We start from the raw sequence: 67,285 nt of genomic DNA on the forward strand, positions 1-67,285 counted from the left end.
TGTCTTTATCTTTTCGTATGTACTGTAGGTTTGTATATATTAGTGTATTGTTTGTTCATTGTGTAATATACGAGGTGACGCCTGCAAGCTAGTTCAGGCAGTCAATTCAAGCTGCACTGATTTCACTCTTGACTTTTCTCATGCATTTCAGTGTAGGAGTTGAAAATGCTGCATGTTAACAGTTGATTTTAAAAAGGCACTATTCTGACACACATTTTTACATTGTACACTAGATGGTGTTATTGTGTTACTGTGGTTTCCCTAGAGAGGCTGCACATGCTCGGTTCAGACATTAATAATTAGCAAAACACTAAAGTTTGTCCTCTAACAGTCCACAGATAATAAAGCTTTCCCATTCATCTTTAAGCTGGTTGTGTATCCAGTGCACATGCAGTTTAAGACCGTTGTTATGATGTAACATGAGCTACGGTTTTATAAGTCTGTAAGCTTCAATTTGTAGCTTTTTGTCACCACATGCATTGTCAGGCTAAGTTTAATTTGAGTCAGTGCAAGTAACTCAAGTGTAAAAGCAAATGTTCTGGACATGAGGAACATGCGTTTTGTACAATCTTTAAAGTATTAGCTAGTTAGCAGAGAGTGAACGTGATCAAGATATTTTGCAGTCAGTTTCACATTGATTGTTGAACACTAATGTGTCGATGCTACACCATTTTTCTGCACAATGTCTATGTGTGCGGGCAAGCTGGAAAGTGTGTTGTCTGTGAAATAGTGTCGATAAAGGTGTTGACTGTGAAACAAGTAGAGTATTTGAAGTAAAGTAAAAGTGTGTGATTTTTATTTTTGAGGTGTTGAATATTTGTATAAATGTATTTTTATAAACTAGTTACTAAAGTAATGTTACTTTAAACAGTTTATTTGAATTTGTATTGTATTGTTTCCTCTATATAAACTTCAGATTTTATGAAATGTGTTGGGGAAGGTATAGCAACTGTTTTGTCAGACAATAAATGAGCTGATATGAACAAGACCTTAAAGTTTGTCCTCTGCCGTTCCAAAGATTTCATTTTGGCTACAATGTGTCACGGTTGGGGAAAAACAAGGGAGGTGGACCCAAGGGCAGAATAGCCAAAAGGATTTAATTTAACAAAAAGGCAGACGGCAAAAAAAACTAAACTTACTTAAAAACTAGAAGTCAAAACACTAGAGCAGAATAGGACTGACATCCAACATAGACTCACATACGACAGTGAACTGACACAGAAGGGAAGAAACACAGAGACTAAATAGATATGGGGTAATCAAACACAGGTGAGACTAACGACACAGGTGAAGACAATGAGGGTGATCAACACTGGAGGGAAACAAACAGAGGCAGGAATAAACACAAGACAAGAAACACTGGAGACAAGAACTACCACATAAATCAAGAAACACTGAGATACACAGAGAACTCAAGAATGTAACATAACCACTGGAACAAAGAAACACAAGGATAAGAAACTACAAAATAAAACAGGAAACACTAAAGATTAAACTATGAAACATTAAGAAAAAAACAAACAAGGGAAACAAGCAACACTAGGATGAATAACCACAAGGAAAACTAAACTTGACAAAATACAAACTAAAGACAATCATGACACTTTGCAGTTGGTCCAGATTTACCCTAGGTCTGGTGCCGGTAACATCAACACCTTCGTCTTCGTATTTTTTCTGGCAGACTAGGCACACTTGCGCATTGCTGCCACCCACGGGTGTGATGACGATGATCAATCCACTATCAGATCTATATCCTACGATATAGACCATAAGAACATTGCTTTACTTCAAGTGTCACCTCTTTTAAGGTGGTTTACAATTAAAAGTAAAGTATATAACTCACTATTCTGACTTCTTATTTGATAATATTATTTACTTATTATATTATAGTACTTTTACTTTCAATACTTTAGCAAAGGAATTATAAGAAAAAGACTTTTGATTGAAAGTGCACTTAATATCAGATATTTTAAGTAGCGCTAGTAATATTTTTAGTGGGGCCCAACAGATTAAAAAAGACAAGATGGACACTCAACTGGAAAGTAATTGCGCATGTACGTGCATCACCGCTGGACACGATGATAATGAGTGATAATGCTTGTTGTAATCCAGCACAGTCTGATGGTGACAGCAAGAAAGAGAACTGCTAGTGTAATACAATGTGACTCAAATTAAATGCTATTTGACTGGTAAATAAATGTAGTAATATCGGCATATATCTGCAATAAAAGTAACCGATACCGATAGTCACTTTAAATGCTAATATCAGCTGATATTATGGGTTGGTCGATAAATCAGTCAGGCTCTTTAACTCAGATGATATCATAAGCTAACTTTCTCTTCTTCAAAAGTCATTTTCAAGTGTGGTTTGACCTCAGGAAGAGATTGACCTCTGCCTGCAGGACGAACCAGCAAGATGCCTAACAGAGGAGGGAGAGGAGGAGGGAGAGGGGGGAAGGGGAGGAGGGGGGAGAGGAGGAAGAGGAGGAGCTCACTCTAAGGTCAAGGAGCAAGGAGTTAGAAGGACAGGCAGGAGGAGATACAGAAGGGGACCTGGGTGGAGACAGTCCTGAAGAGCTGGCTGCTGCAGGGAGCCTCCGTAGGATGAGCTTCAGGCTGGTCTGATCCGGGTCGTGGATGAGGACGGCAGTCCAGGGGAAGCACTAAAGACAGAAACAAACTAACTATTTCAACTTCAGATTAAAAGTCCTCACATCCATAAAGTGAAGTTATAAAGAACATTCAATAACTGTTCATTTAGTTTGTAAAAAGATTGTGACAGAAGCAGCTGCTAAAATTATCAAGTGTTTAAAAAGAGAGTTTATATTTAACTTCTGAATATGATTTCATATTTGAGTCTTAATCTTTCCCATATAGAACTTTGAATATAGGGTGCTGGTGGTGCAGTGGTTAGTGTCTGTGCCCCATGTATGGAGGCTATAGTCTTCCAAGTGAGCGGCACAGGTTCAAATCCAGCCTGTGGCTCATGTCATTCCAGACGCTCTCTCTCCCAGATTTCCAACTCTATCCACTGTCCTTTCTCTCCATTAAAGGCCTAAAAAGCCCCAAAATATACCTTTTAAAAAAAATTAATTTAAATATTAATAAAGTTCAGTATTTATTATTAAACAAACTAAACAATCAAACAAATACAATGTTTACTGAAACCTACAGTTGTTAAGGAGCAGTAATTTACTTTAAAAAAAAAGTGTTAAAGATTTCAAAATCCTTCACCCTGGACCAGTTCACACTGGACCAGTTCGGGTCCTGGATGAGGGTGTAGGCCATCCTGAATCGCTGGTTCGTCTAGATTTTATATTTAGGGGATTTTTTTCTATCTTTTAGACTCTAAAAGATAGAAAAAAATCCCCAAATTTAAACTAGAAGTGGCTGATAAATTGAAGAATATTTTTTCTAAAATTAAAGTCCTCACATACTCACACTAAAATGAGCAACAATCAATAATTATTTATTTAGGTTGTTAAAAGTCACAGACACATTTCTGAGTATTTACAGTAGAAAGTAACTTTCCCTTGTCATGTTCTCTATTATCTATTGTTGATTTAATGTGCTTCAACCATCAAAATATTCAGGTTTACACTCATAGACTAATTTAGGATAAAACTTAAAGTTCCTGAATTGAACTACTTTCACTGTTTCTTTCTCAACACATTATAAATAAAATGTGCCTTTCTGGGTTTTAAAACAGTAAAAGGCCTGATAGGCCTCAGTAAACAGAAAATTATTTAGTCATCCAAAGATCACGACAGAAGCTGCTGCTAACATTATTAAAAAGAGAATAAAATGTAACTTTCACATGTTTCCATATTTGTTTGTGACTATGGTCAGTATTTGATGTTAAACAAACTAAACGATCAGATAACTACAAATAAGACTTTTCCTGAAACCTAAAGTTTTTAAGGAGCAAGCTGTTGAAATAAAATAATTATTTATGTGCATCTCTGAATCTCAAAGTTTGATCTTGTTGACAGTAAAACATAGTTTTATTAAAATCATCAATCTTACGTCTTCTTCATTTCTTCAACACTTGTTGATTGGAGGAGAAAACGTTTTCGATGAAGATCTTTTGTGAAGAAATCCTGGAAAATATGACACTTTTAAACCACTTTGGATATTTCCTGCTGTCTCTGAGTTTGTTTCTGTTGAAAAGAGAGTTTGTTTTTGTTCGAATATATTTATGTTTGTATCTGGTCTATCACCTGGCAACCTGAAGCAGCTTTTTATGGGTCACTATGGAGATTCAAAATGCTGTTTACTTTTGATTACGCACAGAAAACCCTGTTTTAACTGATTAAGGCTAATTGAACACGTAAATTCAATATTAGCTGTATTATAGACAAATATAACACCAATAAAGATTATGAATTAATAATAAGTAAGTAACGATGTGAAATACGAGGAAAAGAGACAAATGCAAAAAAAGAGGAGTTTATAGATAGGCCTAAAATTGTTTAAGTTTACAAAGACGTGCATTATGATCATCACAAAGTTAGCCTTCTTTAGTTAGCCTAGTTATTTATTTTGGGCCTTTGACTCGTCATGGTCTGAAGACTAGGCCTTCAAATAAACGCTTTGTATTACTAGCCTATATTGAGTTTCTGTCAAATGTCTGTCATGTACAGGCTAATGTCAGTAGGCCCTAGCTTTTAAATGTGCATTAATACACTTTTAACAATAACATTGTTTAATCTAAAAGTTCTGATCAAAAGTTTTGTTTTTTTTGTTTTATTCAATGATCAATTTTCAGCGTCCATGTTGAAACACATAAGCTTTGTGGTGATGTTCAGTCGATGTTTGGAGAACAAGAGTCGTTAATGAAGATGTTTGTCGAAGAAATCCTCGAAAAAATCTAACTTTGAAACCACTGTGAATATTTGCTGCTGTCTCTCAGTGTGATTTGTTTCAAATTACTTTCTCTACTTTCACGTCACTCACCTGGCAACCTGGGTTACTATGGAGATTTTAAATTTACTTTTGACAACTCCTTTATCACCCAATTACAATAACTTCACATTATTCAAATATCTATAAAACCTTTTAGTCTCTAAATGAGCCTGAAGCTAGGGACCTCTTAAAAATACAAAACACACCGTTTTCTTGATTTTTAACGAGGCTATCTGTTAGAAGAACACCACATCACTGATTAACCCCCTCTTCCAAAAAAAGGCCACAAGATGGTGCTGTTGTTCATGTGGCTGTGAGCTTTGAGCTCCACCCTCATACTTTTTATACTAATGCTGAGTAAACCACACTAGGCCTATTTCTGTAATCACCTCTACGCCTACTATCATTGTCTGGTCGCCTATTTGAACATTTCTTGCTTTGATAAAGATGTGAGGACTGCCACTTTGATTTCTAAAGCTCTTTTACAGACAATCTATATCAGTGCTAGTGTCAATTTACAGGAACAAAGGCACAATTAAGACCTCTTACTTAGGCCAGTGTCATTTCCTTTACAAAAAAAAAACTTAATCCAATAGTTTAAAAAAAGAAATGTCAGTCTTCTGACCACGAAAAGCACTTTTAAACTGCCATTCACACACTGATGGTACAGGAAGCTATGTTGAGTGCCCATCAGTTTTAACTACATACATTCACATGCCCCTGGTTATGCGATTTAGGGTTGACTGTCTTGCCAAAGGACACCTCAACATTTGGACTAAAAGAGCTGGGATGAATCCAACAACCTTTAAAGACGTATGCCTCTACCACCGAGCCCTAAAATATTCTTTATTCTGCAGCATACTTAACAAAACTAGTATTAAAGAGGTTTTGACTGGAGCCTACTTTATTATTGTTGTTTAAGAAAACAATAGGCTATTATTTAAGAAAAAAAAAAAACAATTGCTGAACTAAAAGACTGTTTTGGGATAATTTTGTTGCTTTTATGATCAAAAACTGTTCTTTGAGTTTGTTGTTGATTCAAACAATGTATTCACACATCCAGCTAACTAGGATGCTGCTGTGGGGTTCAACATAAAAGTACATAGGCAGAGTGACAGCCACGTTTTTTTTATGGCAAAATGTGAAGAAGAAAAAGGTATAAAACTTTCAAAAATCTGGGATGACTTATAAGTAAAGCTGCTTTTTCACATCCTGGGTGATGGCAACCACATCTAATCCAACTGCTTACTGGGTTAACCTTAACACTATTTTGCCATACATTTAGACTATACATATATATGTGATGCTGCATTGACACATTTCATAGTTCATTAGTGAAAGTTACATATTCAAAATTGAACTGAGGTCAATCGGAGTGTTATTTTGTTGTTTAGTATCAGCCATATCACCGGTCTCACAGACACAGAACTTATTCATAAAAAAACAAAAATGTTGATTCACTTTTAATGCTGTGCTTTTACTTCATTAGGTAAGCCTAGAAAAGATGACAGCATCATCAGTCTTTTCCTTTCTCTCTGGTCATCATCAGCAGAGGTTCTTTTCCACTTAGTATTTACAATTGTAGTTGTTCAATTGTAGAATGTGTGTAGTACTATACATCTGCCTGCAGAGGGCAGTGCAGTATAAAGAACTAACTCATAATGTTCATATCTAGTAGAATGGGATTTCAACAGATGTGTTGTGGAATAAAAATATAACACATACTCTTTCAATTAAATTCTGGTATGTATGTTTGTATGTGTAAACAAAATGTAAAAATGTGCAACCTTCATTGAGTTTAACCTTGAATGGCAAATAAAGAACATAACCAAAACAGCTTGTTCTGAAATGATTACAGCAGCAAACCTGCGGACAATTTTCCACACATATAGTCACACAGAATAGTGACGCCAATGAAGGGTGTGAAATGATTGTCAGTAACATTAAATGGCTTTAGGATTTGTGTTGTTTACTTGTTGCTCAAGCGCCCTGCTAACCAGCATCACAATGTTGCCTGTGTGCTGTGAGTGTATAAAGTCATGTGTCAAGTATTTTCACTGACATACCTTTAGAGTTAGGTGGTAAGTGAAAGCATTGAGGGACACATTAAGACGGTGTTAAAAAGAAAAATACTCTGCCATATCTAATATGTGCCATGCTATTACCTTTACTGATAATATCTCACAACAAACACTTTATATTTTGACACCTCCGACTACACTTACTTGTTTTGTAAGTCTACTCTTGTTTTGGGGATTGTATTGTCAACTACTGATTCCAGAAAATTCACAATCAAGCTCAAAATACAGCCGGGGTTGTAAACACAAACCACAGAGGTCCAAAATTTACAAACCGTATTGCTTTTATTAAAACTGTACACATACAACAGGTTTATCTCATTAAAAAAAAAGGTTAAAAGAGGCAAAAATGAGAATACCCATAAATACAAAATGTCGTAAAAACAGATTGTGTTTACTCGGTGGGTTGCATAAGTTCCAATAACACACACATATTCCTTCTGAAACCAATTTACAAGACAAACAAATCAGTCTGGTATTGTAGTTTTGTCATCCTCTGCTCCTGGAAGACCATTTCACAATGGTGTTAGGAATAAACACAATGAATGACAGATGAATCATTGGATAGTGAAGTGTTCCCCCTGTTCCCAAAACACAATCCTACACACTAGTTATAACCAGGGTTTGAGGTACATACAATTGCATGGAAAATGTAACATTCCTTGAACAGATATTGTGCTGACAGTTTCCTATAAGGGTCGGATCATGGTGTTCTTTTCCAATAGAAGTATATTGACCACTTCAAGATCAAAACGAACAGGAATACCAGGTTTATAAGGTCATCATGTTACAAGTTTTCCCCCATTGCTGCAGTCCGTTTCCATTTGTCATCATGATGTGATGTCGGGAGAGAAAATAGTTGACGTCACCAGAAAAGGCTCAAGCCAATCAGGAGCTGCCTTCCACTATTTTAAAAAGGTTCATTTCGAAGCACCCGTGTGCGAAAAAGCAATGCTGGATTAAAAAATGGGAAATCTTAAATGTAGTGTTTTCTCACTTCAATGACTGTATACTTTATAGTTATACATCAAAACTACTCAAGTTTCAGTCCATAAAGAACAAGCAGGCTGACATATACCTTTGGGGTTATGCTGTAAAATTGTGGTAAAAAAAAAATTTGCTTATTTTGTAATATTAAAAAAATGTCTTATTATTTTAAACAATTATTCTCCTTAACAAATCAAAAGACAATGGGGATGCTCAACTTTACCTACAAATATGATAAATGTTTTGTTGTAATGTTCTGTATTAAAGTCAGAGATACAGTCCTAGAATAAACACTCCACCTCTGCTTTACACTGCATAGTGTTTGTCCACTACTCTCCAAGTTAAAAAAAATAGCACCCCCTCAGTTTTGACCTTTAAACTCCTTCCTGGTGTTTTACTTTTTAGAACCAGAAACATAAATCCTGTTTACAGAAAGGGAAAAATGACACGTTAAATGTTGAGTCTGCTTAGAGAACATGAAGTGAAATTGAAGGGTAGAATACAGGCTTGAAAATGTACAGTCATCTCTTTAAAGGATAGAACATCAAAAGTCCTGTGCAACCACTTCCATCCCATATGGATTTATTCAGGATCCTTGAAACAGCGCAGTGGATGTCTTAAAAGCTTGAAAGTCTTTTTGATAAGGGATCCAACATTTTGGAGACCACACACAGAGACAAACAATGAGCTGTTGTTCTTCAATGCAGATAGGCCTGTGAGTGTGTGAGTGTGTGTGAGAGAGAGAGTGTGTGGTCTCACCATTTAAAACAGGTCACTATGTAGTGAATCAAACTATATCACACGTATAACCTTAAGGATGGCTGTGCAAACCAAAACATAACTTCATTAACCTTTGGAGTGATCATTTAACACAGGAGCAACTACTCAACAGTCTGAAAACTTCTGAAACCCTTTAAAAAAAAAAAAGGCATTTTTTTGGGCATCAACTTGGCACAAGAGCTGCACTGTGATGCATTAGTCCCCATTAGAAGAGCCAAGATTGTTTACTGCAATTGGAACAATTATTGAAGAATGAGTATTTAGCTAAACGCTTAAAGTTAAATGAATATTCTAGGCGTCCCTTATAAAGCTGGCGTCCCAGTCAAGCTGGCTCATTTAGGGATCAACTCTTCGACCTCTTTTCAGCTGTGACATCTGCACTGCTCATCCCCCACCCCCCCCCATCTACAAAAAGTCCTTACAAGAAGTAGAATAAAGTACATTCAAATTGTAATATTGAAGTTTATGTGTAGGCAGTTTCATATCAAAAGTAACAAATTAACATTAAAAGCCTGGCTTTAGGCTACAGTTCAGAGACCAGTATGGCCATTCACATCAGTTCATAACCCAAAAATTAAAAAAAAAAAAAAAAAAAAAAAAGGCCAGGAGTGCGGGCAGTCCAATGACGAACAAAAAAAAAAAAGGTTGAACTGTAGTTGTTAGTCCAAAGCTAGAGTTGCTGTCACAACCGGGAAAACATTTTTAAAAAATCCAACTTAAAAAAATGTGTCCAAAAATAATATTAAAATGAAAGCTATAGACCTCATTTACAAGGTTGTTTTATCCAAAAACTCCGTCGCTTTAGTACGTTTTCATCATCTCAACTTCAGACGGTTGTCTCTCCATGGTTACCGTTGCTAAGGCGCTTGTAGAACCTCCGCCATGACTGGAGAGTTTTCCCGGACCAGACCCAAAATCCCGACGTGATGCCGACTATCATAGTCATCAGGTATTTGATCATGAACACGGTGAAGTCCGGGGTCATGGGGGCGAAGTTGTGGACCGGACAGGGGACCGCAAACCGCTTGCAGGTCTGCATGTGCCAGGTCCGCTCCCAGTGCTCCCTGAAGGCCTGCTCGTAGAAGTAACACGCGATCACGATGGTGGCCGGCACCGTGTACAGCACGCTGAACACGCCGATGCGCACCATCAACTTCTCCAGCTTCTCCGTCTTGGTGCCGTCGTGCTTCATGATGGTGCGGATGCGAAAGAGGGACACGAAGCCGGCGAGGAGGAAGGACGTGCCGATGAACAGGTAGACAAAAAGCGGCGCCAGCACAAAGCCCCGCAGGGAGTCCACGTTGAAGATCCCAACAAAACAAACCCCGGTGAGCACGTCGCCGTCCACTTGGCCCATGGCGAGGATGGTGATGGTTTTGATCGCTGGGACGGCCCATGCTGCCAGGTGGAAGTACTGGGAGTTGGCTTCGATTGCCTCATGGCCCCATTTCATCCCGGCGGAGAGGAACCAAGTCAGGGACAGGATCACCCACCAGATGGAGCTGGCCATACCAAAGAAGTACAACACCATGAAGAGGATGGTGCAGCCCTCCTTTTTAGTACCCTGCGCCACAGTCCTGTAGCCGTCATCCTTGAATTTATCCACGCAGACAACTTTATCCTCCAGGAAGAACCCCGCAGCGTAGGCCACGGCGACCATGAAGTAACACCCGGACAAGAAGATGATCGGCCTCTCGGGGTATCGGAACCGCCGCATGTCCACCAAGTAGGTCAGAACCGTGAACAGCGTGCTCACGCAGCACAGGATGGACCAGATTCCGACCCACAGCCGGCCGAATTTAACCTCATCCTCTCTGAAATACATGATCCCGGTGGGTTTAGTGGGCTCACATGGGGCCCCGCAGTCTTTGACCCCCAAGAAGCGGTAGCCCAGGTAGGAAGGCACCTCCAGCTGTAGGGGACAGGAGAACTGGTGGTACTGGTTGTGCTGAGGCGGGCGTGGGTTGGATCGGCCGCCGTTTGGGGGGGGGAGGGTCACGGGTACGGGCGCGTAAGGGGAAGACGATGAGGCCGGGCTGCTGGGTTCGGATGTGTTCTGACCCACGCAGATCTCGCCGGCTCCGTGGACAGGGAAAGCCTCACAGCGGAGACGCTCCGGCCACTGGAAGCCGAATTTATTCATCAGGGCTTCACATCCCTGCCGTGCCCGCTCACACAGAGACCGACAGGGGGGTATGGCCTGCTCCAGCACCGTGCACACCGGGGCATACATGGAGCACAGGAAGAACTTCAGGTCGGCAGAACACTGGACCTTCACCAGGGGGTAAAACTGATGCACCTCTAGTCCGGCGTCCTCCTGGTTTGTGTGGCCCAGTAGGTTCGGCATGATGGTCTGGTTGTAGGCGATGTCGGTACAAAGCGGAATGGAGATGGGCTGGCAGAACCCGTGTTCCGGAACCGATATCCCACTCTCGCTGTTGTAATGCTGAGCAGAAGTGGTGGAGGGCAACAGCCCGCACACCAGCCACATGATCCGCAGTAACACAGAGCCAGCCGTGGACCTGGCCGACGCCATAGTTGAGGAGGAGGAGGAGGAAAGGGGGGGGAGGGAAAGAAAAACTTTGATCCAAGTAGGGCGAGTTGAAAACGGTCGAAAAACACACTAAAAAGCCCACACGAACTGTCTCAACTTTGGGTTTTTTTAGCCCCGGTTCATCAAGCAGGAGTCACCTTGATCGTCCGTCGTCTTTTTCACCAAAACAAATTGAAGTGAAACGTTCGCTGTGTCATGACTTCTTCATGGTCTTTGTAAGTGACTCCAAGCAGTCCGCTCTCACTCCCCAATCCGCTGGAGGAAAAAAAAAAAAACTTAAAGTCCCATTTGCGCGAATTGATTCAAACTCCGATTGTTCCGTGCGGTAGAGATTTACGCGTCGTTGCTTTGGAGCAAAACAAGAAACATTGCGAACTAAAAAAAAAAAAAAAACTCTTACATTTCCATAGATTTCGAGTTGACTTTACACAGAGCGTCGATTCACATGCTGAGCGGCTGGAGGACCAGAGGGTTCGCTCTCCTTACTCAGTGCAGATTCCACCGGTTTTCAGGCACCCCCCTCCATTCACAAGACCCTTCGACAGAACGCAGGGCGCCTTGAAACCGGGATCACGTCTCAGCCTATCCCAGCGTTTGTTTTCCTACAGGAATCGTTCTTGATTGGTCTTTACTTCATATAGCCTAAAAGAAAGCTGTATCACAGTTATTACTTAGGGGGCAACACACTTATGTTTTTTTTTTTCCTCGTTATTTTTTTCCCTCTAGAATGCAACAAACAAAACGCTGCAGCTGTGAAGTTGAGCTCTCTCCGTTAACACACAGAATCCCTAAACACAGTCACTCACTATGTGCAGAACATGTTAACACTGAGCAATCATGGCAGAACATTTGAAGCCCAAATTGAATTTTCTTAACCATTCGCCCGCAGCAAGTAGGCTACCTGTTTGTTCTTATTTTTTTAAATACAAGTTTAAGACTTTCATGGCAAAGAATCAGATGCAACCCCACAACTGATCTCTATCATTGGGTGAATAAAAGCATCAACAACCAAAGCTGCAGTGATGTGGATTGACAGCATGATCAATCTAACCACAGGCAACCTTGTGTGAGGTTGTAGGAGGTGCCTTTGGTGGCCCTGCAGCATTTGGCTTGTTTCCACCCAGTTTGGATAAAAGGGGGTGGGGGAAGGGACAGGAAGAACAGAGAAGTTGAAAAGGGCAGGGGGGGGGGGGGGGGCATAGAAGTATAGAGAGAGCTGTAAGAAGAGTGGAACCAAAGGGAAAAGTCAGAAAAGTTCCCAAATGGTCGATAAAGAAAAGGACAAATTAGATCAAAATTAGCCAGTTGACTGATCTGGAGTTTTTGAGCAACAATGATTTAATGCAAAGTTTAATTTCCCAAGTCTTTATGTTGTCTGTGTTACACTGTCATTTAGCAATTGGTTCATATTCTGCAAGATAATAAAATCTCACCCCGATGGCAGGCTGATATTAAGAGATTGACACTTATGGTGTACTCATAAAATTCGTTCTACATTTTTTCCAACTTGGTATTACATTTAAATTTAAATTCTTAATTTAATAACAAGTCATTAATTAAATAAATATTGATGCAGTTCATTCTTTCCTTTTCTTCTGAAAAGAGGACAGCTTAAGTTGAGTATTTAATCTCAGAGGAATTTGGTTGTCAAAACAAAAGGGACAGACTGAATATGACCCTACTTTTAGGTATTCCGGGGCAAAACTATCTTTTATTCGGAGTGTAGCCAGCGGAAGATACTCACTAAGCGTTCCTGTTATTGTATGGGGATATAGGCAGTGAGCTTTATGTTTTAAGAGCGTTCAACAAAAGAATATCTGCCAGCAGTGTTTCAATTTGGTTTGAGTGCAGTGAAAGTGATCAAACTGGAAAGTAAAAACAATGACAATGTTTGAAAACCAAGACAAACTGCATTTTAAGAGTCTCTTGGGTTCAGATGAGTAAACTCTATCAACTTGTTTTGACATTGTTCTACAACACTACTTTAACTGCTTTCAAAACCAGGACAAGGCTACAGCATGCACATTAAAACATCTTATTTAAATTAATAGAAAAAATGGGATGAAATGATATTTGATGGTGTTTAAAATTGGTTTGAATCACTCTAACCTCTTTTCTCTGTCTTCAGTCTTCAATGCAGCAGTTAGTGGCCACAACAGGTCAAATGGTTGCACTTCATCATGTTAACTGTAGCTGTTTGTTTGTGTGTCTGTGTGTATTTATGTAAATAATGTCTGCAGTGGTCAAGCAGATGTGGGCAGCCTAGGAGGTTTTCAGACAGTCAGTCACTGTTGTAACTGCAGTCTGATGCATCTGGACATCTGCTGAAGAAAAAAAGTGTAACACAAACATCAAGTATATTTACAGTAGACCAAGATAAAAAATAAAAAAAATAAAGATTTTGAAGGCTCGGACTGTGCTTGCTCAGTTCGAGGATAGCCAAAAGTGTGACCACCAAGCTTTTGAGCTCGTGTGAAACCCAACACTGAGCAACTATTTGGATGTGGAGTAGAGGTGGAAAAACACAAGACTTTTTGTTTGGTCTTGGAGGTTTTTAAATTTGAAGAAGGTTTGCAGGACATGTTGGCTGACCAAGTCGGTCTAACCAAGGTAAAGTGTTTTTCAGGTGTGAGCTAAAATCTTAAGCCACCTTGTCAGTTAATGGTCTTGCTGAAATCTACATGGACTGTATATTATATATAAATTGGAAGTTATTTGAATTGGTCATAGTTGTTATTTATTATGTGTACAGCAGTTTTAGTATTTGTATTTACTTTTACCAAATGCAGAGCTACACCTTTCTTATACCTCATCTGCAATGTGTAATGCAAGGCGGCAGAAAGGTGGGGTGAAGTTGTTCCGCCCCTGATCCATGATCAGTGGTAACGGGGTGGGCGGTGGCAATCGGTAATGAAGATCTCGCTGTATGTTTACATGCCCTGCACTTCCACCATGCCAAAACGCAAAGTGCAAACATTGTGCAAACACACACTGGGACGTCAATATCATGCTGTGGTGGATACAATGTGAAAGTACAAAGGCCTAATGACAGTGGAACTGTTTTATTTTTAGCTGTTATTTAAGAACTACTATAGCGACTCATATTAAATAAGCTACACACAAATTAAAATCCAATTTAATCAACTAGTCTAAAGTTTAAAAAAAGATTACAATTCTGCTCAAATTGTTTAACACAGCGTCAGCGGGTAAACGATGTCATATTGGTTTCATAGTGTGGCTAACATTAGCAGTGCTAGCACCACCAGTCTTCGGTCCTCCTTGTTGCAGGTTAAATGCATTACTTTAGTTGAGTGGTTACACACCACCAGTTCTTCTTCTTAACCTAAACCTTTAGGATAATGTAAAACGGTATGTCTTCAATGTGAAGCTAGCATCCACAGAGCAGGTAGTCATGGCAACAATAATGGCGAAAGCATACATACACAAGGCTAGTAAAGCACTCCCACATAGTGCAAGAGGGATGTGGTTTGCTGTGGGGAATATAAGGATGTCTTCAATCTCTGACTGAGTGAGGTTAGATGACATCACATAAGTCAGTTGTGTTAAACATAGTAACTTTGAAGCAAGCTGTAAAAGGTGCTACATTTACACTGATGCAAAGAAACAAGCTTACTCTATTGTTTTAATGTGTCTTCATTAAGTCGCGGCGGCCTGTTTTATTTTATGTGTTTATGTTTCAGACTTATAGGTCAGTATATATATAGCATTACAGAAGAATGTGTGGGACATGTCTGAATAGGGGGAGGGGACATCAACCTTAAAAAGTTGCCAGAAAAAGAGAGCAAGAGAGAGAGAGAGAGAGAGAGAGAGAGAGGAATGCAGGCAGCTGGTTTGTGTCTGTCAGTGCTATACAGAGAGCCTACAGTCCTGGTCTAATCTCTCACTCACACAGACTCATACCCATACATACATACGTACATATATACATACATTCATACACACACACACACACACACAGTACATATAGGTACATGTACATACATACAGAATCAGAAATACTTTATTAATCCCAGTGGGAAATTTGGTCGTTACGGTTGCTTTAAACACAATATAGCAGTAGATATATGAATACATACACACACGCACACACACGCACACACACGCACACACACGCACACACACGCACACACACGCACACACACGCACACACACACACACACACACACATATACATACATAGACCAAAACTATATTCAAAACTGTCTGGCATGAAAACTCCATGCAGTAAATTCAGAGAAGAATGTTGTTGAAATATACAATGGAAAACAAATCATATCAAAGTTAGCATGCGGAGGGTGTAAGTAATGTTTATTGAAGTTATGCTCCTCACACAGATCAATGGAGATCTTACACTCATCAACTCAATGTTGCTGCAAACTATTGACTGGAAATGGACACATAAGCTCCTTCCAAAGACTTCTACCCCCAAAAATGTCTGGATATTACTTGAAGGGGCTGTATGTAAGAACGCAAATGTCTCAATAATTTGATCAAGACATTAAAATGATCATGACAAAAAGGCAAAGAGCTGGAGCAGAGGCTGGCTTTATGCCTCCTGACATACAGCTACAACAACGCTCCCGCCTCAGTCAGTCAGCCTAGCCGCGACCTAATTATGACCCTTACCCTTATCCTTCAGAAAACCAAATCAGAGTTATAAAACATTCACCCCATGTACAGTGTGTTTCTATTAAGAAATTATGGCCAAATGTCACTTTGGAACTAGGTTACAAACATGTTAATTCTGCTTTAACATGGGGTCTTTTGTATGGGAATGTATGGGACTTCAGGGCAATTCTCATCTTGCCTCAGGCGGACACTTTTGGATCTTTTTTATACTTCCACAGTGGCTTAATTTGGACACAGAGCAAATAATATGTGGGTACACAATAAGATCTGTAGGTGTTTGATGCCTCTGTGTGATGCTCCTATTGAAGAAAAAAAAACAATCTCAAATATCAAACATACAGGAAAAACCAATGGAGGAGTGGAGGTCAAACAGCGGCCTATGTCAAAGGACATTATAGAGACAAGACACACGCTCAGTGTAATTCTCAGCACATAAGCCCTTTATCAGATGGACTCTTCATTACTGTGACTTCATTATTTATGACTTTCTATCTCATACAAACGGGTAATTTTTTTGTCAACAAAGCTTAGTTTCCATTTTATTTTGTTTAACTGGTGGAAGGCCTATAAATTCTTTCACAGGCTTTGTATGATATGCCTAGCCAGAGCTGGGCAGTAACATCACTACAAATGAGTATTTAAACTACATTTTCAGTAGCTTTGTGGAAGCCACTGAATCATGGAATCAAATAGCTTTTCAGTAGCTTAGCTGTTTTATTTTTTAAGTAGTCATGGCAAGCTACATTTCCTCCGCAACAAAGCTGAAGCGCAGCGGAGCACTCTATAACAGTCCAAAATCACATTTTAAAAGATGAGGAGAAGACGCCAGCACACATATTTTCCATATGCCCAACTTCCCTGCTGTTGGGCATAGACAGGCAAGCATGAGTTCAACCACAGGGGAACACACATGATTACAACAACAACAAACCCCTATGCTGTTAAACATAAACAGTGCAGTCTGCAAACACACAGCTAGCAACTTGTCAGCAGCTAACTAGAACATGAAGGAGGTAAGAGGTGCACAGTACACAAGTAAACCATCCAGAAGTTTGATATTATTAGGGTAGAAAGGGACAAGATGAGCCAGTGAGGTAAGTTGAGAAACCAGCTTGTTTCATTGTTTTTTATGAACCAGTCTAAAGACTATCTGAGACTGATTACTCACCAAACGTTGTTCTGGCTGTCACAGAAACATTTCAGTATGAAATGATTAGTATGTTAAACCACATCTATGTAGTTCAATTAAAACAGTTGTTAAACTACATCTATCATTGGGATAGTAGGTTTATTTTCAGTAGTTTGCCAAGTCGAATCAGTAAATAAGTAAACAAAGTGTATCTATATAGCACCTTTCAAGAGTAGCTCACTACATGTTATAAGTAGATTTTGAACAGGAAAGGTGTCGGGGCAAACATAATGGAGGCCTCATACTACCTGATCACCAACAGATCATTTTTAACTATGACAGAACATAATCGTAAACTTAATTTTTATGAAAATGATAACTAATCCCTCGAGTGGGCTATGCACATTTAAGGGTCCTGGGACCTTTCTTCACATGACCACAGTAGATTCCACTCTTTCTGATTTGGGATCAGAACTAAAAATATGAAGAGAAACAATGACCACAGTATTTTATGGCAGATTTTGTGAATAATGGCAAAACCATAAAAGCCGATGATTGATTATTTGGTAAAAGGTAAATGGAATTGAGCTTGTAGAGCCCTTTTCTATTCTTCAGACTACTCAAAGTGCTTTTACACCGCATGTAACACCTACCCATTCACACACTGACAGCAGAGGTGTCCATCAGTATTAACTAACCCATTCATACACATTAACACGCTGCGATGATGCAGTGGGAGCAGTAAGTGTTTAGCCCAAGGACTTATCAGACATGCGACTGCAGGAGCTAGGGATTGAACCCCCAACCTTCTGGCTAAGAGATGACTGACTCTACCATTGAGCCACAGCTGTCCACAGGTGCATTAGTGCAGGCCTTAGATGGTTTGTAGTGTAAAGAAGTGACAGTAAAACACTTCCTCTCTTGCACTGACACTGATACTGTGTGCCAGATGGCCACAGGGTAAACAGTTTGTGCACTGGGTGGGATGAGACGTGTGTTGCAAGTCTCCTGAAAGGCAGGGAGCTCCCTTACAGTAGTCTTCTCAGTGGTTGTCACCACTCTCACATGAGAGCCTTGCAATTGTTAGCATGAGAGCTGCCAAACCAGAGATGCAGCCCATTCCAATGCTATCAATGGTGCGTCTGTCAGAATTTGTGGGCACCCAGGTTTCTCACATGGCAGAGTGCACAATAAAAGGTGAGACCTAATCCTTATTCCTGCCTGGGCCCTTTGCTGCCTTTGGGGTTTCCCTATCAAATCAGCTCCAAAAAGCAAATTTAAAACTATGTTTCTCAGTAGGAATGTCAAACTTCCTTTTTGTCAAAAAATAAAAAAAAAGTGAAACAAACTTTTCTGGGTGGTGAGAGTCCAATGGTCTACAAAAATATGCACCTGAGAAAGATAATAATAACACATGTCAAACAAATGACAAATGTTTGGTTGTAGTTGAAGCTTGTATTGTGATTTTTGAGGTAAAAGTGTGTACACTGAGTTTTTAACAATCACACTGTGGGTTTGTTGGTTAACATCGACAAAAGAAAAACTAAACCACATATTTAGTTTGGAGAAAGTTTTCATGCAATGGCACACAAGAAGAATTGCCCTAAAGTAGATGTCATGGACACTTACTATATGACATTAGACTGCAGGACACTGTAAAAAAAAAAAACCTGAATAGTAATGCTGTTCATGTCCCCTCAGATCAACAGATTGAGTTCAGCACCCAGTAAATCTCTTTTACTTTCTTAACTTCACAATAAACCTTTACTCCCCTCCCACTGCCCAGAACCCCCCAGCTCTCTCTCTCTCTCTCACTCACACACACACACACACGCACACACACACACACACACACACACACACACACACACACACACACACACACACACACACACACACACACACACACACACACACACACACACACACACACACACACACACACACACAGGTCTTTGAGTTGAAGTGCTAATTGATGCAAAGTAATGGAGGAGGTGACACAACAATGGCTGCTGTGCTAAGCTTTGCTCTGAGTTTTCCATGTGTGGCTTGTTTTCATCTCGAGATAACTTTTTGATGGAGAATTGATAAAAGGGACTGGAATACATAAAAGACAGGAGACAAAGAACGTTAAATAGCTATATGAGAGGAACCCTGAGCATGGATAAGGAAGAGGATCAGGAGGGGGGAGGCCTCCTGCAGTTTGAGGTCAAACTTACAGCTGTGTTCGTCACCTTTCTCTACGGGGGGAAGCAGTGACACAGACTCAAGCACGCAAACACACACACAGACATACACACACTAAACTGTGATCATCACTCTCTGTGGGAGTTTGACCTGAGCCAGATGGTCACTGCTGTCTCGTTTTATGACTCCCGCTCCTGTCATGTCCATGCTAAGCCAATGTTTTTCACACCTTTGAATTGAGCTTTGAATCACACCATTCAGAGAGGATACACTTTAATTACACTTAAAAAAAAAAAAAAAATTGTGATGCTAAACCAAATATGTATCCCTAACATTCTTTCAAAGGGAGCTGTGAATTAAGAACAATAGTTCTGTAACCTCAAACTCCTGAGATGGCTGATTATGAATTCTGATTGAGAACATGCGATCTAGGTTTCTGACTATCCTCTCTCTAAACTAGTATTGTATAAAAATTAACTAAAATAACTTCAATATAAAACTTTTTTTTAATTATCAGTTCCATAGTCTGCCATTGCACAATTTCCATACATATCTGCCTGTGAAAGACAGAAACATCTGTCTTCATATATTCTTCTTACCTGAACAGACAGTGTGACAGAAGTGATTATAACAATATTTTTCATCACATGATCTACTGCGGAGCTGTCTGTCTGTTTCTGTTATATTGCTAAACAATAATGCAGCTTTCTGTTGGGTTTGATAACATATAGTTGGAACATGTTGATTAACATGTCGCCCTCTTATTATAATATAACAGAGCTGAATTAAGCATGATACAACTTCTATATTTAAACAGTTATTTATTAAAATTTGGAATAACATTTTGACATATTAGATTACTAAAGCCTGATGAAACATACCTTTTATAATAAAGTTCTTCATTGTGTATGATTCAGGTTCCCAGAGGGTCAAAATTCCTCAGTCCAAGAGAGCATGCTTGCGTGATTGTGTGTTTCTAAAGATCATGCCAAATCACCCTGTGCTTCAGATGTTTTTATCAGGCTCCAGACATGTGTTTTCAATGTTCTTTAAATATGCTCCCTACAGATACACAAACACACACACACACCGCACAAACAAATAAATAAAAAGGCCTCCCTTTTGATAGGCTAAAAAAAAAAGATCCATTGCTGACTATTGATTTTCATCAATCCAGCTAGCTAGCCCCATATCCTTACTTTCACAGGTTCTAAAAGCAAACGTTGGAGAAATCACATGTGGAGAGCACACCAGGGAAATGAGGACATTTGTTTGGCATAAGTTGCACTCTCCTGATGCAGTTTATACACTGTGTTGGAAATTACCCTGAAGGCAGCTGGAGTGTTTACTCTGCAGATGTTGGAATAAAGTAAGTACCTGTAAATATAAAAATGTGGGCAGATACTGTGAATTAAGACATCCAAAGTTCAATCTAAGTTTTTTATTCTGTATCTAAATACTAAGCACTTCAGCCAATTGTATAATATATTTCTTATACTTTAAAAGTAATCATATTTCAAATAATTTATTCTGATGCTGCTTTTTTCTTAATTATGAAAAAAAAAGTCAGAATTGAAAGACACGTGAAGGTTTTTCCTTTTTTAGAAAATGATACGCTTTGAGAGAAAAGTTATCACTTTACTGTTGGCTGTACCAGGATTTGCAGAAACAAAAATATTCAGTTAATTTATGTTATTACTATCTTTATAAATATATTAAAAAATATTAACTGTTTGTTTTTTCTCTATACATACATTAGAAGCTTTGTGCTCTCTGTGTGTAACTTATTCCTCCACTCGTCACGACATTGTGGTCTAACAAACCGCTCTCTCTCAGACTTGCTGTGTAGCTGTGGCCTGGCTGAAACTCTGCTCAGTTTTACCCCCCTTAAAAACGTTGCACACACATACTGCTTGCAGCCTTGTAAATCCAGGGTGTGTTGTTTCCAGCAGCAATTGAAGTTTATGAGGGTTTGGACCAGTGAAAACTGGCTGCTCAGGTCACGGCATGGAGTTGCTACGCATGTGTTTGTATAGTTGTGTGCATGTGTGCACACATGCGTTCTACATTTAAAGGACTTAACCAACTTATTGAATGCAAATTATTAAGAATATGAATTTGAATTTTCAACTCTTTTTCAATACCTGCACAGGTTTGACCCTTTTTCTTACATGTTCATCCCTATTATTATATAGTTTGATGTGTGATGGCCTCAAGGCTGGCCTCTTCCTGTTTGATTCCCTGTGCTGTCTGTGTTCTCTTTATTGCAGGTAGATGTGGGTGGAGTCAGGGAGGACTCTAATGCAGCACACCTGAGCAGGCTGGTTTTGGGATTCTAAAAACCACTGAATCTACTGCTGCATACTACTGTTATCATTTGTTTGTTTGTGTTTTGTGTTGGAGTTTGACATTCATCCACACACACACACACACACACACACACACACACACACACACACACACACACACACACACACACACACACACACACACACACACACACACACACACACACACACACACACACACACACACACACACACACACACACACACACACACACACACACACACACACACACACACACACACAATGTTGCCGACTATGTGTGGTCTCCCTCTTTTGTCACTGCTCTGTTGAGCCAGTTTGTGTAATAGCACAGATACATTAATTTAATTTAAAAGGATGATCATTTGATTGCACAAAAATACATTTAAATGCACAAGTTAATTCTCCTTGATAAAATGGATCATCTTCTGGTGAGAAGTTTCCACATATGAGAGTGTTGATAACCTTTGCAGCCTTCCAGGTTATTGTAACAGTTTCTGGGTTCACAGAATCATTTTGTCCTTGTTAGATTATTGATCTAAATTAAAGCTAAAAAATGAGACGGTCAAATCCTGGGTGCACATGTTCTTCCAGTACCTTCTCACTGTTTTTTTTTGCATAGCTGAAGATTCAAACTAAAAAAGATACACATATTACTCTCTGTAATCATATAGAATGCTTAAGAGTTAAAAAAATACAACATGAGAATATATCAACATCAACAGTGTATCTCTATAAAATGATGCAGCTGACATGATGATGATGAGATGATTGTGTGATGAACACAGCTGAGCAAGAAAAAGCTTGCTTTTTGTAAGAGAGCCCAGAACTACTGCCAGCAGCTATAAGTTTTAATGTCTCACTTTCAGCTCAACAAAGGCAAATATATAAGAGCCAATTTATCTGGATTCCCTGCCCCTGCTCCTCTTTTCCCTTTTTTTCCCCTTTTCCTTGTTTTACTGCAAGCAGTAAAAGCTGAAGCCAAAACCTGCTGGGCAGAAACACTAAAACAGCAAACAAGAGCTGATCACGAACATGGATGAAAGGAAGGGTATAGCCAAAGAAAAAAAAGGCACATGTAAAAAGGATATTCTAGCCCCGTTTTCATAGGCTACATACATTCATGTATTTTATTGTTCTTAATAAAATAGCCTGGAGAATGTCTGAGAGAGAGGAGCTTCATTGTAGGTAACATGATAATCCACATAGCTTAATAGTTTTACAAACTGCTTTAAAACAGTTCAGCTTGGAGGATCCAAAATGCCATCAGTGAAATGTTGTGATGCCAAAGAGAAGGCAAGGTTAAATAAGCCCAGACTCGGGGTCAAGAGGACACTGCTGTGATGACCGCATGGGATACCCATAACATGTTCACAAACAAACACTCAAAGTGCCTGAAGACATAGATCATTACTAAGGTAGATATTTCAAGGACTGCAAATCACCACAAAATAAGACAACAATTTTAAAAAACAAGGCTTTAAATAAGGAATGCTTATGAAAGACGTTTTAAATAAATTTCACATTATGGGCGGCAGTAGCTCAGTCTGCAGGGACTTGGGTTGGGAACCGGAGGGTCGCCGGCTCAAGTCCCGGTGAGGACCAAATATGAAAGTTGGTCTGGTAGCTGGAGAGGTGCCAGATCACTTCCTGAGCACTGCTGAGGTGCCTTGAGCAAGGCACCAAACCCCCTCCCGGCCATCAGCTCTGGAGCGCCCGCTGTGGGCAGCTCCGTCACCCTGACATCTCTCCATTAGTGCATGTCTACAGGATCCTGTTTGTGCATGTGTGTGTTGCATGACCTACAGAGTGTAAAAACTGAAATTTCCCTTTGCGGGGATCAATAAAAGTAAATCTTAGAAAAACATATAGGCTGCTAGTACTTATACTTTATAAGGATGTTATGTTGTGCATGCTGTGTTATCTTAATATTTGATCAACCCAAAGGCATGTTCAAACGGTTAAATTGTAATCTACAGCCAACATTTCATTCAGCTTAATCGTGAATATGACTACATTACGTCTGAAGTGTAGTCCAAGACCCTATTGCTTGATGTAAAGGTAATGGAGCTCAGAAAGAGAGACATCTACCGGTCGATCAGCCGACGTACGACTCCAATTAAGTCAAACTTGTTTTGCCTATAGATTCACTTTAACAATAAAAAACAGAACCTGCCTTGAAACGTAGCCTATGTGAAAGCAGACACTCCCTAAATGTCTTACAACAGACCTATCTCGCCTGCGGAAGCTTGATGCACAAACGAAACAGAGAACAAACGTAAAGTAAAAACAAAACAGGGAAGACTCATATAGAGAATTGAATAAAAATGCTTTTAAGGAATCACTGTGAAAAACAAAAATGTTAAGCCTACTTCTCTTCTGAAAAGTCGAGTGTTAAATTAATGGACAGGCCATGTATGGGTTAGGTTAGACATGAGAATGAAGGATTTTGCTCCTACCCCTGCGCTTATTTTTATTTTTTCTTCAAATCTTCCCCTCAGAAGAAGTCTAGTTGAACAGGCCTGTTCATAGACTTAAAGGACCAGACTGTGAAATGTTTGTATGTTACCGTTTTCTATGTAGCCTTAACTTGTCTAAGTGAACGAAGCAAATAAAGAATATGTAGATATTTCATATGGGAAAACACGCTCACAGATATGTAGTCTCAACACCGATAGTGTAGGCTGTTAACATTAAGAGTGTACAGTGAGGCCTCACCGCAGCAACAGGTGAGTCACCTCCGCTCTGTTTGTCCCTGCTCGGCTCCCGTCGAACAGCTTGTTCTCCAGAACAACACAGAACTGTCAGAACGAACTTCTGCTTTCACTCCGCGGCACTGATTCAGACATGCAAAACATGCAATAGATCAGGGTCTCTGTCGGGACACTTAGACACGGTAGTCGGTACCCATTCAGAGTGTCTGCATCGTTATTATTTCACACGGTCTTCAGAGTTTAAAAAAAAAATGCACTGGGTAAGTTTAGTTTGCTTCTTTAGCAGTTTTAGCATCGAGCTAGCCTACGTCAGTTTCGTTAGCCGTAACATTAGATGATTACACTCAGCGTGCAAAGTGTTTAAGAGGTAATTACAACTCGCAAACGTTTCATATACAAAAAGTTGGAAAACGTATTATTGACCCTCAACTTACAGGTATGCATATTTTCATAGTCTCAACACGTCTTCTGATTTGACCAGGTAGAGCAGCTAATGATAGCATAATGACATTCAGGTGAGGGTATCGTGTTTAAGTGGTTTGTTGTGTTACCTAGCAACAAGAAAATAAAGCCTGACAAAACTTTGAATATGATCTGAAGCAGAGGAGCATCGCTCAGCAATTTACTGTGTTCAAAGTTGTGTTAAGAAGACGATACTGTCAAATGAGTATTAAAGTTCCTTGAAATTGGAAATAGAAAAAGAAAAATTATGCTTTGATTATGAAGTCTTTAAGACACCATTCAAAAGTGCTTAAAAATGATTAAGTGTGGACCATAAGTTTAGATAATTTAGTCAGTCTATGGTATAAATGTTTTCGTTAATGGCTTAAGAAATGTCTGTTCTAGGTCCACAAATTTGCATCTCTAAATACAAACACAATATTTTCTATTACTGTGATACTGAGCTAGAGAACAAATGGACATTAATAGATTATTTTATTGTACATGTCATGATGTCACACTTAATGTTAACCTGTTGAATTAAGTCATTGTTTTTACTAACGGTTGATTGACAGTAAGGAGGCACCTGCAGCCTGATGGACCCAAGATGTGTCAAAACAGAGCGGAGGACTGCGTTTTCTTCATCACAATAATTGTTGGGAGTGAACAGAACAACAGAGATTTGGAAATATGTTGATAAAGATGTCTTCTTTGTCTTGTGAAATGGAGAATCTGAAGTGATGGAGAACAGAGAGGAGAGGTACACATACACACACACACACACACACACACACACACACACACACTCCAGAAAGTCCATTTGATGCAAAATGAGATGCTAATTAAATTGTGTTTCTGTTAAATGTCATCTAAACAAGATGTTAGATTATTGTGATGCACCGATGCATTGGTTTATCATCTGTATCAGCCGATATCCTATCCACCCTGTTGACAAACATCGGCCCATCTGCAAACAATGTGGCATGAATCGAAGTTTGTAGCGGATGTTTATCTGTTGTGTTGTATAAATTTAATGCTGGAATCTAGAAGAGTTTTATTTCTAGGGCAAAGGTTGGCACCTCGTAGACAAACTCTGATATGTTTTTATGATCAAACATGAGAGAAAATTATGGTGTGGGAGTCGTACACCAAAAGGAGTATTCGAAATAAACATTGGTATCAACAGTCGGCTAAATTTCCAGTTTAAACATCTGTCTGGGTATTGACTCTGATTTTCACAATAGGTGCGTCTCTATTTTATAATGTTATATAAAGCAACTCTGATTCACATAAGCAATTCAAACTCCTTAACCAGTGAAAAAAACTTTAGAGGTATTTGGCAAAGCAAGTTTTATACGGATATGTTAAAACAAATAGTTGGTCTCTCTCTAGTCTGTCTACAAACCCCCCCAGTCATGAGAGAAGTTCAGTCTCTCAGTTCCACTTTTCAGAAAATGTGTCCTCAAACAGGCAGTTTGGAGATTTTCCCTTCATGACATCACAAAGGGCAGTAACCCCTCCCCCAAGTGGCGGACACTCCCACAGCTAGGTGTTTGTTCTGCCCTCTGAGTCTGCCTTCTCACCATAGACTATTGGGCATGAAGCAAGAAAGCCCGAACCCTTCCAGAGAGGGGGCGTGGTCTAACACAGCTAACCTGCATTTAAAGCTACAGACACAGAAACAGCCTGTTCTGAGCAGGGCTACAAATAGAGAGCTTTAAAGGCATTATAAAATACAGAATCAGAGTGGAGTTTTAGCAAGACACTTCACAGACATGTCTTGGAAGCTCTGGGACCTATTTAGACTGGTTGAAAATTAGAATAATATGTGACCTTTAAGTTTTTTGCTTAATATTTGGAATTTGACACTCAAGTTAAACAGATTTTCTGGATATTACATATATTGATAACCTGCTTCCCTATAAGATGGCTAACGTTTCCAGAGGCTTTTGCATTAACCTTGGCAAATAGTAAGCGTGGCTTTTGAGTGTTGTACCTCTGCTTTGCAGCTCGTTAGGATGTGTCCAGCTCAGTAGTGGGAGTGTTTTGTAGACAGTTTCTGCTCAGCCATTTGCCGCCGTTTCTCTCCTCCCTGGAAACATAACTGCAAGTCAGGGCCTGCAGGTGCTGTGCAAACATTTATTGGTTGATGGATGAATGAGTTGGGATTTAATTTTCAAAGAACATATGCCACCAAAGCTAAACTAAAACAACAAGATCATTTTTGCCAGGTTTTTTTCTACTCTTTTGGGTTTGGAGAGAAACTTGGCAGGTGAAGAACTTGTAACATCTTAATATAAGGTTCAAACCAGAGAAGATAGCAATAGATGTGTGTTTTTTTTAATGTCAGCCCTGTGGAAGAGCAGGCCCAGACACTGCAAGAGCGAGGAATTCTCTACATCTGGCAGTCAGCGGGCCCCGCTCTGCAGCTGTGTCCAGAGAGAGTGCTTCTATCCAGGCCTGTCCTGCAGGCTGCCCTTGGAGAACATCATGGACTCCTGCTTACACAAGGTGAGTAGTATATAAAAGCTCTTCAGTGCCAACAGGAGTTATTTAAGTTAGTTTATTATCACGGTGGTATTCAAATGCTAAAGTAAACAAAATGTATGCAAAGGCTGTTCAATTGTCTAAAGTTTTATTTCTCCTTCTGATTCGTGAAAGCTTTTTTTTTTTTTAAGATTTAAAGTCCTTGTTACACAAAGCAATGTGTGCTGTTACTCAGTCGTTGCTGTCTAGCAGGTGGTCTGGTGTATTCTTTTGGTGAGCTGTTTTGGAGGGATCTAAGTGTACCAGTGACTGCTCCTGTGCTGGAGGTCTCATTGCTGGGAAAGACAATGGTCCGTGTGGCTGCTGGTGGCTTCCATTGCGGAGCCTTAAGTGACCAGGGCAACATCTATATGTGGGGGGAGAACACTGCAGGACAGTGTGGCCTGACTAAGAGTTGTGCAGCATCAGAGAACACATCAAACATCACAGGTTGGTTAACTTCAAATCTCCTCACTAAAGCTGTCGCAAAAATGAATTACCTTCTTCTACTTCTGATTTTCAGTATGTATTATCCTTGACGTTTCTAATCAGTACAGTAAGTCATGATTGTCAGGTCAGGTTCTTATGTCAAGCCAGGGACTTTTTTCACACCAGGGGCTTCTACTCGGGGGCTGCAGCTGGATAGTATTGCCTCACTCCACCTCATGTATACGGAAACTAAGACTTCACCCCTTTGGGAACGTTTCAGCTTGCAGCCAAATGAAAAATGAGAATCAGCTTTGTTAGATGAGGCAATTTATAAAATATGCATTAACAAGTCCCCTGGAAACATATTAAATTTGAGCTCTCAATTACGCAAATCGTATCTGACCCACAAGATTATTTTAATTGTGACTTTTAATTATTTAATTGTTTTTTTTAAAACAACAATGCCATGACAATCAGCGACAAACACAAATATTTTCACCATGGAACAGTTTGCGGCCAGTTCTTGAAACAGTTGGCAACGCCATGTGCTGAATCAAAGCACCGTCACGACAGCAACAGATATCACCAGAATCACCTCCTCTTTAGCCTTTCGCCTTCAAAAAAAGTATAAGACAGTGTTTATTATTTTTAAACTGCACAGGACGATTTGGCTACAGAATACATAACACGCTTAGTACTTAATATGAAAACTGGGATCTCCCATCTTTCTCTCTCTCTCTCTCTCTCTTTCTCTATCTGATGCTGATGGGATTTTTCTCTCTTGTTTTCGCTGCGTCTTGATAACAAGCCTAACCCTAACCCACACGAGGTTGTGATAACGGAGTCACAAGGGAAACTTTAAAACAGGAGTTTTGTTGTGTGGCTAGTGGCCTAGAAGAAAAAAATATAACTCTGTTTGAAAATCCGAGAATCGGAGACCAAGTACTTTGAGTTTTCTGTTGTATCTTTCATCACTACACTGATTTACACAAGTCTTCCGTGAACATGAAACTCCAATCTGAGAGGACCGTTTTGTAAACTGTGGGCACAGATTTGTACTGGAAATCTGTGAACACAGTTTACAAATCTGTGTGCTCAGTGAAGTCTGGACATTGTCAATGTCTGTGCAGCTTGTCAGCGCTCTCTCTCTCTCTCTCTCTCTCTCTCTCTCTCTCTCTCTCTCTCTCTCTCTCTCTCTCTCTCGTAACATAATATATTCTGTAGCCATACTGTATTGTGAAGGTTTTTAAAAAACACTATTGTGCTGCTCGCAAACTGTTACTGTTGTTATGTCTGTCACTGATTGTCTTGGAGTTGCTGTTAAGAAATCATTAAAATAAATGAAAGTCACAATCAAAACTATCTTATTGTTGGGGGACAGGGGCCGCCAGTTTTCTAACACTGACCAATAGATTTGCTCAATAAAAAAAGGATGTGGTGTGACAATTCCTATTAAGCCACCCGAATCACCCCTTCACTGCTACAGCCTTACTCCTCGCCCTTCTTTTATTCTTATTCGCCCTCTGTTTTTCTCTCCATCCCACCAACATATGACTATTATTCTTTGCTTAGAGCATCAATCCCTTCTTTTATTCTTGTATCTTGTATCAGTTTCAGAGCCTTGCCATGTCCCTGTGGTGGATAGTGAGGTCATTCCTCCAGCTGTGGTTAAGGTGGTGGATCTGGCCTTTGGACGGGAGCACAGTCTTGCTCTGTCAGCTCAGAATGAGCTGTGGGCGTGGGGAAGTGGCTGCCAGCTTGGCCTGGTCACCAGTACTTTCCCTGTATGGAAACCACAGAAGGTGAGTTTTCTCGCCTGACTTCTGTGATGTAATGAAAACTAGTGGGTTTTAACTTCCAACTGGATCCATAAATCTGCTTATTGGGGAACCTCACAAACTTGACTATTACTTTGTAAATGAATTCCCATCTTCTCATACCTAAATGGTTATTGGAAATCACGCTCCAAGAAATGAAGAAAAATCTTTTTTGAATATCTGGTAACCCTGCGTGACCTATATAGACCCCTTACAGCTGTAGTTCAGTGGTATAGTCAGTTGACTCTCAACAGGGGGGGTCAGGGGTTTGTTTCCTAGCTCCTGCAGTCACATGTTGATGTTTCCTTTAAAAGCAGGTTTGAATTCAAACAGCAAGTAAAGTACTCTCAGCTTAAGGCAGTACAAAATTGCAATAATTTAGAGATGAGTTGCGATTAGTATTCTAATAGTTTGACAGCATTAGTGTATGAATGCTGTGTGCATGGGTATTAGGGCTGTCTTTTTCTTTTGTGAATAAAACCATTTTGAATGAATTTAGAACATCACAAAGAGGGTGAATTTTCTGTTTTGCACTTGTCAAATCTGTACATATGGATTCACTAATCATATTTATGCTATTACATAGGTGGAGCACTTGGCAGGCAGACATGTACTTCAGGTAGTTTACCTTTTAAGATACCTTGACTTCTTATCAAAAATAACCAAAAATACTTAGTTCTGTTTCCAGAAAAACTCATATCATGTCTCATATCTCACAGGTGGCTTGTGGAGCATACCACAGCCTGGCCCTGGTTCGTAGTTTAACTCCAAAGAACTACAACACCCTGAATCCTGAGAAAGGGGAGCAGGGCCAGTCAACTCAGTCCTTTGTGACAGAGAGGGACGAGTTATTGGCAGCTGACACTAGTCACTACTGTCCCCTGGGGGTGGAGCTGTCAGGCGAGGTGAGCAAAGTCCAAAAATAACATAAAGAAGGGAAAAAAAAAATGTGTGTTAGGGTGTCCACAGTGCCATGTCCTACCAGAGGATACAACATTTCCGATAAGCTGTAGAAAGCATGAGGGAGTCATGTCTTTGATCTATTAGCTCATTAGCTTTTCAGCCGTCATATTGTTGCTCTCTAGAAATATATTTGCCAATTTGATAGTCTTTGTTGTGTGTTGACACCCCTTCTGGTTTGCAATTCTAGACCCCTCCAAGGAGAAGCAGCCCCAGACTTAAGCCTCAACATGGTGCAAGGACAGCTAGCAGTAGCCCTTACAGCCAGCTTAAGCCCCATGAGCACTTTGACCCTCTCACTGAAGTAGACGGCAGCCGCTTGTCTAGCTCCCTGCCAGTCTGGAGCGGGAATAAGGACACCTCTCTCCTTGAAGGAATGGAGCTCCAGAAAAACTCAAGTTACTCATGGGACCACATTACAGGGCCAGGAGACACCGACTCACTGAGCAGTTACACTTCAGGTTAGAAATTCAGACATGTTAATTGTATTTATAGTAATGTTTTTGTTTGCTGCTATTTGTGACTTCTCTGAGCTTGCTTTGCCTGCTTTATATTTTATTCTTATACTTTGTTTTTTTAATTCTTATCCTCCCCCTCCTCCCCCTCCCCCATTATTCTCTCCAGATGACAGCTGTGTTTCTTCAACTCCATCCACTGATCTATTGACTTCCAGTTTCAAAGAAGACCTACAAGTTAAAAGCCAAACCAACAGGTAGGACTTTTGGATTGACTATCATTTAAGTACCTTATTGGGTCCAGAATGTTAGCTAGTGCAATTAATCAGTGTTGTAGAGAAACATGGGGCAGCAGCAGCTCAGTCTGTAAGGACTTGGGTAGGGAACTGGTGGGTAGTCGGTTCAGATCCTGGTATTGGCCAAGTGGGAAATTTGGGACTGCTTGCTGGAGAGGTGGCAGTCTATTAACTGAGTCCTGCAGAGGTAGTAGGTATCCTTGAAAAAGGCACTGAATCTTCATTCGCTCAGGTCACCAGTCCCTGTGCAGCCCCCGAGCTGGTCTCACAATAACAGAGTGAAAGTTCAATCCCCTCTGGATTAATCAAGTGTATTAAATGTAGGGGCTCCAGAGACCATAGCGGTTATGTCAAGTGCCCCATGTACGGAGGCTCACAGCGGCCGTTGATTCAAATCGGATCTCTGCCCTTTGCTGCATGTTATCCCCCCACTCTCTCTCATCCCAACATTTTCTGTCTCTCTTCAGCTGTTAAATATAATAAAGGAAAAAAGGCCCAAAAGTAATTAAAGAAAGGTCAAAGTTGCTGCTCAAATATTTGAAAGAACATTATCCCTGCTATTGTTGTCATGATCCCAATGTTATTTAAGTTATTTCCCATCACATTATGCTCAATCATGGTGTAAAGGAAGAATGTTATTGGAGGTATTTGAAGAATGGAGATGCACAATCCACACACCAAGATGATTCTCACCCACAGTGTATCTGCGTCTCTGATCTCAAATCCTACAGCAGCAGTTCCATACCGTACTCCTCCTCACCAGTGTGTTTGGAAGAAGTTCGCCTTTTTCTTGCTGGAGAGAAGCAGGGACTGCAGGGGCAGAAGAGCTCAAGTCTCACGAATATCAATCAGAAGGGGAAGGCTGCAAGCAGAAGACGCTCCCTGCCTGGAATACCCACTCGTGGTAGGAATGGTCGTGTGTGAACAAGTGGACAGAACTTTCAGCAAATTTTCTCTCTTGCCAGGACAAGATTGGAATATTGATATATGAGCCCAAAGTATTAAGGAGGTTATCAGCTTAACTACTATATACTACTACTACAACTATACTAAGTATTTTGCGCAAAATCTTTAAAGCATATATGCTGTAGCTAGCCTTTCATTCTTTGGACAGAGCCAGGCTACCTTTGTCCCTCTAGTTTTAGTAAGGCTGTTGGCCACATCTTCATATTAAGGGCAAAGGTACATAATGATGATTTAATTATTATCTTAATCTTTGCTTTAAAGCAAACTTATTGCATTTCCCACAATAATTATTACTCCTTAAATGTGAAGCTCTCAGCAGAGTACAGGAAACCACAGCAACAACAGGCAAACAGGTCAAATGGAGAGGACAGCAACACCTAATGTTTATTAAATACTCACCTAATATTGACGTCATACTACTATGGAGGTTTTAGCGGGCTACGCAGCTGCCTAAACAAAATGAGTTATGTTGTCCAACATGCTAACTGTGACCCCAAAGACTGAAACGTGCATCCGTCACTTGGTACCAGTCATTATCAAAATCTGCAGAATCACTAAATTGCGTTCCTCTGTGAAGTTGCAGCCTGACCTACAGGAAAGAAGAGTATAAATGTTATCTCAAACAGAAGCAACCGATAGCTCAGCCTCTGTTTGTCACCTAGTTTGGCACACTGACCATGTGTTCTCCAAAGCTTTATCTTATCAGCTCAAATTCAAATGTTATAAAAGTCAAGATCACACGTGACAGGCCTGTCGTGCTTATCTTGAGATAATAACATTCCTTTTGAGATAGTATTAAACTATTTGACAGGAGGTAACATGTACGTATTTTCTATTCCGTGCCTGCTCACCTCACCTTGTCAGACTCACACAGCTCTCTGCCGGCAGCTACTCTGTTATTTGTAGTCTCTGTTGGCTGTTGTTCCATATTATAGATGATGCTTATTTACACTTTTCAATATGCATGTAATTTACAGGTGATTGTTCAGTTTATTGACAGAACTGTTATCTGGGGTTAATCATAAGGTGACATGATTTTTCTTTAAGGGTCTCCAAGACGACACAGGCCTTGTGCCTGCATACCATCCTCTGTTTGTCGGTGCCAGGCTGCAGCTCCGGAGGATGCTGGAGACGGGCTTCCATCTCTGGAGACTGAAGTGTGGAGCTGGGGCCGCGGGTCTGAGGGGCAACTGGGCCACGGAGATCAACTTGCCAGGTCTGGCCTCATAAACACGCAAAAAACTCTTTTACAATAATAGCAAAAGTTACATCAATTTCCTCAAAATTAACTCAAAACATTAGATTTGACATCTAATTAAAATTGTATTTTTTTAATCAAGAAGGTATTGTGGTTAAAATCCCATTGCTTAACTGTAAATATTTTAAGAATCAATTACTATTACTAAGTTGACAGATACATCTAAAATGAGCTTGTGTGTGTGTGCTTGTGCTTTTGTGTTTAGACTCCAGCCTTTATGTGTCAAGTCTATGATTGGTGAGGAGGTAATCAAAGTGGCTGCTGGCTCACACCATTCCTTGGCTCTCACTGCTCACTGTCAGGTAACAGACACAGAACACACACAGGCACATGCTCAAAGGCCTTGTCTTAACCATAATCTTGTATTTTGCAGGTGTACTCATGGGGCAGCAACATGTGTGGACAGCTCGGTCATGTCAACAGTCCTGTCACTGTTCCTCAACTCACTAAGGTACAGAATAAGTCATTCTTGACTCTTATTTGTTTTTTTTCAGTCATTAGTGCAAACAATTCACCATATTGCAATGTTAGGGGTTTTCTTGATTTATATCTTAATGTCCTTAATGTCCTTGTATTGTATTTCATGTATTATTTCAGATTACACTAATGCCTGTAAATGTCCTAATGGCGTAATGTGTTTTGTCCCAACCCGCCAACTGTAGCTGTCTGATGGTCTTCGAGTTTGGGACATATCAGCTGGTCAGAGTCACTCCCTCCTCTTGGCTGATGGAGACTGTGTCCAGCCTGTCCTGTTGTACTGCGGTCAGCAGCTTCTCTCAGTGCAGCAGGATATGTCCCACAAAGGTCAAAGGTCATGCCAGAGGTCACCCAACAAGGCAGAGAATTACACCGTCAGACCCACCCTGTTGCCCTTTTGCATGGAGGTTTGTCATTTTAATCAGAACAGTCAGTGAGTTAGATGGGTGGAGCAACACTGGAGGATATTGACTTTTACATATTGCTCTATGGTATGCTTAAATAGTTACATCTGTGTCGTCAATAGATATCTGAGATCAGATAGCACATACATGCAGCAGTCCATTTCAGCTAACTCTTTTTAATTGGGTTGACATACAAAGAGTGAAAATCAAGTTAAGCAACGAAATATCAAAAAACATTAAGAGCAACGAGGAAAAAGTAAAACATGCTGGACTGAAAGAGAACTAACATTCCTATATAGTCGTTGTATGACTAACTTAGACTAAATAACACATACCCTTAACCTCTTTCTTTTGGGTATGTCTGTGTTTATAGATGGGTTACATTGGCAGTGTGTGTTGTGGTGGTCCAAGCTGTGCAGCGTTGGCAGACCAGAACGTGATGGGTTTTATTTCAGCCATCCATGAGCTAGCCTCCAGAGAGAGACAGTTCTTCTGCTGGTTGAGCAACACCAGGAAGCTCCTCCTCACACCACTACGCAACAGAGGTCAGAGCTTTTCTAACTGGCTCCTTTCCCCAAATATATGACCGTGTCAACTCTGCTTCACCACCTCAGCGGTTGTTCAGCAGTGGTTTTGAATATAAGAGTTTGAATATTTTTTATCTTTAATGTAAATAAAATGATGTATAGGCATGATTTCATCAACTTATTAGTGCTGTTAAAGTGAATGTTTGTGCACTCTCCCTCCACAGAGAGTGTCATTCCATCGCTAAGTGAGCCATGCACTCATCTCTTCTTCTCTCTCTGTGAGAGTTTCATTCGTCTGAGCGTCCTGATCGCCCGCCATTCAACATCACTCAGCTACTTCCTACATAATGTGCAAAGACAGGATGTCACTTCTCTTCTTCTGCTGACACACACCGAGCACTTTGTGGACATTTATAAAGAGTAAGTTCACTTTTGTTTTTTTATACCCATATATTTTTGTGTTTTATTAATTGCAACTATAACACTTTCACTTAATTAGGTTTTTTTTACTTTTTTTTGTTGACCTCTTTAGTATGCCTATAGACCCTTTGTCTGTTTTTCTTTATTCTTCACTGTGTTCACTTTAATTCTCCTTAAATTATCTCACAATTTTTCTCACAGAAACTACAATTCTCTCATACAACACAAACTGTTTCAAAGGTTCAATATATTATTGATTTACTCTAGCAGTTTACAGTTCCATATAAAGTTTGTTTAATTACCAGTTATTTTATTCCTCATAGCCTGCTGTATCTGTACTCCACAGCATCACATTTCTGTGTACAATTTGTATTTATTAACCAAATCCAGAATTTGGTTTTATTGCCATGAATATCTGTTACATGGTGTCATGACTCAAAACAACAAAGGTGGCAAATAAAATTGAATCAGAAAAAAATTAATAATTCAGTTTTAACGGTGCATACAGTTGGCGATTTGAAATGACTACTCATTATAACTCTTTTTTGTTGTGCCTTCAGGTACTGTTCTTCAGTCGGGGACTTCCAGGTGATGGGTGGATTCCACTCACTACAAAAACTCTCTCGGTAAGCTTGATTATTTTTCGTTTATGTTTCACTAAAAGGAAGAATATGCGACTTTTTGATCCAGTAGATTCTTCTTTTCTCTAGTCCCTCAATTAAACAACTTTTATACGCAAGGGGATGAGCCGGCCGTCCCGGCGATGTAAACGAAGTGTAGCTACGGCTCAGAAAGCATCACAGACAGTGGGACTCGGGTGTCACACTCATTGTAGACAGTCATGACTCACAGAGTTATTTTCAGAGGATATACTTGATTTCTGCTACATTTAAGTGTGAAAAATCTGATATTCTTCCTTTAAGGTGTTGGCCTACCTTAGAATCAGAATCAGAATAGTTTTTTATTGCCAAGTGCATTTACACATACAGGGAATTTGACTTGGTGTTTTGGTGCAAGACTGTTAACAATGGAAATAAAGCAAAAACAGCAAGAACTTAAATACCTAACTTGGTTTTATCCTAACAATGTACATGAATGAGACATTAACAAGTGCTAGTGTAAGGGGCTGGAGCAGCAGTGTATCACATCATGTTCAGCAGAAGAAAAAAATCGAACGATTGCCGATTGAAAAGAAGATTTGGATGACAAAAATCCAAACAAACTGTGTTTGTTTCTGTTCAGTGAGTGTTTAGGCTCTCAGCAGACCATGCTGGCTCAGCTGTGTGTATCAGACCAGTCCGTCAGCGGGGATGTTGATCTGGTTTCACTGTTATACTGGCCTCTGCAGCAGCTCCACCACTACAACCGAGTTCTGCTCAAACTGGCAGCTTGTTATGATGTGGTGAGGCTAAACTCTCTCCTGTGTCATTGTGCGTCTTTCTCTATTTTCCCCTTGAACACTCTTTTGATGTTCCTTCTCTGTTTTTGATTGTTTTTTGTTTCACATGGTTGACTCAATTTGGATATGTTTCAACATATTTCTGTTTTTGTGTTGGCTTGAGTATTAGGCTGCATTTTTCACGACATGTTTCTTGATAGCAGCTTGATAGCAATATGGCATAACCAGGTTTTTAAATATAAGTATCTTATATATTACATCATATTTAAAAAACCCTAACCCTAACCCAACTAGAGAAAACAAACCTATTGATATGAAACATTTAGCATTAAAAATACATTTAATTTAAAGAGGACATATCTCTGCTACATGTTTGATGTTGTCACTCTTTCTCTTCACCCTCCCGTCCTAGCTGGGGTAATTCTGAATTTTGTCCTTTTTAGGCTTTGGTACTTTTTCAAAAGTACTTTTGTTGATACTTTTGACAATGTATTTGAGTATAATGGCTGTGTTGAACTGGTAAGGTGATCAACATTTGTTCTAGTATTAAAAATGAACAGCTGAACCATTTCTCACCTTTGCTTCCTCTCCTGCAGTTAACTGCTGAGTATCAGTCCCTCCATCAGGGCTGTAGTCAGTATGAATCCCTGTCTTTGTCACTGACCCGGAGGAAAAAAGAGGCTGAAGTCACCCTCCTCTTCTGGAAGAGCCATCCAGGAAAAACTACTGTGAGCACGACTCTGTCTTGACTTATTTTAACAATATACCACTCAACTGTGTAGATGAGAAACAGCTGGAAGAGTTTTAGTTAGGTTACTGTGTTTGTGACATACATGGTGTATTTCACCACCCAGGGATGACAGCGTTCCTGATCAGAGGATATAGGAAAACATAAATTTACTAAACATGAATGTCTATGTGCTCCTTTAAGATCAGACATTCATTTCTCAAGGAGAGCTGTTTGCCCTGGACAGGGACGTGTGTAAACACCTGCTTCATGACCAGGCTTCAGCCAGCAAGTCATCTGGTTACCTGCTAGCTGAGGCCTTATATAACAATGGGCTGATTGTCAATTCAGAGAAAAAAAACAACCCCTAATTTAAAAAATTTAGGACATAGTGTAAAATATAATTTCTTTTTTTTTTTTTAATGATTTGCAAAACATTCAATCCCCGTATTGTGGCAGCTAGAGTCAGTCGTCTCTCAGCTAGAAGGTCAGGGGTTCGAACCCCAGCTCCTTCGGCCCCTCCAACCTCTCCACCATAAGCATAAATGCTTAAACATACATTCATACACATTATGACACACTATCAGACATGTCCTTTGTCAACAAACACCCCTTATGGTTAGAATTTATTTAAAAAATATTCTTAAAAAATGTAAGAATTGCAACTTAAGTATAAGACGTAGAAGTGATTGCTGCCAGGAGCTTACACTTAGATACACGCTACACACGCTGTGGTCTCTTCCACTGTTGTCTAGGTGAAGTAGAGGCCGAGGTATGACTCATTCCTGTCTATGTTTTAGTCATTGTAATATTTCATGAAGCTTACATTGTCTATATTACACTTATCTGGCAGCTCTTTAATAATATTGTGTTTTGTAAGCAGTTCAGAACTTGCATTGTTTTTTAAACATAATGTATATATTTATTCATCAGGAGGTTCTGCGTCTCCCAAAACGTCGTGTGGTGTGTGAGAGCAGCAACAGATCCCTGACTCTGCAGAATGCTGGGCGGTTCTCTAACCACTGGTTCATGCTGTTCAATGACGCTCTGGTGCACACACAGGTAAACAAATGCAGACGACCTCATTAGCTGTGCACTTTAGGCAAAATGATATGTTTGATTTATAAGTAATAGAATTCCATGAGAATCTCGACAGAAGTCTTTTTTCAAATACAAAAGACAGGTAATTGTTCTGTCTTAATACCAGACAAAGCTTCCACAGGGTTTTTGTGTTCAGCTCTGTCTTCCTGCTGCTACTAGAAGTCTTCCATATTTGCAGATAAAGTTTGTATTCAATGTGTCTTTCAATCATCCAGGGTGCCATTCCCTCACAGAGCCTTGTGAGTATACCAGACATTAGTTACCTTATTCCCTCTCCAACCTGCCAACCTGTTGAACTGCACTGAGCTTTGCACTGCAGCAGCATTCAGGGTCTATCTTTTATTACAGATACGTTTTCAATGACAAAACATGTAAAAAATATATTTTAACACAGGACTTTATTTTTAAAGGGTTGTTAAAGGTTTCTGTTTCCCTGAGAAATCCAAGCTCAGGGAAACTGTCTGCCAGGTAGGATAGCACTCAACTCACAGTATGATACTTATTCTGATAATGGGTTGACTTGATATGATCAGAATTATTCATACATTTCTAATGTTTATATAGACATGAGAAAGGCACATAACTGTTCATTATTCATCTTTATGAATAAAATAAATACTTTTGAATTTTTAAGTTTTATAGTTACTAATAAAAATGCATTTTTGTCTTTATATAAAGTGACACTGACACTCTTTTTTTAAGAAGAATTTGAACCCTAAATCAAATAAATGCATACTGTATGTGGCACAACTCTAAATAAACAGTGTTGGATCCTGTGTTTCTGGCATTGAAGAGCAGAAAGCTTTTGAAAGACACCATATCTTCTCAAGTTTTTGTAACTTATATACTCTTTAATTCACATTTTTGAAAAGTTGGATCATTAAAACTGGCTGTAAATATGTGAATCATCAGCTCAAACCCTTAAAACACCAATGCATGTTTAGGTGCAAGCATGTGTTATTAATATTTTTAGTGTTTCACATAAGGAGAAGCCAAAGAGAAGTCAAAAGCAGATAGAGCCCTCTGCTGGTTAAAACATGTAGTACACACACACACACATACACAGATTTATATTTATATAGGTTAGTATGATCTAGTAAGTTGTTTAAGTGTTCAGGTGTAAAATTGATTTTATGTTAACATTAATGTTGTCCTGTGTTAAAAAAATGTTTTCATGTTGTCCTGGTGGCTTATTCTGCTACAAACAGGATGCAGTGTATGTGGGTATCGGTTTAGATGTGTCAGTGGTACAACTAGACGAGGTTATAGAGGCAGTAGCTTGGAGCCTAAAAGATGCTTGTGAAGGGCTGCAACTCACCGCTACATCCTGGCTTTCAGAAGCATCTGATCCAAAGGAAACATTGCCAGCTCTTTGACAACTCTGTTATTCCTAAAGCAGAACAAATATGTCTCTTTCTCTGTCCTCTAGTTTGTGTTTATTTTAGTGTTAACATGTTTCCCACCAGTCATATAGTTTGTCTTCCCCTGTTTGGTGTGGTGTGTTATCACAGAGAGTGATTAAACTTTTCCTCTCTTTTGGTTTTGGGTTTATTCACTGTGTTCTGCATGACGAGACTCCTGGCTAATTGTTAATCTTGCACTCTGCATGTCTCTTACACTAAATAAAACATAAAATGTGTTGTGAACAGAAGTAGGATGAAACTATAGTGACTATCAAAAGGTCCTTTTTTAAATCTCTTGTCTGCTCACGTTCATCTCAGAAAGTTTGATTCTATCTAAAGTGAGAGGTATGACTGTGCTGTGCATGCAGAGATGTCTTGATAAAATACACAATCTTTTGATCTGCCTTTTATCTGCAGTTCTCCACACATCACGTCTATCCTCTGACCTGTCTGTGGGTGAAACCGGTCACAGACGACAGCAGTGGACTGTGAGTGTGTTGCTTTGTCCAATCCAAACTGAATGACAAAAGTAGTGTGACTAGTGAAAACATGTGGATGTGACTGTAAAATCAGTGAGCCATTAATGTTATTGACAATAATAATATGAATAAGACAAGACATCTCACTCATGTTTGCAGTAATGTAACATGTAACATACAAGTATGTAGGGAGATGTTAGAGTCCTGGCTTTTGATACAAACACTCAGAATATCCACATCAGGTCGTTGTTTTTTAGTTGAGGTGGATGAAGAAAACAGCAAACATAACATCAGTGTAAACTTGGCCAACCCACTCTTTTAATAATAATAATAATAATAATAATAACATCTTACAATAAGATCTTTTATATGATTTTTATTTTTTTTAAAAGAAGGATTTTAAGACAGTTTCCAAATCAAAGTAATCTATTATAAGCACACACATTTATCTCAACAGAACTGCTACCTTGTTCCTGTGATTGTAGCACTTTTAAAAGACTGAATTGTTATTTGTAAATTTGTAAATAATATAATAAAGTAGAGGTGCTCTACAAATAAAGATTGATTGATTGATTGGTGAAAGTATGGTAGATTTCATTCAGGTAAAGTTTATTGTTGTGTTTGTGTCTACAGCTATGCGATCAAAATCACATGTCCAGAGGAGAGTTTCACCCTGGTAGCCTCGACACCTCAGGAGAAGGTACATTTATTATTCATACATTTATCACCCACTTTACTTAGCTTGAGGCTTAAGCTGAAGCTTCAACTTGAGAAAAGAATACAAGCTTACTTGATGAAATATTGTGATCAATCATGGTGTTTCTGACTTAAAGTTGACAAAGTCTTTGTATTATTGGGGACCAGAGTCAGGGGCCATGTTCTTAACAGCTTGTAGATGAAAAATTCGGATTGAGCCTACCTGAGAGTATTACATTTGTTGAAATGGAAAAGCGGATTATTTAGCAATCAAGCACAAGCTCACTATGGTGTTTGGCACCAGTCTGTCTAACAGAAAGCAGGCTAACTCTTCGTCCACGGGTAAGAGTCAACCCTAGGTTCACCTTCATTTTGGAACACTTATTTATTTTATCCGCGTCGCTATTTTGGCCGGTCCGTCCACAATGTTTGCCAGTTTAAAAGGCTCCCAATCGCTGAGATGTATCTGCACTCCCAAACTCACCAGCATGCTGTCATTGGCTGGAGGAAACTCAATCCCTCCCTGCACAGAAACGTTCTGAGTCAACCAAAACATCAAATTTGATCAAAATGCAAACAGAGTATGGAGGCCCAGAAGTGATGACTGAGCAGCATTACTTTTGTGTAAGTCCAGATTTAGTTTTTTATGAAAGAGTTATTGACTCTATCTTGATGTTTCATTGAAAGAGTGGAACGAATCTGATTGATGAACAATATAAGCTACAACTTTTTATTTCTGTCTTATGGCATCAGCTGCAGGAATAAAATAAACAACAGCCCTTACTATCCACCTAACTGGCACTAAAAAAAACGTTCCCAGAAATGCCAACGAATGTATTCTCTTTGAGTAAAGTGGATAAAAAAATTAAAAAAATGTTTTTATTTCACACCTAGCTGTTCTTCCATTAAAAAAATAAATACATTTAAAAAGACATTTATATTGATAGACTGTCTTCCTCTCAGCATATGCTTACACACCAATTAATCAACACCGATTTATTTATTTTCTTGATATATTTGAACCATAGTTTCTTTCCCACGTTGCCATTTTTTCTTAAAAAATGCTCACTTGTTATCTCTCTTTCTGTCTCTCTGTGTGTGTGTCTCTCTCTCCCTCTCTTTTTATATCTCTCTCTCTCTCTTCAGAACAAGTGGCTGCGATCTCTGAACCAGGCGATGGATCAGGTGGTAGGCGGTGGAGGTCAGGGGTCATCACCAGGGTTGACAGCAATGTCTCGTACGGCCTCCTACGTGTTCACTGGAGAGGGATGGTTTAAAGATGCTCAGTATACCGGGGCCTGGCTGGCAGGACGAGTGCATGGAAGGTTAGAGCGCAAGTTTGTGCTTCTTCTTTTGTGTGTGTGTGTGCCTGCTTCATTTTCATGTGTGCTGCTACGACATGTGTTTAACAAAGAACATTTGTGTGTGTGTGTGTGTGTGTGTTAGTAGTGTTGTGTGTTCTCCTGGACATCTGAGTGTTCTTCAGTGTACCATGACAAGTATTTTCAGCTTCTACCTTAGGTATCCAACAATTATAACACCAGTACAGTTTTTCAAATAGGACAACAACAAAAAATTAGACAGACTTCAGACCTACCAAAGGAGCTCAACTCACTGGAGCCTGTGGGACAAAGAGGGACAGTGTACAAGTAAATGAGTTCAGCCTGGATGTGAGCAAGCAATTTCCAACATTATTCAATTCAGACTTTATAAGCATTAAGATTCAAGTTGACCCGACATGGTACTGTCTAATTAACAACCACTTTAGTGTAAAATTGGTTCAGTTCAAATAGCTTCATTGTAAAAGACATTTGCCTTTACAGAGGTACCATGAAGTGGCCAGATGGACGGGTCTATAGTGGGAACTTCAAGAATGGACAAGAGGATGGGTAAGTACCGGTACTTTCCAAATATGAAACATCTCTGTGTCCCCCTTAGGGAGACCTGTGATCAAGAGAACATGTTTAAATATTTGAAAGTTCAATCTGAAAACAGTTGTGGCCTCTCAGTCCTGGCAGCATTGAACGTAAACAGTGAAACCAGATGGTCACATTTTAAGCTAATGCCATTGTGATTTACCAGGTAAGATTAAACTTTTTGTTGAAACATTGAAGTACTTTTTTTTTTTTTTTTTTAAAGCTTTGGACATTATATTATACCCAACAAAGTGCTGAATAAGCCAGACATCTACCAAGGAAACTGGAAAGATGGCAAGATCCATGGCTTCGGCAAGTACAAGTCAGTATACTTCTTTTCATAACAGTGAAGTCAAGAAGAGGGTTTCAAATAACTGGTGTAAAACATAACATTTCAGAGTCACTGAGGTCATGTTCATCTTCAACATTTCTTTACACCAAGGTAAACATGTAAAGGATATTTGAAGTCTGAAGTGATTTAATCTCAGCAACACTTGAGCAACACTTGACTAAAACTGGGGATGGAGTACTATATCAAAAATCTCAGTGTGAAGTTATCATTGAGTGGCATGTGGGGAAATACACTCACAACCCTGTCAGTGTTTTCATTTGCCCAAACTTCAAATTTAAGTCTTCTTTTTTTAAGTGCTTAAATAGCATTCAGATGGCATGAAGAAAGTGTTTAAACACGTGAATATTGACTTTTGTAATTCCAACCCACGAGACATTTTAATGAGATTTAAAATGCATAACAATCTTAAATTCAGAGTAATTAAATGCATCATGGCAGCAATTTCATTTGATAATCACAAAGTAACACTGTGTGTATTCTTGTGCTCAGATCTGTTTGAGATACAGATCGTATTTGCCTGTAGTCTATAAATAAAGCCTGAATGATTTGATGATGAACATGAATACTGTTTGAGGCCACTTCTCTGTGGGGACTTCCCAGGTACGCCAGTGGTGAAGTGTATGAGGGCTGTTTCTGTGAAGGGCAGCGACACGGTTACGGGATGCTGAATTCGGGGAGGCTGAGCAAGACGTCTTCGGGCGTTTTTATTGGCCAGTGGCTCCACGGCAAGAAGACAGGCTATGGCGTCTATGATGACATCACAAGGTATGTTTCACAAATGTGTTTAAACCACCAGAAAGATTTATTTTAACGTAATATTTCAAAAATGTTAAAAGATGTACTTGTTGTAGTTCTCACTCTCATTGAGAACTTTCCTTTAGGGCTTTCTGTGCTAGCCTGTTACCATGGAAACTCAATTGTATTGTTGTTTTTTGTTGTTGAAGTCAGTTTTAACATTTAGTAAGGAAACAGCAATAACAAGTTCATCAATAAATATATAATTAAAAGAAGACGGGTAGAGAAAATGAAAAACGGCCTACATGGTATAATTGACAAATATAAACAGTGCAACATTATACAATAAGAAAGGATCTTTAATGTAAACTGGAGGTTCTGAGAGTATTCCAAGAAAGGTCCCTGCATCTCCTCAAATGTTTTGTGTGAGCCAGAGACTAGAACTAGAACTCAGTTTAATCAATGTCTCTCGGCCATTGAGCCTGGGTGGGTAATGCAGCATCTTTATGTCTTCTAACAAAGGACAGAGTGCAGCTTTTGAATGGATTAAAACGGGTCATCCTAGTGCCAAGGGGCACTAGAGGGAGAAAGAGGGAGAAAAGAGGTTTAGGGTTTTTTTGAAAGACCTCTTTCCAGAGATTTTCCAGACTGAGCATGAACACTTTCTTTTAAGAGAACCGTAATAATTGAACAATAAGCAGTTTGTTTTGATGATCAACTTTAAAATGAACTGAAAATGTGTTTATGCAAACATATCCCAACATTGTTAAACTGGCCGTACTGAATGTGAATATACAAAGAAGAGACAGGACAGTCATGAGTCACTGCTGTTATGTGTTCCTCCCAGAGGTGAGAAGTACATGGGTCTGTGGTTGGACGAGCAGCGGCATGGCAGCGCTGTGGTGGTCACCCAGTACGGTGTTTACTTTGAGGGGACCTTCAGAGAAAACAAGATGAGCGTAAGTTCATACTGAATGTATACAGCAGAGATTGAAATGTTCTTGAACTTCTGGCAGGTCTATTAAAGTTAACTAGATGACAGAAGGTGAATCAAGTCACCTTTTTGTGCCATAGCTTTGATGCATAGCAGCACTGAGGAGTTGTTTGCTTTTCTGTTACCCACATAAGAGATGACGGTCAAAATGACTTCAATGACAGTGCTTCCTCCTAATATGACTTAGTTTGTTTCAATTAATGATGCATTTGTGTTTTTCTATCAGGGCCAAGGTCTGTTGGTGTCAGATGATGACACAGCTCTCCATGGGGAGTTCTCTGATGACTGGACTGTCAATGGGAAGGTAGAATGAATCTTTGTCTCTTCTTGTGTGATTTTTTTTTATCATCTCTAGCATTCTTTTCTTCATATGAGTATCTTGTCCATGTTCATCATCGTTTTATACAATCCTTCAAGTATATATTCATACACATTCATTACCCTCCCCATCATCTTCTTTAGGGTGTTTTATCTCTTGCTAATGGTGACAACCTGGATGGCCTGTTCAGTGGAGAGTGGACCACAGGTCTGAAGGTGGTTGGAACGTACACCAAACCAGCCAACGAAGAGCCTGAAACTAGAGAGAGAAGCCGCATGCTGTGAGTTCAATTTGGTCACACATAACATGGTGATGCACTCATGTTCAGCAACCAGCACCCACATCAGCAAGCTGTTTTTTTTGGTACCCATTTCTTTGAGTCTAATCATTTTTTTTAACATCCTCAGCTGTGTGCCTCTCTCTTGTGTAAATTATTTTGGGGTTTATGGGCTTACTAAGAAACAGAGCAGTGTGTTTGTATTGTCTCGTGTTATTATTATTTATTATTATTATTCTTGGTTTGGAGTTTGAAAATGTTGTGTGCATATGAAGCAGGCTGGGTCAGTATGTGGTGGCCGCAGAGCAGCGGTGGGTCTGCGTGTTCGATGAATGTTGGCGTCGGCTCGGCTGTGATGCTGCTGGGAGAGGAGAGAGGTCTACAGCCTGGGAGAACATTGCTGTTACCATATCAACTGCACGAAGACAGAGGTAGACAGAGCAGCATACAAACACACACAAACAGGCCATTATATAACGCTATCATACCACACTAAGTGCATGTATGTGTGTGTCTTTGTAGCCCAAAACTCAGCAGGTCTCAGAGCAAAGTATTGGAGTCTTTGGAGTTTATTCCTCAGTATGGAGAACAGTTCACTATGGCCAACTATGACAACATACGAAGATACCTCCTCAAGGTACAATGCACAAAAGATTGATAATGACCTGGACTCACTTAACAGTTGATGCAGTCTGATTTGACAATATTTTTATTATACTCAATAACATCCCTAATCAAGTGGAATTAAAGCAGTTCATCACTTGTTCTGTTTTCAAAGTAATTGGGATCCTTTCATGTGATATTTGTTTTTACTGTAACGCTTCAATATTCACATCTTTGTTTGGCAGGCATGTGAAACCCCTCACCACCCCCTGGGCTGGCTGGTGGAGACGTTGGTTACTGTTTTTAGGATGACTTACATTGGAGTGGGTTCCAACCGCAGGCTGCTCAGACAAGCTGTCCACGAAGTTCAGGCCTTCCTTACACATTTCTACGCCATTGTGAGGTAGGTGTTCAAGTCATAGTAGACATAGACATAGTCTCCTAGTCTGTGAGTTCACAGTGCGTTATCGCGTTGTGGCAGCATGGCGTCTGGCTCAGACTGAAGAATAATCAGACCAGGTACGATTCCTACGACAATCAGGGATTGACGACTCAAGGCTGCTCAAAACCGATTATCTTACCAGATTATTCTTGTAGTGTGAGTCGTATATAGATACAATCTTAACATCCCCGATCTGCTCTGAGATCGTTGGGGACGCCCCGATTTATTTCAAACATGTTTGATATTTATTATTTAAGATCTTGACAATTACGTTATGAAAGGGTCTGGCAGAAGTCGTGTGTGACTATAAAATAACCTTGAGAGAAAGGAAAGTAGTGAGTGATAATTAGTGGTGACCGGCAGCAGAATGCATCCCACTGGACAACTGTATGATATGACAGTTACAGTGTGACATCCAGCTCTTGCTGAAGAATACACAGCCCATGTTGTTCGAGTCTCCCTCAACATTTACATTTTTTATTTCTTTTAAAGATTTATTTTTGGGCTTTTTGTGCCTTTAATGTAGAGATAGGACAGTGGATAGAGATGGAAATCAGAGAGAGAGAGAGTGGGGAATGACATGCGGGAAAGGAGCCACAGGCTGGATTCAAACCTGAGCCGCCCGCTTGGAGGTCTACAGCCTCCATATATGGGGCGCGCGCACTAACCACTGCACCACCAGCGCCCCTCTCCGAACATTTCTTCACCCAAAACTTGTTTGTTTTATGTTTTTTCCTCTCTGTACAAAGCATTATAATCGCAAATTTAACTGCTTCATTGTTTGTCTGGTCACGTGAGGTGGTGGGTTGCTCCATCGAGCACGATAATCTTAGTGAAGTCCTGTAATGCATCTTTTCATTTTGTTTTTCTGTTTTCTATTTGACACAATATGAGTGTAGGTATATCCAGATGTACGATGTTTTAACAAGTCATCACACAGATAGATTAGATCAAAACAAAACCACAAAATCAGAAGAGACAGTTTTAAACTCAAAGTGTATTACCTGTCTGGCTGCTGACAAGCTGTCTGTGAAATATACAGGACGAGCATGTTGTAAGTCAACACCTTCGTATCCTAGGAAGAAATAGACTGAAGTGGTGCAGCCATCCTGCCCTCTCTTTCCATCAACCCTCTCCACCTTTACCCACTGTACATTTTATGGTTTTCTGTCAATCTAAAATCTGATTTGTAAAGTCTTTGGCTGGGCATGATGTTGCTCCTGCATGCAACTGCTGCAACACTTCTGCAGTCAAAACAGCAATAAACAGTTTAATTATAAAAATGTGGATGTATTCTGTGTATAAAATAACATTTTAATCAATCAATTAGTAAACCACATTGTACTTGCCCTCAGGTTTTTATTTCCTGGGTTACCTGCTGACGGCTGTGCCATCCCAGGATCCCTTGCCTCTCTATCTGAAAGCAGACACAACTCAAGCTTTGAAGAGCAATGGTGAGTGTCCATACATAACCACACAAACACACACGGACACACTCATAGGTTGTATTTCAATAAAACCTTCATCTCCCTTTTTTTCTCCAGCGGTGTTTTGGTGGTGAGCTGCTCCTCTTTGCTCCTCCCTCTGCTGCTCCCTCAGCTCTACCCCCCTCTCTTTACCCTTTACTCCCTTCAGGAGGAGCAGGAGGAGGCCCGATACTGGGAGCGCATCCTCAGACTCAACAAACAGCCTGACCAGTCCCTGCTCAGCTTTCTGGGTGTGCAAAAGTGAGTGTGTACAGTTATAGCACAGAGACACACATGTGGTGTTTTCACATATGAACACAAAACTTCCTGAAAATGTTGGTTGATCTGCATGTGTGAACACAAACACATTTTTCACTGTGACTTTAAGGGAATTTTTCCTGTCAGCCCCGTGGTGAATTTCCGGCATTAAGTCCAGGATCCTTATCCCTTAGTCTCTAATTGGTGTTATGTGGATCTTATTTAAAGCCTCATTTTTTCCTTTAATGTTTTCCTCTGTAGGAAGTTCTGGCCCGTCTCGATATCAATTCTGGGAGAGAAAATACAGGTTAGATTTCATTTTTTAAATTACTTTTTTCTTTTTTAGTAATAATTTCTCATTTCTGCACTACAAGTTCCTTCACCTGCTGTCATTCCAGCCATCTATCACTATATTACACGAGTAATAGATTTTCTAACGATGCCAACATAAGGTTTAAGTTTGTGGTTGAACCTTTTGTGTTGCCCTGTCTAAATGATCGTCTTTACTTTTATCATAGATTGTGTCCAGCAGTAAAGATGCCTGCTTTGTTTCAGCTATAGAGACACTCCAACAAATCAGGTAACGTCTGTGTGACATGGCATGACATGATTAATCATTTCACTGAATTTGACATGACATGACGATGTCAGATGGAGTCTGATCCACAACTTCTACAAGTTCTTGGCCTGCTCACTATCTAAATACAGCAGGTGTTACTTGTTTTGATTCTATACGCTCTTCCCTGTAATTCAAATTGTGTCGTGTAACCCTGAAAAGCAAGAAATTACCAAGATTGTTTACTTCTTTTATCATAATGAATAACAATGTGTGTCTCCCTTCACATGCAGCACCACGTTCACTCCGTCAGACAAACTCCTCGTCATCAAGAACACATTTGAAGAGTTGACCCAGGAAATAAAACCAATGTTGGAAGACAACTTCCTGTGGTGCATGGATGACCTGCTGCCCCTCTTCCTCTATGTAGTGCTCAGGGCTAGGTGTGTTACAATACACACACACACACACACACACACACACACACACACACACACACACACACACACACACGCACATATTCTAACTTGATTAATTCATTGTTTAAAGTCATTGTAATTATTCTCTATAAAGCAACTGTATCTCATTTGCACTTGAATTTAGCTATTGTTAAACTAAATGTATTTTTGTCAGTGTTGATGACACACATTGAACTATTATATTAGTGTATTTATTTAACAATCATAGAGTACGATTAGCTGACACTTCACGCATGGTGACTGAACACGTTGTGTTTCTGCTGCTCTGTTCCACAGGGTTAAGAACCTGGGAGCCGAGGTCAGTCTGATAGACGACTTGATGGACTCCAACGTTCAGCACGGAGAGCTGGGAATGATGTTCACCACACTGAGGGTAGGCCGTCTCAAACACACTCATAGCCCCACTGATTACAGACAAACTGTCAAAACGTGCTGGCATTCTGCCTGTATTTGATGCCAAAGCAACACTGTGATTGTGAAATTGCATTCACTTAATGCTCACAAAACTTTACACAACTCCTCCGGTTTAAAATAATCCATTTACAATAAAGGACTGGAAAGCTTCAAAACATGTTACAATCTTGTTGCATTTTTCTAAAATCATAATTTAATGAATCTGCTGCAGGCCTGCTACATCCAGATTCAGCAGGAGTCGACTACATAAGAGCAGCCAGGGAGACTCAACACTGTCAACAACAAAAAAAAAAAAAAAAGGCATCAGCACTTCCAGGAACGACACATCGCCTCACACGTAGAACCTGACGTAAAAGAAGGTCGCTGGGAGCTACGATGAGGACACACAAGTAGAAGGCGGGGGGGGAGTGTGATCCTTGACACCTCATCTGGTAGATTTCCATTTGGTATGTTAAAACCTGGCAAAGTTCTCTCTTTTATATAAAAAAAAAATAATAATATTCTCAGATAGAAAACGCATCGCCCTCCTCTTGACATGGTAGAGAACTGGAATTTCATATTCACTGATGGGTTTGGTTGTATTTGTTCTTTAGATTTTATAGTTCCACTTTGTAATAATACATCAGCTCGGGTTTTTTATCATCAAAGTCTGTGTTGAAAGTCACAAACTTTTTGGTGTAACATTGCACTTGTTTAAAAAATAATCCATGAAAACATACAGTAAGGTGTACTGTTCACAACTTTCTGTCAGGATCTCCTGTCACTCCAAACAAAGAAAACTGACCAAACACTTACCATGAAAAGCTTTCAGTTTTCAAAGTGAAAAAAGGGATGATAGCTTAAGATTGAAATGAAAATAATAATGGTTCTTTTTTAGACTTCAGGCATCCCATAACTTTATAGAACTTAAATACTTAAAGGGATACTTCACCCGTTGAAACATGAATCTGTATTGACATCTGGTCATACATGTAGTAGGAATGTGAACTACATTTTGAAGTTGGTGCCTTCTTGTCTGAGAAAAAGCAGAAAGTGTCTTTTTTGGCTCATGAATCCATGAATCCCAGAATGCACAGCACCGCAGGCCACTCCCACACATACGGCCGTTTCCTCAACTGATTCCGAGATTTCTTCCTGAAGGAATTGGCATCTTGGAAATTCCTGTCAGAAAACAGACTCTGTCTGTGTTCATAGACAAACAGTGAGAGCACCGACACTACCAGTCCGCCCCAGCTCGAGCCGGCCCCGGCTCCTCGTCCTCCCCGCCGCCGACAGGCAGGCCTTATGTTAGCAATCAAGTGCCGGCCCCGGCGGGCAGTACTCAGCGGCCGCCAGCAGCTGCAGCAGCCTAGACTGAAGACCGGCCTGTCGGCAGCAGCCATCTCGCCGCTATATTTATATTTTTTCTCCATTATCAGCTTTCTCCACAGAGCCTGTTAGCATAACTTCAAAGCAATATGGCGGAAGTTTCGATTCTGGGAGTGAGTTTCCCACCCACTGATCTGTGATTGGTCTGTAGCTTCAGTGGTCGAAAATATGAGGAACTAGCGTTGTAGTTTCACCCCGCTAACCACAACAGCTTCCGATGACGCAAAATGAGGTTTTTTGCGTCACTGGAAGCTCCTTTTCAGAGTTAAAAATACAAAGATTTCTCAGGGGAAAATGAGGGCGGGATGCACGACCATTCAAAAATACTACCAGGTTTCTAATGACACAAAGCTTAATACAAATGGGTGAAGTATCTCTTTAAATACATTAAGACAAATAGGTAACATGAATGAAGTATTTTCTTACTAGCAGATTTTGGGGAAAATTGTACAACCACAGTGATTGCAGTGCTGAAAATGTCAATATGAGGTGAAGCAGGGACCTATAACAAGTTCAGGTAATTAAAGGGAATAAAAGAAATTACAAAATAATACGTCAAAACATCACACTAAACAGTCTGTTGACTTATTTTTATTTATTGAATATTAAGATCTGTTAAAACTACAAATCAAGCCGCTTAATGCTGCTGCTTGTTTCAACTCACAACGGATCAGTTTGTCTCAGGTGTAAAACTGACATGTAGGGAAGTAACATGTCACCACATCGAGAAATACACAAGTACTTATAATATAAAGATAATATTCAATTGAGGAAACACTGATTAGCTATGCACATAGCACATATGTCACATAGTTTGTTGTACTATTGAGTTTGTGATTTTTGTGAACAAGCATTTTTTTAACAAGTCTGACGAAGGACCACAGATTTTTGCACTGACAGTTTTTATTTTTTATTTTACCCCCCCCCACCAGCCAACCAGCAGAGCGTTAGAGTTGTTTCTCTTCCCACATCAAGGACAGTCCTGTTTGTAGGATCTTTTTTTCAACTTGTTGCCACATTTAAAATGAAATTTGACGGGAGGTTGGCCTTAAATTGTTGAACTAATTCTTGTGCAGCCAGTCATTTCTAAAGAACTCTTTTGTTTTTGGAGATAAAACATTTGAAAGACTTTATTTTCTCCTGAACTACTGCACTTCCAGTAAATAAGAAATATGACATTTCTATGCAACAGTTGTCACCTTATATGTATTTTATAGCAGATCTATTCAAACAAAATGATTGTATAAAGGTACTTTAGATTAACTTATTTCTTTAATGAATATGTCTATTTTATTTCAAAGTAGTTATTCTAAGTTTCCTTGTGTTTTTTTTTTTTAGCCCTAGGGAGTCTCACTTGTAAGGGAATTGTGTGAATTAATTTACTCATTACTCGTTATTATTGATAAGAGATTTATTAAAAGTATACTTTTTTTGCTGTATCAGAAAACTGCACATAGAGTCTAACTTTTAGATTCTGGAATAAGCGTACTTGTGAATAATCTGATTGATGTGATTAAGGAAGCATTAGTTCAAAATCAACTAACACTATGATGTATTACAGATGTAGACCAAATATGAATTTATGCTGACAAATACATGGTTAGGTTGTTTGGGAGCAGCCGCACTCGCAGCACAGGATGTAGGCCGTGTTGTTGCTGACTATTGATGCACAGTATTTTCTCTGGAATAAAACAAACGTATACAGGCGAACAGAACTTCAGAATGCAACGACAAGCTTGCCAAACTGATAGAAAAGAATAATGTTCTTTTTCTTTTTCAACATCGCTACATTTTGTTTACACTGAATTGAGATTTTCTGGCATGTAAACAGTCAGACAGTTTGTGTTTGTTGGGACAAACTGTTTGTCATGTGGGTTTTTTTTTTGCAATTAGATAAACTGAAGTGAAATACAACATAACACAGAAGGAGGAATGTCACAACAGTATTCAGTACATTTAAGGACAGTACGGATGTTTTGCACGTCTACGGCCCACTCTTTAAAGATCAAACACATTTCCAGCACTGCCAAACATTTGCTGTCACACACAGCATTCAATTTATTTTCTTACCTCTCGGCAGTTACGGGTTGTTACATCATTTGAGAGCAGCACGACCATTAGTGTTCATTATTGCCATTTTTGTACCTTCAACATGTGGTAATGCACTTCTAAGCAAGGACATTCTGAACAAACAAACCCTAGATCAAAAGACATGACATCTTCAATAGTGAGAAGTTTGTTTGATATAAAACTCGAGATTTCATTTACTGTCACTTCCACAACACACACTCAGTGTACACATGGGAGTGAAATACAGTTCTCCTCACACTTTACATGTTTAGTTTCTGGGCAAAGTGAAACATGCCGTGGGGTTCTTTTGTATAAACTGCATCTCTAGGAGGTTTGAGAATTTGAGGCTATAAACTGAATTAATGAATTGAGTGTGATATTTTTGTAAGTGCATATTTTTGTTACTTTATACACATAAAAAGAAAAGATCGGCACCAGCGAGGACAGAATGTCCATTAGCTTTGATGTTTAAGTTTAGCACTGAAATGTAAATAAAAAAATGTGTTTATTAATTTAAAAAAAGGGGGCAATAGATCAAATTCTGAACAAAAAAATGTTGATTATTTTTTGTATCCCTTGTTTTGACTGGATTGTATTAATTACCATTTGTGAACCAAGTCTTTACATAAAACACTCAGACGACTGCTACAGCGTGATGGACTGTTTTTTAAAAATATGTTGACTCATTTTAAGAAAGACGTTTGTTAGTAACATCAACAGTAGCTCTTCTCTCTTCTGTAAGCTGTGTCAGTGATCAGCATGTACAATCCCAGGATCCTGGACTGAAAGCAGAAAGAAGAAAATAACTTCAACTGTAGGAATGTCAGTATTGTGATAATATATGCTGCACATACAGAAGAGCTTTACACTGTTGCCAATTGTATTGCAGCGTGTTTCGTCAGTTTGAGGATTTCAGGGAAATAAAAGATATTTAATAATATATATGAGGACATAGCTAATATGTGACATTGAAGCTTGGGTTGTTTAGCTGTTTGAAGCTGCCAGTATACACATGAACTGCAGTTGATCAATATCATCCTTGCTGGTGAATAAAATATGGCAAAATAAAATAACTCAAACGTTCATCCAGTGAAAGCACCACTAAAACAAATCTTTCTCGATGGTCCCTGATGACCGGTTCTTGTTGGCTTAGGCTCCTGTTTGAGTCCAGAAGAGTTTATTTCCCTCTCTTTTCCAAAGGGAAGTTTAATCCAAGTTATTTAGCCTTTGATTTGGTGTTCAGCTACACATCACTAACTTCAGAAATGTCAAAACACAAATAGGCTCTGGACATTTGTTAAATTATCTTACTTTGGTGTTCAGTTGAACTTTTAAGAATCCTGTTTAGTAAAAATTGAGCCCAGGTCAGAAATGTTGTTTGTAAATCACAACTCGCAATGTTTCTTAGCCTTAGCTTGGATCAGCTCGCCTCATAGTTGAAATGCAGCAGTACTGACTCTGAACCATGACACGATTAGTATCAGAGCTCCAGATATAATACCTGTAAGATTTGTAAAGACACATAGGCTCATGAGCTATATCCCTTTATTCAAATATCACATGTGTCAGTGTTTTAATAGCTCAGGTGTTTAAAGTGTATTCATTAAACTATTACATTTAAAATGAAAAATATACAACTATCCTCCAAGCTTGTAAAGAAAAGCAGTGGGTGGATGCTGAACGTTTTTTTAAACGTGTACATTTGACATTTAGTTACACCATACGTCAGGGTGACTGTGATAGTGGCAGTGTCATAAATTGGACACAAGAGGGAACTATTTGTTTTACTCAGAGTGGGAATGTCCACGTCTGCAGTAACACACAGCAAAGCCACCACTGAGGGCAAGTAAGTGAGGGCACTGATCCAGAAAACTCAGAAAAGGTTCTGTTTTGATTTCATTAACGTGAAAAGTGAGGGAACACTGAGTTAAATGCTGACGCTGCATATTCCCTCTACAATCTTAACTCATGGCTATCTGCTCCTCTTCATCTACTTATTTGGATCCTCAAAGAAGTATTGGGTGCCTGTCACAAGACAAAAAAAAAAATTAATAAATAACAACACAATATAGATCTGAGCAATCATTAAGTTAATTGAATTCAAATTCTATCTGTGACGGTCACTGCCTTAGTCAGGGTGTAACTAATTGATTCTGCCCTCCCTAGTTCTAGTAGAGGAGTTGGATGTTTCAATTGAATTTATACTTTATTGATCCTGCGAGGGGAAATCTGTTTTTACACTTTGTCTAGTAAACATGCTACACAAACATGCACAAACAGGATCCTATGGACATGCACTAATGGAGAGGTTTCAGAGTGATGGAGCTGCCCACAGCAGGCGCTCCTGAGCTGATGGTGGGGAGGGGGTTTGGTGCCTTGCTCAAGGGCACCTCTGCAGTGCTCAGGAAGTGATCTGGCACCTCTCCAGCTACCAGGCCAATTTCCAGACTTGAACCAACGACCCTCCGATTCCCAACCCAAGTCCCTACAGACTGAGCTACTGCTGCCCATAAAACAATCAATCAAGGGCACCTGGGCCTGTGTCTGACAGGGCATAAACGCCCCACCCCAGGGTGGATTCTCCCTCTCTCTCTCTCTGGCCTAAACTTTGACATTTGTTTGTTTGTGCTATGGTTGTGGGTGGTTGTGCAAATAAATCATTGTTTCCTCAAATTAAGCTGTTTCTTTCCATATTTGTCATGGCCTTGGAGCCAGGTTATGACATATCATACAGGTTTAATTACTCAAGTTTGTTGTACTTTTGATGATTTCATGACATCCTTATGTCACATCAAAACAACATGTGGTGGGCACATCTGGATGTTTTGGCACAGCAGTCAGGTTTAATTAGCAGATTTAAAACTGAACTTTTTACACCAAGTTTCCATGAATCATTGAATCATGGTTGTGATAAAAACCAAAAGTATACTTGTTTCTGTTTTGGTTGTATCTTGCAGGGAGAGCTCACACTCAGCTTCCTCTCCAGAGAGAAGCTGAGGGCCTATCAGAGCTGCAGGTCAGCAGGTTCAGGTTGGCAGAGCTTCCAACACACACACACACCCATGCACACACAAACAGTTTGATCGTTTGCCCATTCCTCAGCTTCATGACTCCTGAGTGGATGAGGTAAATTAAGGTGAAAGTGAGACAGACAGGAGGAGCACAGACCAGAATACAAAGTAAGGGTAACAGGAAGAAAGAAAGATTATAGCCTCCTCTCTCTTAGACAATCCATGTCTAAGGGGGGGGGGGGGGTGTAGCTTCTGTGCTAGCTGTTATTAAGTGATCGCAGAATGAAATCCTACATTTAAAAATAAAGTGAAACATCGTTAAACATTAGAAGCTCAATGAGACAGACACCTCTGCAGCTGCTGTCAGAGCTTCCACTCTCTGTGTTTGTGTGCTCTCTTCTTCCCCTCTCGTCCTATAGATCCACACACATAGAATGAATGGAGGAAGGTGTTGAAGGTGGACATTGTGGTTTCATTGACTTCACTAAATTATTGCATTACATGTCTTGATTTGGTGAAGCCTTCTAGCCTCGGTGTTTGTTGCTCCTGCTGAAAAAAACATTACTCATGGTGTGCCAGGGACTCAAATTAAAAGGGGAAAAAATTTGAATTTGCCATTTCTGTTTCACTGAACTCACATAATGAACATATACATGAATGTGTGTATAAATACAACTCATGCACTCGGCTAATGGTAGCTCATATCCTGACCCTTGGTATTTGCCTGGTGACTTCAATGCTTCTTCATAAAAAAGCTAACTTTGTTTTGAAGTATTGACTGACAGAAATGCTGTCAATGATTCTATTTTATTTTTTATTTTAAATGAAACCAATGTTGCCTACACACTTATGGATTGGTTTGATTTGGATTCTTTCTCACTCTTCCACTTGTTATTTCCCTTATTACAGTCATAATTGAAGACCAATTGTTTACCACAAGACCATATGATGTGTTTTTGATCAACAGGCAACTTCATAACAAAATGGGCTAATGCCGTTTGGGGTAAATTAAGAAGGTAAGTAAACATGTTAAAGTGACATATGGATGTCGCTCAGGTATAATTTAAAACTTTTGTGTTTGGTTTTGCTTAGAGGCTACTTTTCATTTGGCTGTTTTCTGATATTTATCACAATAGTACTTTTAATGCATGCAAGTTTTTACCCTAATTGTTATCCGCTCACTTACAAAACACCAGTAACATAAGAAAAGGATTGAAGACAAAGACAGACTTCTGTCAGCAGGCCGATTAGCTGTTAACTAGCTGTTCCCACGCCATGCGCTCATTACCGCTCCTTTCATTGAATACCCAGGGTGTCTTGTATCACTCTAAAGCACGCATACACATGAGCACATACGAACACATACACCCCCAGCTATATGAGCTTCTCAGTCGTCTATATTACAGTCTGCAGTCATAGCAGCTTTTTGTTTATCCAAGTGAAACCAAAGAAAACCCAAACCTCGCACGAAACACAAGCTTAGCCTGAGATGGCCCTGCAGAGCTCCCTGTGTCTGTATGTGTCTGTGCAGGTGGGCTGATTATTGTGACTGTTTAAAATAAAAACATTGCTTTAATAAAGGTTTCTGTTCTTTAGTTGTGATCAAAAATAAAGTCAAGTGTAGACATCTCAAGAACTGCTGAAACATGGTTTAACTCTACAAACATGCACTTCAGGGGAAACACAGATGTGCCACTAACAAATGAGGCAGTGACTTTTGTCTTTTAGCAATCTGTGAACCTTTTTGATGCTTTGAGGATCAGAATAATTAATGTGAGGGTGAAATCTGTCTGTGAGTAATGTAACTGCTGACACATCTGAGAGGAACGGAAACAGGCCTTGGTCATGGGGTCCTAAACAAATGATGTTTTTTATTATTATATAAAACTAACCAGACATGGTGCCATGCTCCCACATGATGTCCTCTGCTTGTCCATGGTATTTCCTCATCAAGTTTTCTGTTTGCAAAAAGAAAAACAAAGTCACAATTTTTAAGCACTTTTATCTTTGTTTTTGCATGTTTCCACTTTATACAGCGATTGATGGTAGCCAGAATAAAAAGCCTTATCAAACAATCGACATGTTGCAGTATCAAAACCATGTATTTAAAGAAAAAGTATCTCTTCTATGGCAAACTCTTAACTGAGGTGAAATTATAAAAAATAATCAAATCAATCATCAAGCCTGACCAAGCAGCAACCTCAGATGGTGAAAAATGAAGCTTAAGGGGAAGTGTTCCCTGAGTGTCTGCTCGGGACTGTCTCCAAAAGGCCCAGAAGTCCCATCAACACCACATATTAAAATGTCTGTTTTGACAGCAGAAATAAACATATTTATAACCTGGTACAAAAAATGATTTTGGTCTGATTAGTAAATGTCTTTATCAGCACATAATGTAGAGTCTACCTGTTTGTCAGGAGGCTAAAGGCCCGCCTCAGGTCCAGATCTTTGCCTGTTGTTAGGCTGACCGAAAGTTTGATAGTCTCCAGCTCTTTGGAAACCAATGACTGATGTCACTCAGACTTTGTCCATGTTAATATACAGTCTGTGAGTCTGACCAAAGGATTTCTAATAACACAGTACAGAGATGACGTTCTCAGAACTCTTGAATTTCTGCTTAAAAAAAATGTTTTGGTCGATTTTTATTAGATAAGGTGAGAGCATTTAGTGAAGGGTTAGTCTCTGTGTTAGTCTTTTTCCTTTGCAATGTGTCTCATTCTGTCAATCTGTGATACGCCTTTTTCACCTCAGGCATCCTGACAAATCTACTTCAATACTATCCTTTTCAAATTTGTGTGTGTGTGTGTGTCCCAATTGGCTTTCACCAGGGGGATGACCCAGTTTCTTGGCCTCACCAGAAACCCCTAGAGCGGACAGAGAGTAATGCAACTCACAACTAACAACTCTGCAAACACACTAACCACAAAGCATCAAGGTGATTGTGTTCGAAGTTTGAATTGTGTGTGTGTGCTACGCCAGCAGGCTAAGCTAACTTGCTTCCACTTTCAGCAGAAAGCAAGAAGGGTCCTCCCAAATGTTAATCCTTATAATTACAGATGTAAACATTCATCTTTAGAGTGTTAACAGTGGCGTTGTGGAAAGGAAAAAAAGCTTTAGAGAAAGTAACCATGTATATAAACAACCCCTGTTCTCATATGTCAAAAAACATTCTCACATGTCACAAACGAGCCTCTTCACCACAACCAATGCATTCCTGAAAAGTTCCCAACATTACCTGGGTATAGAAAAAAAACAAATCTTCAAACCTCTAGACCACGGAGAGATAGACAGAAGATATCCTTTGTGCTGAGGCAGTTCACTGTATAATGTCTTTCACATAGTGACTGATAATATATTATTAATGACGGTAGCTAATCGTAGTTTTCTTCTTCTGTATTTTTTAACACTCTCTCTGCTGTTTGTTTTTGAATGCTTTTATTTTAGAGAAAGGAAAGTTTATAGACGGAGAAGTGAAGTAGGGAGAGAGTGGGGAAAGACATGCCACTAGGCTTTAGGTTTTTTGATAGATGAATCAAATATATTTACCGGATAGGTCAATTAGATGTTGTACTTTTATTAACCTGAAAATGATAACATAATGCATCTGTTATGACGGAGTCGCTCTTTTTGTCTTGTGGCGATGAAACCCATCACCTGACCATTCGGGGATGAGAAAGACTGAAATGAAGCTCAACATCAGCGTTAGCTTGTCATGGTTATTGTCTCTGTTTTAATGGCTAAGAGTAAAAGTGACTCTGTGGTCAGAGTGGAGGGAGAACAATTCTAGAAACAGATGGTGAGTCCTAAAGAAGAGCGAAACATGACATGAACATGAGATTGAAGAGCACGGTCAAGGAGAGAAGTTTTCCCAAAGCAGAACATAAAGAGGTTAGTGTAACATACAGACACGTTCATCTTATCCTCAGCGTTGTTTCCCATTTGGTTCAATGAGCAGTGACAGAGACGCAGCTGCTTTAAAAAGCCTATGAATTGAAAGTGTTGTCATGACTCTCTGTGGCTCATTCTGCTGCCTTAACACATGTGGCTCTTCCTCACGTGTGACAGCATGTGATAGTCCATCTTTACCTTTACAACACGAGTACTGTAAGTGTGTGTGTGTGTGTGTGTGTGTGTGTGTGTGTGTGTGTGTCTGTTTTTTTTCCCTCCTGTTCTTCTCTCCGTTTTGAAGCCTGCTCTCATTGTGCTTCTTTTTTTGTCTGCAGCTGCTTTGTTTAACTAATGGCTGGTCAGTAAAACAACGGCAGTTAGCCTCTAAAGCAGCGCACTGGTTTTGTTTCTCAATACAGCTGGACAATATGAAGCGAGCTTGAGCTACATAACCACCAGAAGACCCTAACAAAGAAAGGCTGGGAGCCCTAATCATCCGAACAAAGAGGGATGACCTTCCTCTTCAACGCCACAAACTAAAAACACAGCTCCGGGCCCCTGCAGGACAAAGAGAGGAATGACAAGCTGTAATGAGATTTTTTTATTATGTAGTTCAAATGTTAATGATTGATCATTACTTTTTTCTTTAAGTCTACATGGTGATATTAGTTTTTTAACTCATCACGGTGGCACAAATGCCAAATTAGAAACTCATGTTATCAATCCTGGTCATGGGGACACCATCAAACCTGTGTGAGAGCTGGTTGCTTTGTAGGAACCCTGAACTCATCCAAAGGTATCCGGAAAACAAGGCAGTTCTTATTTTCAGTTTATTATACATTATGTAAGGTGGCCGACAAGGACAACTGCTTGTCAAAGGGAGAAATGACTTACTTTCAGAAATACGTGCTTTGAATGAAACAAATGTGGGCCCAGCACTTAGGGCTTCTTAATGGGAAGAGTGTCATTGTTTGATGACAGGGTGTAATGATAAACGGTGCAGTGAAGAGATTTACAGCGAGTTGAGGCTGGAATGTGACAGTGAGGTTGACAAAGACATGTAGAGTGTGACTCAGGACAGAGGGATGTGTTAGAGCGAGCTAAGTTAGCCCTGCAGCTATAGCGCTACTGTAGCTTCAGGGATCTCAGGGCTTCCCCGACAGACGCCTTCCTCAGCTCTCTCATCCAGGCAGATTTAATGCCATAGTTGCTAGATTTTGTGTTGTTGCTCTATGGTCTGAAACTATATGCTGTTTTCCAATTCAAACAATAAATGCACCTCCTTTTTGCCCCTCTTTTCTGCTGCTAATAATAAAATGTTCCACTGAGTGCCCTCACAGTCAATTCGGTTTGGAAGGTTTTGCAGTTGTTTTCTTCAAATGTGTGTTTTTGACTTTGTATTGTTCATGTATTTGTAGCGCACTTGATGTTAATGAAGTACTTTTTGCTTTTTGCAGCAAAAGCGTAGTACAGTCACTGCAATTTCTTTCTGTTTTTAACTTTTGCATGTGTTTTTCTTATTTGCATTGTTTGCCACATTTTTATTACTGTAAGCTGTTACTGTGTTGTTGTTACATTCATAACCTTTTTTCTTATACTTATTTAGAAGCTACAAAGGACATGTTCTGCAGTTGCAGTGAAAACAACGCTAGTACTGCTACACTTCAGTCTTCCAGACTCCGGAGGTTTTACCATTATTACTGTCATTGTGGCTGTAGATATGTTATTCATTGTTGTTGTTGTTGCTCTTTTTGTCTCTATCCTTCCACCTGCATATCCCTCTATCCCACTTCCCCAGACCAACACAGTTTTGGCAGATGGCTGGTCAACATGAGTCTGGTTTTGTTCAAGCTTTCTGGTTTTCCTTGCAACTTTTACTTTGCTAAATGTTGCTTAGTGCGCCTGATTGATGGAACGTTTGTGTGTCTTTGTAAAATAATATAAAAATAGTAAGGTCTGTTACCTGCTCTTCATTAAAGTGTCTTGAGATAACGTGGTGTGAATTGGCGCTATACAAATGAAGCTTGATTGATTGATGAATTCTCCCCATGTACGATGGATGATGACCCACCTTGAAGTCTTGTCATGTTTTCTCTGCATGACTGCATGACTTAGTAGCCAACACAAGTCATCTTCAGTTCACTAAATGAATTCAGTTTTTTCATTTGTCTGCCCCAAACCATTGTTGTTACATTGAACCAACACTATTACCATTAAATGTAAGACAAACATTTTCATCCCCTTCTCATAGGGAGGTGGACATTTTGGTTGAATTACATTTGGGAATAAAAATCAATACCATTTAACACTTTTTAAACTTGATATTTTGTTGCTTTAATACGCAAAAGAAGGACAAAACAAATGGTGACTTTTTTTTTTTTTTTTTGGCAGAAGCAGTGACTTCCTGGAGTCCTGTTGATGCGGTGAAGTTAAAGAAATAGTCCTTTGTTTGTCCGGGGGAAAACCAATATTTTCATTAACGCAGTCTGCACTTCTTCTCACTAACAAAAATACCTTTACATTTTACTTTTCCTCTTTCAGTATGCATTGGATTCTTAATGGCCCAATTATAAACTAAGATATGTGCAGGGAGCAAATATGTAGATAATGTAGCAGCAACACTGTTGTGACCTGCAATGAATATTGAAGTAACCTGTTCCACATTGTATAAAGAAATTCACATTAAATAGCACCTATTATGCAACCTTAAAAATCAGGTCTTTTAGGTCTTCACTGTAAAGTCAAATTCATCTGTTTTATACATCCAGTCTTACTTACCTGGAGTCATTGTGTAAATATATTTACGATGAAACAGCCATCTGAGAGAATCTAGTATCCATATCAACATGTCCCCAATGGACATGCAACAAAAGACATTGAGAAGAATTGAATGTGGCCGTTCAAAAAAGAGAACACTTGAAGACGCAGCATTCTGTTGATAATGAGCAATAACAGAAAATGAAATCTGACTCTAAAACCCTTTAATATGATTTTTTAAGTCACTACTCATGTCATCTCCATACCTGAAAGATCTACAAACCTGGAAGATTTTTAGCTAAGTCGACTGACCCATCCTAAAGATGATAAAAGACTGCTGACAATCAAGGCTGAAATTTATTTCCACAAGTTTCTGAGAGGGCAAATGTACGATTTATTTATTTTGGAGTATCTAGGCTGCAGTTATGAGTAAATATTTTTACTGGAACGTTTCTCTTTTTTGGGAGAGGAAGTCCTGCCTGTGTATTTGTATACTTTAAAAACACATATGTCTGAAAGCCTGTTTGCCTTTCCAGGCTGCTGTTAAAGACCTGTGCATATGTGGCAGGAGACGTACCAGTGTTGTTTCCCCATTGATGACAGCAGCACTGGGCTTTCAGAAAGCAAGCAGACATTTGATTCTGAAAGCAACGACACTGAACATCTCTGATTTCTGACCTGAAAACAAACAGAAAACAGCAGAGATGCTGGTGTGTGAAGATGTGTAGTTTTGGATATGTGTGAGCGTCTGTATATTCAGCTCTGTCTGGCACGGCAGTGTGAAGGCCACGGGGAGTTTGGTCAGCAGGCGAATGAGCCTGGCAATCAAAAAAAAAAAAAAAAGAAAGAGAAGGGGGCTTGTTGGGATGTAATGAGTTTCAACCCAGCAACATGCCAACATTTCTTCTTACAGGGCTTATTTTGTTCATGTCACACCCTCACATGCAGACATCAAACATTTTCTCCCCCCCCCTACCACTCCACCCTCGTCTCTCTTTACCTGAATTCATCTCTCACGTTTCTGGTTTATTTTCCCTAGAGTTAACTACTGTTTACCTTCCTCTGGTGCGGTGCTGGACTGCATGTTTCTGCTCTGCACGGTGCGTGAAGACTAGAATTAAGGCAGCAGGTTTTCAGGAAAACAAGTCAGAATTTAGGTCAGAAGTTCTAAATGTTCGTCTGAAAACAGATCCATGACAAGGCTACTGTAGGTTTGGGTTTCCAACAATAGAGGTGCTGTGATGTAACAATGGGAGATGGCTGCTATAGGCTGCATTATGTCTCTGAGTTTTTATTTCTGCATTTTTCCTCGGGTGTTCAATCTCAGATATTTCCCCTTGCTACAGCTGCTTTGTTGCACGTGCATATGTGTTCATGTTCACTTACCTTTTCTGTCTGCCATTCTGACAGCTTTTCCATAATTATCACCTGGAGTGGTTGTAAACAGCCTCAGAGACCCCTGCCTCTCTTCGTTTTGGTCTAACTCAGAGTGAGAACATATAGGTCTCTCTGTACTTACAGAAGTGTTACTACTGGCACATTCATGTGTAAATTTAAAACACAGTGTTTGAACAGATGTAGAGCCTCTGAACGTCTGGTCTGTACATCTGAAGACAGAAATGAATGTGTTGTGCATTTGGCGCTGCCTATTTTTTTTTTTCCTGTCAAAACATCCTCTCCCCCTCACATTCCTGACACTTTTGCTGTTTCTGACTAAACAAACACTACAAATGTGATTTCGCATATACAAATGGACAGTTTGATTAGTCCTTTCAACTTTTCAAGGTCTCTGCTCTTGATGAAAAACATCACAAGTTTGAGAAAAGTTAAAGAAAATAGTAAAAGTAAACCACACTGCTGAAAGAACTTCACCAGGCAACACAAACATAGGACTTTGGTTATTCACTTTATGGTGCATTAAAGTCTTTATTCATCAAAAGCATTATTGATCGACAAATTAAAAAAAAATACTAAAATCCTACATACAAACAATATTCAAATTCAAGAAAGTCCCTCCTGAATACCCATCATGTGGTTTTAAATCGAGAAATAATGAAATGAATGAACAATTTAGCATCAAGTTAAATAACCGTTAATTAAATAAAAGCAAATTATTCAAACACAATCAGATATATATCACTCACATTTTGAATAATTCGCCTATTTTTTTTTTTCTAAGGAGACCGTCGGGATGGGAAGGGGAGAAGCTTGATGTTAACGTTGAACATATAAACATATAACACATTTGATCTGTAGCAGAAAAATATGCCGTGTACAATAACATAGTTCTTTATTTCAATAATGATGAAGTGCCACAAATCAAGAATAACTAAATATTGAATATTAGCTGTAACTCACAGCTGAGTGTCGCTCCTATTCTTTATGTTTTAACAAAACCTTTTTGCAACATGTAACATTTTTTGCAAAAACATAAAGCCTTTTTTTTCCCACCACTAAATTGGCACTAATTAATCTGAGGGGAGCTGTGAGCTAGTTTAATCTTCATCGACTGCATCAAAATGATGTGAAAGCATGGACATCATGCCCAGGTTTCCATCCATAGGCAAACTGTGTGCATGCAGAGAAAGATAGCTTGTTTGCATTTTAGCGTGATAGATGCAATGTGCTTATTGTGAAGTTCTCATATAACGATGAAATTGTGATTAATTGCACAGCCCTAACCAGGTCCTCTGTTTACTTCTGTATAAATGTCAGTCGTCGTGCTCAGATATGAATAGAGATGTTACAACAACTTTTGGTAACCAAGGATTTCATACTGAACTTTTTCTCTAGCTGTAAGTTGTTAACCTGTGCTATGGACACTGCATAGAAGCTGTGTGTGGATTGATATGTTGTCCTTTCTCCTTACATGCAAAACCATGAACAGTTTTCTACTCATTTTTCTTTTATTCTAATAAACAGGATTCTTAATTAACTAACAACCTAATTTCCAATTATTGTTGGGGTTTATGGTTGCATTTTGTATTTCTCCCACTTACAATCTTTGTAGTAAACACAAGCATGAAAAACAAATCAATAAATCCTGCTTTAATCATCGTTTATCATCTGAAATGTAAAAACAACAATCAGGGACCACAGTGGACATCATTTGTGTGTGTGAACCAACTATTTGACTCCTGCTGTTGTTGTTTGTTACACGAAATGTGACAGTCGTTCAGCCGATCAACATTGTTCTGTACCAGAAACAAACAAAGAAGCACTCCCTCTGTGATAACAGCAGTGTAACACAACACAACATCGGTCGGCTGTTTGGACTTGTTCAGCCTTCCCTTGTTTGCCTAATTGATAGAATCTCCCCCCCCCCCCCCATGAAATAATTTTGATACTGTTGCTAAGCAACCTCTGATAAACCTTAAACTCTGCCCTCATTTCTCTTTGAGCAGCTGAATAACTCATCAGCTGTAAGTCTGTTATAACTGTTACTGATTTCACTGAGTGTTGGCCAAATTCATGACGTCCACTATATTCAGAAGTCTACTTCTAAATGAATGCAGTCAAATACTGAGATAACTCTAAATCATTGCATGACTGTCGTAGCAGACTGCAGGAGTTAAGGCTGAGCACACTTATAAACTTTCAAATAGTACTTCTTATTGAACACACATTGTATGAATTGTAGCATTGCCATGTCTTCTTGAATTTCTTTCAGTATAACTTTTGAAAAATACAATCCTTTAAGGAACAAGTGGCATGGTTAGAGGCTCCGTGTACGGACGCTACAGTACTCAAAGTAAACAGCCGGGCTCCAATCCAACCTGTGTCTACTTTGCTGCATGTCATTCCCCACTATCTCTCCCTGATTTCTGACGCTATCCACTGTCATAATTAAAGGGGGGGGATGAAGGATAAGTGGTATTTATGATAAGGTTTGTAGCTGACCTTACTGACTGGCTTAAGACCCTCCTCAGCTCCAGCTCTCAGCCTGTCATTAGGTTCAATGAAAGTTAGGGTGAGACAGCGCTTCCACCATTGATGGGCTTCCAAAGCCCCCCGCAGTAACAGACAGGTGATGTCACTCAGGCTGTGTCTATTAATATTTACAGCCTATGGTTGGTTCTGAACAGTCCATTACCCTCAAATCAAGATGCAAAGTTAAATAAAAAATGAATATGAAGGGAAAAAACAGGGAAAAATTAGAATGCATTACCATTACAATTTGAAGCTTGATCCAAAGGGAACTGGACTAGTTGACGTTTCACCTCTCCTCCACAAGGCTTCTTCAGTTCTAAACTATCTGCTGGACGGAGCAAGAAATTCAAGCCTTGG

The 67,285-nt window shown here is 39.5% G+C and overlaps 2 protein-coding genes across 4 annotated transcripts; one reads left to right on the top strand and one right to left on the bottom strand.

Annotated features, from left to right (window-relative positions):
- Positions 1–7,249: 7,249 nt before the first annotated feature.
- On the bottom strand, positions 7,250–11,814 carry LOC109989385 (frizzled-7-A). Its single transcript, XM_020641112.3, has 2 exons — positions 11,705–11,814; positions 7,250–11,559 (listed from the first exon to the last, which is right to left on the bottom strand). Exon 2 carries the CDS (start codon positions 11,284–11,286, stop codon positions 9,577–9,579), a length of 1,710 nt encoding a protein of 569 aa, XP_020496768.1. The 5' UTR covers positions 11,287–11,559; positions 11,705–11,814; the 3' UTR covers positions 7,250–9,576.
- Positions 11,815–24,398: 12,584 nt separating this feature from the next.
- On the top strand, positions 24,399–53,986 carry LOC109989374 (alsin-like). 3 transcript variants are annotated; one of them, XM_029278726.2, is made up of 40 exons: positions 24,399–24,572; positions 25,329–25,513; positions 27,104–27,264; positions 27,493–27,729; positions 29,320–29,510; positions 30,112–30,144; positions 30,245–30,430; positions 30,676–30,946; positions 31,110–31,197; positions 31,968–32,140; positions 33,250–33,418; positions 33,666–33,762; positions 33,834–33,911; positions 34,123–34,344; positions 34,715–34,886; positions 35,093–35,288; positions 35,849–35,914; positions 36,531–36,690; positions 37,284–37,415; positions 38,348–38,476; positions 38,731–38,754; positions 40,336–40,406; positions 41,031–41,097; positions 42,240–42,418; positions 42,917–42,982; positions 43,233–43,331; positions 43,962–44,126; positions 44,944–45,055; positions 45,317–45,394; positions 45,553–45,689; positions 45,962–46,117; positions 46,209–46,323; positions 46,535–46,692; positions 48,087–48,185; positions 48,276–48,458; positions 48,717–48,762; positions 48,974–49,035; positions 49,305–49,454; positions 49,767–49,863; positions 50,116–53,986. In XM_029278726.2, exons 2-40 carry the CDS (start codon positions 25,494–25,496, stop codon positions 50,152–50,154), a joined length of 4,884 nt encoding a protein of 1,627 aa, XP_029134559.2. In that variant the 5' UTR covers positions 24,399–24,572; positions 25,329–25,493; the 3' UTR covers positions 50,155–53,986. The 3 variants fall into 3 exon arrangements, with proteins under 3 accessions (XP_029134559.2, XP_029134558.2, XP_065818303.1); XM_029278725.2 differs by having other exon boundaries at positions 45,965–46,117; XM_065962231.1 differs by lacking the exon at positions 38,731–38,754.
- The last annotated feature ends 13,299 nt before the right edge of the window (positions 53,987–67,285 follow it).

This window comes from Labrus bergylta, chromosome 13, assembly GCF_963930695.1.
Source record: "Labrus bergylta chromosome 13, fLabBer1.1, whole genome shotgun sequence".
Classification (NCBI taxonomy): Eukaryota; Metazoa; Chordata; class Actinopteri; order Labriformes; family Labridae; genus Labrus; species Labrus bergylta.

Bases quoted from the DNA above. Each gene is read 5' to 3' on its own strand.
- LOC109989385 (XM_020641112.3), bottom strand. From the start codon at position 11,286: ATGGCGTCGGCCAGGTCCACGGCTGGCTCTGTGTTACTGCGGATCATG.
- LOC109989374 (XM_029278726.2), top strand. From the start codon at position 25,494: ATGGAGAACAGAGAGGAGAG. The intron at 29,511-30,111 runs GTGAGTTTTCTC...GCTATTACATAG, and splicing joins CTGTATGGAAACCACAGAAG to GTGGAGCACTTGGCAGGCAG. The intron at 31,198-31,967 runs GTAGGACTTTTG...CAAATCCTACAG, and splicing joins GTTAAAAGCCAAACCAACAG to CAGCAGTTCCATACCGTACT.